Source organism: Enhydra lutris, unplaced genomic scaffold (assembly GCF_002288905.1).
Source record: "Enhydra lutris kenyoni isolate GAN:26980312 unplaced genomic scaffold, ASM228890v2 scaffoldscaffold30, whole genome shotgun sequence".
In the NCBI taxonomy this organism is placed as follows: domain Eukaryota; kingdom Metazoa; phylum Chordata; class Mammalia; order Carnivora; family Mustelidae; genus Enhydra; species Enhydra lutris.
The window spans coordinates 5,392,231-5,453,178 of NW_019154114.1; the positions used below are offsets into that span (position 1 = coordinate 5,392,231).

At 46.4% G+C, this 60,948-nt stretch overlaps 1 protein-coding gene across 1 annotated transcript; it reads left to right on the forward strand.

The window, feature by feature from the left end:
* The first annotated feature begins 32,080 nt into the window (after positions 1-32,080).
* Positions 32,081-55,393, forward strand: LOC111152970 (ZFP90 zinc finger protein). The gene is made up of 5 exons (XM_022511734.1): positions 32,081-32,213; positions 32,498-32,564; positions 49,213-49,339; positions 49,681-49,776; positions 53,515-55,393. The coding sequence occupies exons 2-5, from the start codon at positions 32,532-32,534 to the stop codon at positions 55,161-55,163; spliced, it is 1,905 nt and encodes a 634-aa protein (XP_022367442.1). The 5' UTR covers positions 32,081-32,213; positions 32,498-32,531; the 3' UTR covers positions 55,164-55,393.
* Positions 55,394-60,948: the final 5,555 nt, after the last annotated feature.

Consider the following 60,948-nt stretch of genomic DNA (forward strand, 5'->3'; position numbering starts at 1 on the left):
GCATCTATGCCTGAGAAGGGCCACTGTGGGTGGCTGGAGGTATTCTCAGCACCAGTTGTCATAGCCTGGCCCGTGTCATTACCCAGCAACCAGTCCATCACAGATGAGGAACTCAGCATGGTGGGACAGAAGGCACCCACTCATTTTGAGCAAAATGGGGTTCCCAGCACAGTTCTGAGCCTGCCTTCTGCCCCTGAAAAGGCCTCATGGTATCCTGGGTTCTCCTAGCACTTCAGGGGAGCAGTGTCTGGACCTGAAGCCCTGGCCAGCCACAGACCACATGTCATAGGATTGACTAGCAATAAAATACATCAATTTAAAATCATAAGGGGATTGCCGGACTGGCTCAGTTGGTTAAACATCTGCCTTCAGCTCAGGTCATGATCCCAGGGTCCCAGTATCAAGCCCTGCATCCGGCTTCCTGCTCCACAGGGAGTCTGCTTCTCCCTCTGCCCCTCCCCTCACTCGTTTTCTCTCTCTCTCTCTCTCTCTCTCTCTCTCAAATAAATAAATAAAATCTTTTTTAAAAAATAAAAATTAGGGGTGCCTGGGTGGCTCAGTTGGTTGGACAACTGCCTTCAGCTCAGGTCATGATCCTGGAGTCCCGGGATCAAGTCCCACATCGGGCTCCCTGCTCAGCAAGGAATCTGCTTCTCCCACTGACCTCTCTCTTTTCGTGCTCTCTCTCTATCTCAAATAAAATAAAATCTTTAAAAATAAATAAATAAATAAATAAATAAATAAAATAAAAAATAAAAAGAAATCGTAAGGGAATTGCAGACTAAGGCCACAAGGAGATACCACCACACACCTATTAGAATGGTCAAAAGGAAAGAGTATCAAGTCCTGGTCAGGACGAAAAGCAACTGGAGCTCTTAGACATGGTTGGAGGGGATGCAACTGGTGCACCCACTTTGGAAAACACTTTGGCATCTTCTTGTAAAGTTAAGCATTCACTCACCATATGACCCAGAAATCCCAATCGTACATATTTACCCAAGAGAAATGAACTTATCTTTATACAAAAACCTGTATGAAACCACTTATAGTGGCCTTATCCATAATTGCCCCAAACTGGAGATAACCCAAATGTCCTTCAGCTGGCAAATGGATAAACAAACTGTGATCCATCCAGACAGTGGAATATTCCTTGGCAATGAAAAGGAAATCAAACTTATGGTATGATATGAGCAAAAATAGGGATCAATCCCAAAATGTGTTATGCTAAGTGAAAGAAGCCAGACTCAAAAGGCTCCATGATGTTGTTCTAGTTACATTTTGGGAAAAGCAAACCTATTGGGTCAGAAGAGAGATCAGGTGTTGCCAGGATCTGGGCTGGGGGTGGAGGTGGAGGGGATCAACTATAAAGGAGCACAAGGGAAACTTTTGAGTGATGGAAATATTTTTTATGTTTCCATCATTGTGGTGATGATTCACAGCTGTGCATTTATCAAAACTCACAGAACTGTATACTACAAAGGGTGGATTTTACTACATTCAACCTGACTTAAAACATACATGCACACATTAATCCCAGCCACTCTTTCTGAGCACCTACTAGGCCCAGTGCCAGGGGCTGAGTGTTTTCTCATCCATCCACGCATTTGCTCACTCACTCAGCAAGCATTTATAGTTGCCTCCACCAGGTGCACGATGCTAGTTACTCCTCCCTAATACCTTCAAGCCACAGAGCTCCCTAAGTTGTATAGAGAAACTGGCAGGAAGATGTGGCCAGAGCCCAACCCTGGGGCCATACAGGTGAGCTTGAAGACTCTGTGTGTAAAATTCCACGGGGAGAGGAATTCCAAGCTTTGTCACCCTCTCAAGGGATTCTGCAACTCAGAGAGACTAAGGTGGGGAGGGAATCATAAGGACCTGAGAAGGGTTAACTCCCTCTCTGAGGTGCTGGTCCTGCACCAGCTGGCCAGGCCAGGCCCCTCATAACTCTGAACACGGAGCCCGAACTGGGTTGGAGCGCTGGGGCTCCAGGCCCATTAAGGTACACAGTTTTTTCTGCGGGTGGCTGGTTCTCTGGTTAGGAGCTGTCTGTGTCTGCCCAGCTCAGATAGGAGTAATCCTGGCTTCTCTGGTAAGAATCCAGATGTAGGAACCCCCTTGGATAAACCCAGCATGTGAGGTACACAGTCACAGGAACACTGTACAGCAGTAAAAATGAGCAAACCAGAGCTGCATATATCAGGAAGGATTAATCTCAAAAACATAGTGTGGTGTGGAGAACAAATGACAAGGTAGACAATATATGACACCATTTAAAAATTGCTTAAGAGCTGAACACCTTGTATTTATATATGTAGATTCTTCAAAGAGATCAAATTACATTTAAAAATGTTTTTAAATTTTTTTTCAGTTTTATTGAGATAATTGACATACAGCACTATGTAAGTTTAAAGTGTAGAGCATAATGACATGACATATATATTGTGAAATGATTACAACAGTGGTTTATTTAACAACCATCATCTCATATAGATAATAAAAAAAAGGGGGGGTTTCCTTGTGATGAGAACTTTTATGACCAACTCTCTTAGAAACTTCCAAATAGGGGTGCCTGGGTGGCTCAGTGGGTTAAAGCCTCTGCCTTTAGCTCAGGTCATGATCCCAGGGTCCTGGGATTAAGCCCTGCTTCGGTCTCTCCGCTCAGCAGGGAGCCTGCTTCCTCCTCTCTCTGCCTGCCTCTCTGCCTACTTGTCATCTCTGTCTGTCAAATAAATTTAAAAAATCTTAAAAAAAAAAAAAGAAACTTTCAAATATAAAATGTGCCCGTGTTAACTAAGTCATCATGTAGGTTAAATATGTTTTAAAGACACAAAATAGTACCATATATTATTATGATTATAAACTTAAAAATATAAAAAACATGAACAAGAACGAGCATATTAACTTCAGAAGTGGATTAGCTCTGGAGAAGACATTACCAAAAAAAAAAAAAAAGATGGCAAATGGCTAACAGATTTAATAAATCCGGGATGTATGGCTCAAGCCAAGGAGACATGTTGCATATTGTTTTCTGTACTTTCAGTTGAAATGTTTCATAATTTAAAAACAAGTCAGAATGAACCTTGAAAACATTACACTAAGTGAAATAAGTCAGACACAAAAGAACATATATTGTATGGTTGCACTTACATGAGGTGTCTAGACTAGAAATTCACAGAGAGAAAGTACAATAGTGGTTACCAGGGGCTGGTACCTCAACTACCTGCTTTAAAAGGAAAAAAAAGGCAAGGGACACCTAGGTGGCTCAGTGAGTGTCTGACTCTTGATTTCAGCTCAGGTCATGATCTCAGGGCTGTAGGATCAAGCCCTGCGTCACACTCTGTGCTCAGCAGGGAGTTTGCTTGGGATTCTCTCTCTCCCTTTGCCTCTCCCCACTGTGTACTCTCTCTCTCTTTCTCTCCCCCCAACTACATACATACATACATACATACATACATACATACATACATACGTCTTTAAAAAAAAAAAAAAGCCAAAAGAAGGGAAATCCTTTCTGTGTCAGCTACTCTAGTAGAAGCCGAGGACTGTCTTGTCTGAACCTGGCTCTGACATGAGTTTCTTGGTGTCATCGTGAGCCTCCAAGCCTCCCTCACCCCCTGTGACATAGGAAGGGAACCCTGTCAGCCTGGTTCCCAGGGCTGGAGCCACTGCCACATCCACAGAGTTCTAAGAAGGAAACAGAGTCATGGCCTCTGTAGAATGAGGTTAATGAGAATCCGCTCCAGACTCCAGGGGTTTTGAGCCTTAATTAATACTTGTGAGGCCCTCAGTGATTGTGAAATCAGAGGTTCTATAAATCTGTGCGGCAGTGGCCTTATTAGTACCAGCACATTACTCAAGAGAAAGAAGCCAGCCTTTGTATCACTGACTTAGCTCCTGGAAAGGCCGGGCCTGGAGTGTCCAGGCCAAGCTGAAGCTGTCTCTCCTGGCCCCCTTGTCCTGCTTTCTAGGCCACTCCTGGAGTCCGAGCGGTCTGAACCAGTCTGGGGCTTCAGGGCACACACCCCCCCAAACCCCGTCCTGAGCACTGTGGCCAGGCTCCTAATGGACAAAGACCTCCACTTGGAGGTTTGAGGAGGGAAACCACAGCAGTCTCAGTGATTTTCACTCCAGGCCCAAGGTAGAACATTTCCTTTTCTACAAATCTCAGGACTCCACTAAGAGTGCCTGACAGCTTCCCAGGCGGCCATCCTTTCTGTATTTGAGGTGCCTGCTAAGATTGAGCATTACCAGGCTCTGTGGGTCCCTGAGGGGAGGACGAGCTCTGCCCTCTACCCACAGCAGTCTGGGGCATGTCACCATCCCATTTTGCCTTAGCTTGGGTCTTTTCTGCCTGAAGGCTCCTCCCTGTCCCCTCAAACCCCCTCCCCCAGCAGGACTCTGGGGCACAGTCTTTTTCCTCCTTTGTTCTGGCACTGTCCTCCAGGATAGATCCTTAGACCACATCATCCTTTAGGCTACCCACTCAAGAGCACCTCACACCAGACGCAGGGACCCCTATTTATGCTAGACATGTTGATGCCATGCGGAACCATCCGCATCTGGCAGAGCTTTGTTGCCCTTGGACTCTGTGAACTAATTTATAACCACTGGGATGGTTCATACTCTGGCCAGAGAGGTGGTAGTAGATGGAGACACAAGCTCTCTCCCCAAAAGCTTATCTGTGCAGCACGCCCAGTGAGTGTCCCCCCAGCCCCGCTGACCACCTCACACCCCATGCAACTGCCTCTGAGGGTCCAAGGTAGGACAGTGAGGCTGCTTAATGAGAGGGTGCAGACCTCTGCCTAATCAGACCATCCCAGACAGCTTGGAGAGGCCAGTTTTCTTCTATTTATAGTTAAACTTCTCTGCCATTATGGTGCATCTCTAGTTTGGGAGCTCTCTTACTATGTTTTCTTTATGCCTTCTTCATGTGGGTGAGTGGAAAAATAAATGAAAGGGAAAATCACAGGTTTGTGGTTAGGAAAAACTGCCAGGGGGGATGGCAGGCTTTATGTTCACAGCCTTGGTGGCATGTCTAGGGTGTCCTGGGGCGTCAGAACAAGACACGACTTTTCCCGGGTGTGGTGATAGGGCGGCCATGAGGCAGGGTGCCCTTGGCTATAGGAAAAGACTGGAGTTTGAATCCTGGCTTTGCCATTTGCTCGCTGGCTGCCCTTGGGTAGGTCTTACCTCTCCAGGCCTCACCTGCCTTACCTTTAAAATGGGCTAATAGGCTGGCTCAACTTCCTGGTGGGCTGGAATACAGAGATGACATTGGAGATGACAAAAAGCAGCTTAGCAGAAAGAGCAGGAAAGGCTGAGGCCCGATTCTGGCCTGCCCTACGTGCCCAACACCCCTGCCCCCCATGCCTTTTGGGACCCACAAAACTGCTACTGCTTCCCAGTTTTCTGCTGTGACTGCTTCCTTGGGAGGCAGGGGAGCCCAGAGTGACCAGGACAGGATGAGAAGAGCAGTCCTGTCTGGATTAAGGACTGTTCTGCAGCCCGTCATGGAGAGGCAGGAGTTAATATGGTCATAGCGGGTCACCAGGTTGCATTCACAGATCTCCCTGGCACATGAGTCCATTTTAGGAGGGTGGCCTGGCACTTCTTACTGTGGAGCAAGGCCTGACTTATTTTAAACTGGGTGGAACAAAGGGCTCGGTGTCTCTGTGATTTGTGGTCTGTGCACATGGCAAGGCTGTGGTGGGAGGGACACCAGGAGGCCCAGCTCTCAGCCCTCATCTGACCTACTGTGGCCTAGTCTGCCTGCAGGGATGCCCATTCTCCACCCCAAAAGCCCAGCTTGACTCCCCTCAGGCTGAGTGGATGGGGACGGTCCATCTGTAGGCTCCTGCCTGAGGCACTTGAGCAGGTCAGGGCAGATTTTAGGGGTTGGCTGGATAGCCAAGGTTGTGTCCAGAGGCCGTGGCTGGATGAAGGTCACTCAGCCACAGCCTGTAAAGGTCTTTAGGCGGAGGGAATAGGGCCATTTGTGAGGTGGGAAAGCTGGGACAGGGAGCAGGCAGCCGGAGGACTACAGGTTGGAGCAGGGGTGAGTGTAGCACACAGCTGTGGTACTTGAGCCAGACCACCTGGGTTGAAGCCCCAGCTCAGCCAGTTACGTACGACCTTGGGAAGTTACTGAACCTCTTTGTTCCTCCATGTACCCATTTAGAAAATAGGGATAATGACAGTAACTTTCACCAAGGGCCACTGAGAGGGTTAAATGAGTTCAGTGTAAATCAGTTAGAAATAGGCCTGGGACTTCGGCAGTCCTATGCGCCTAGCCCTGCCCTGGTCCTGCTCTGTCCCCTTGTAAGTAGATGACCAGACAGTCAGTCACCTGTGACCCTCCTCTCTCATAAGGGGCAGGAAAGGAAGGACCCTGGCCTTTGGGCTGCCAGTGAGGTCAGGGCAGGCTCTCCCTGTAACTTCTCAGCCCACATTCTGCTGGGGACCTTGGCCACCTCAGCTTTCCTCCACACCTCTTGTCCTTGTTGTTTTTGTCAGTGTGTACCTCGTCTGGTTCCCTGCCATGTCAGTCAGGACCCTCAGTAACTCTCTGGCACTTTGGCTTTTCCTCTCAATGGTCCCAGTGAGGGAACACCTGGCTGCCCGTGTTAACACACCCAGGGTCCCTCGTGTGAGCGGCTGCCCCAGGTGTCGGCAGGTGTGTCTGTCCACAGACTCGGGACTGCATGGCCTAGTGCCCCTGCCCCAGAACAGACTTGGATTCCAGTCCGGGCTGCTGCACTAGCCGGATGTGTGGCCTCCAACAACTGACTGGGCTTCTCTGAGCCAGTTTTCTCACTGACCATGGAGGGATGATGATTTCTACCTCAGGGGTCATTTGAGGATTGGGTGAGAGAACAAATGGAAACACCCAGCCTGGGACCTGCATTCAGAAGCTGCTCAGCAACTCCCACAGACCTCAGTGACTCACTGGGGAAGCAGGAGACCCTAGGACCAATAGAGCTTGCTCTGCCAGTTTCATTTCCTTCGTTTCTCACCAGTCTCCCTCCCATCTGCCAGCCCCACGACCTTTGTCCTTGTTCAGGCCTCTTCAGGCCTCTGTTCTGACCTCTCAGTCCATTCTCCACACTCAGAATGAACTTTAGAACACATGAATCAGGGCGCCTGGGTGGCTCAGTGGGTTAAGCCGCTGCCTTCGGCTCAGGTCATGATCTCAGGGTCCTGGGATCGAGTCCCACATCGGGCTCTGCTCAGCGGGGAGCCTGCTTCCCTCTCTCTCTCTCTGCCTGCCTCTTTGTCTGCTTGTGATCTCTCTCTGTCAAATAAATAAATAAAAATCTTTAAAAAAAAAAAAAAAAAAGAACACATGAATCAGATTGTGGTACTCCCTGTCTACAACCATCTATGGCTTTCCACTGCCATGGCTTTCCACTGGTTACTTGATCAGACCCATGAGATGAATGTGATCTGTCCCTGCCAGCTACTCATCACTACTTCTGAAACTCTCCCCAGCATATTTCATATTCCACAAGTTGCATGGAGTGACTTGTCCCCTGGACATGCCTTGCACTTTACATCTCCAACTTTCATGTCGGCAATTTATGGAATGAGCTGGATTTGGCTTCTGTAAATCCCCTCTCCTTCAACTCTCTCTATTGGAAAAACCGGATCTAGAATCTGACATTCTGATTTTCCCTGTGGCATGTAGATAACTTTTGGATCTTTCCCAACTGGGCACTTTCATGGGATCCTCAGAGATCTTTCTCCCCCTTCCCACTAGCAAGCCCCAAACACAGTTCTTTGGCATGGGGTTCCTCCCCCCACCCCCAAGTGGCTATTTATGGCCCACCCAACCCTCTTTCACTGCCTCTTCACTTGGGCAGGAATCCTTTATGATGACCCCAGGCCAGGTCCAGGCTGCTGGTGGTTACGGGGTAAGTGTGGATCCCAGGCATCTGTTAAGCTGCTGTGAGAAGTCTGGATGTTAACATTCTAAAAATGTGGAGGATCCCCCAGAGGGATTGTGAAGCAGGGGAGTGACATGATTGGTGTCTACTGTGACAATCCAGGCAGAAGATTATGGTGTTTTCCCGGGGATGGGAGCTGCAGAAGCCAGGAGAGCTGGCTGGAATGGTGGCAGAGCTGATGGACTGGCTGCCGGTTTGGATGTGAGGAGCAGTGAAAGAAGAGTATGATGTTTTTGGATCGAGTAACTGGGTAAACAGAGGCGCCAGTCATTGAGAGGAGGAAGTTGGGGGTGGAGCAGGCTCAGGGGACCAGTGAGTCCCCTTGGCCATGCACCCTTGTGCCCCAAACAAATGATACAACTCTGCCTGGTTATAGTCTGGAAACACAGGGAGGTATCTGGGACTGAAGAAGAGCCATTAGCTTGTAGAATGCTTATTTGGATGCTGTGTGGGTTAGTGGCCAAGTAGGGAGGAAGGACCAGGCATGTGGCCAGGCAGGCTAAGAGCCCTTCCTTTCCAGGGCAATAATTTTCCTTCACTTCCTGCAGATGAAAACCCCCTGCTTCCCTACAGGGCTGAGTAACTGTGAGCCCCTCAGTTTTGCCTTCTCCAGGGTCATCCTGAAGAGGGGCACAAAGGTGGGGCATGAGGAGGCTTCATTCTCTCTTTCCTCTCACTTTCCATCCTTAATGCATATGTTAACCTCTGTTACCACGCTGATGGTTGCAGTGCCCCCAGATGGGCTCCAAAGACAGGGTGCGCTGCACCGAGTGGGAACAGGGACATCCAGAGTGCCCCTTGGAATCCCACAGGAGAGAAGCAGTAGTCACCCAGGCCACAGGGACTGTCATGACAAGCAGCCAACTGTTCAATAGAGGGGTGACTGGCTCAGTCTGCTTGGGGTCAAAACCCAGGGCCAATTCTTGTCACCTGGGTGACCTCAGTTATAATAAAGCATTTACCTCACAGGGCTATGGTGAGAAATGGATGTGTTCTCTCACATAAAGCACTTAGCACAATACTTCAAATTGTAAGCACCCAGTGAGTGTGAGCTTATATGGTGTGCATGTGGAAAGCCCTTGCTGGTGGAGTCCCAACCCCCCTGCTAGTTGCTGACCAAAGCAGGCAGCAGAGGAAGTGGCCTTGCTGAGCTGGTAAAGCTTGGAGCTGCTTTCTGCCTCCTCAAATTGGGGTCCTCAAGGGGTCGAATCCCCAGAGCCTCGTGGAGGTCAGGCTTGAGTCACGGCAACTGAACAAGGACCCTCGCCTTTGCAAACACTTTCAGGGAGTGTGATTTCACAACTCCTCAGGAACTGATCCAGTGCTGCTGAGCTCCCACCCTCTTTTCCTGGGGTTGTGCCCGAGTCCTGGTCTCATGGTTGAGCACTTTTTAATCTTCAGAGTAAGAGAGAAGTCAACTCAGTGTGGGACCTTTTGTTGCATCGCCCTACACCTTCTCTTCAGCCTGTACGGAGTCCTGAGGAGTGCCTTAGACTCTCTTTCCAGAGAAAATGACTCCCAAATAAAAAAGCCAGAATGTGCCAGATTCCTCATCTGCTAGGAAAGATCCCTGTTGGCGCCTGGGTAGCTCAGTCGGTTAAGCGTTTGCCTTCTGCTCAGGTCATGATCCTGGGGTCCTGGGATCCAGTTCACATCGGGGCTCCCTGCTCAGCAGGTCAGCAGGGGAGTCTGCTTCTCCCTCTGCCCTTCACCCTGATTGTGCGTGCACTCTCTCTCTCTCTCTCAAATAAATAAAATCTAAAAAAAAAAAAAAAAGGAAAGATCCCTGTTATAATTCAGTGGTTAAGCTGGTGCTTCTGGAGTTGAATTTCCTGTCTCAGTGCTGCTGCTACTACTTACTGACTGTGAGGCCTTAAGTTACATAGAGTCTCTAAACCTCAGTTTTCTTACCTTTAAAATGGAAGCAGCAATGGTGGCTCTTTCATAAGGTTTTAAGAGGATTAAATGTAGGGTAAACAACTGGTCCCTGTTTGGAACTCTCCCATTTTCACACCGAAGTGCTGCTTCCAGGGAAACCCCTCAGTGGTTGACAAAATAAGACAATTGGGCACCCCAGGAAATGACATAATGCCCGGCAAGCAATTAGTTCAGTGTAAGCGGTTCATCCAGGTTCCTATCAGCTGATACTATTGGCCTTTTCCCTAATTAATGGATCTGATAAGAATGTTGCCTGGGGGACCTGGAGTCCAGGATTCTGTTCACTGTTTTTTCCCCTTCCTGCTCTAAAGGCATCCTGGGCACTCCTCCACCCTCCCTGGGGCCTCAGTTTATTCACCCATTCAATAAAGGAGATGAACTTGAGAGTCGCTGGGGATTCTTCCCACTAAGGCCTATGAGATTTATTCAGAGACGCCCTCCCAATGCCTGGTAAGGCAGCCTTGAATACAGATGGTACCAGGTACTGCATTCGTTTGCTTGACATGTCATTGAGCAAAGCCCACGCACGTTCTAGCAACACAGTCTACCTCAGGAGAAGTCTGAATTGGAAGTTTCACCTTGATGGTGACGTTTTGCCTACAGCTAGGGCTGATTTGGCTCTTGGAAATCTTGACCTACGTGTTGGGGGGAAATGACAAGATAATTGATGTTCTTGTACTTTCACGAGGTTAACAGTCAGCCCCAGGAATGAGTGTACCATCAAGAAATGGAGATTTTCCCCAGGAAAGCCTTTTACCTTGAGGGCATGCAAAAGGTGGCTTCTTCTCCTGGAGCAGGTGGAATCTAGGTTTTAACCCCTCTTTGTGAGACCCACCCCAATAACCAGATTTCAAGTCAAGCCAAATGTCCTAGTAGGAAATAACTGGGGCCCACCAAGATCTGGGGTTTGTGAGTCCTGGGTTATCAGCCTCCCCTAACTGTGTGACCTAGTATAGTACTGGAGTCACAGAAGACACTCACTAATCTGCAGTACTTTGTCATTCCCAGGCCCCTCACTGTTTGGGGCCTCCGCACACATCCTGCCGAGCTGCCTGCAGCATGCTCAGTTGTTAGGAAGGGCTGTTTTATTTTAGCTCTCATGAGGAGGATGATGCCTAGGTTGGACAGAGCTCCCCAGACTTCGGGATGTATACCCCTCTCAGATGATTTGATGATTGTCTAGTTGGGTCCTGGGGGATGAGAGGCAGCTGCCCCTGAAGAGAAAAATTGACTTGGTTAACTCTCCTGGAAATGATTAATTCTGAGGCCAGAAATGTAGCTAGTCTTAGTACTGGAGGAGGGAGAGACTTATTTTTTCTCTGGGGCTGCTTGAGATGCCTCCAGATTCTGAGATACAGAGATAGGGGGTTAACATCCTGGTTTGTCTGGGACTGTCCCAAGTTTTAACACGAGAAGTCCTGCATCCCAGGAAACTCCTTGGTCCCAGGTCAAGTGGGACAGTTGGTCACCCTACACAGAGATGCCTGGGTGGTTTCAGCATGAGGACCAAGTGCCCACGTTGAGGCAGGAAAGAGCGAGGGAGCAGAGTAGAGGCCCTACCGGTCAACTACTGTTGGCTGGGAGGGGTCGGTGGACGACTAACAGGTGATCACAGTGGAGGCCATAGCAGTGGCCAAAGACAAGCTGTTTCTGAGGCAAATGACTTTTAGGAGACCTGACATCTGGCAAAGAGGCTTGTCAGGACTGATCTTTTGGCTCCAAAAGCCTGAGTGGAGACTTAGTGTGTCCAGGGAGGCCAGCAGTGGCCATTTCAGGGTCACTGGCAAGAGGCAGCCTCATAGCCAAAAAGCTGGCCTGTGTGTCTGGAGCACAAGTATGTCCTCAGGAAAATCTCAGGTTTTCAGGGGGGTTCACTCGGATAGGATGCTAAACCCAGCCACGTGCTGGCAGGAGCTCATGCTCTGACATGAGGCATGAGAGCTGGTTCACCCTAACTTTGTTCTGGGCTGCTACAGTAGGCTGAATAATGGCTTTCCCCCTTCTCCCCAAAGACATCCCCATCTTAATCCCCAGAACCTGAGAATGTTAGCTCATATGGATGGCAAAGGGGATTCTGAAAATGTGATTAAGTTAAGAATCTTGAGATGGGGAGATTATCCTGGGTTATCTGGGTGGGCCCTTAAAGTAATCACCAGTGTCATTAGAAGAGGGAGGGAAGGTCCCAGAAGGGAGCTAGAAAGGTGATGCGATGACAGAAGTGGAGGTGGAGTGATGTGCTTTCAAGCTGAGGAAGGGGCCACAAGCCAAGGAATAGAGGTGGCCACTGGAAGCTGAGAAGGCAACGATTCTTTTCTCAGGGCCTCTAGAAGTAACTAGCCCTGTTCACACCTTGGCTTGAACCCAGCGAAACTGATACTGGACTTATGACCTCCAGACCCATAAGAGAATATATTTGTTTTCACTGTGAAGTTTGTGTCCATTTGTTACAGTGGCGATGTGAAGCTAATATGCGGACGAGTTGGGAGTCAGAGCTCGGCCATGTCTTACTTCTCACATTTGTCTTCACAGCACATCTCACAGGGCTGAGAAAAGTGGGAGAGAACCTGGAGACCCTTCTCAGTGTAACTTTCCTGAGAAATAGGCTGCCCAGAGTTTTAGACCAGCACCTAGAACAGAACTTAAAACATGGTAGCTGCCCAAACAAAATTTGCAAAGTGAATGAATACTTTCAGTCCAGTGATTGAAGGGGAATAGCTCCTGAAAGGAGCAGAAATGCCCTACAGGCATGACTAACATGGACTCTCATTGAAAACCCTGGGTCCCAACCCCAAGAATGCCCTTCTTCAGACCCAAGGGCTTAAGGGGGTCTCACTATATGAGTAAGCTGGTGAAGGACTGCCAAGTTGTTTAACCAAAACTTTGAACACATTTAAAAATGTCTCAGCAATGACACACTATACAACATGAGAAAATTATTAAAAGTCCCCATTGTGTCTCATATTTTACATGGTGCCATGTGACTTTTATTCATTTAAGTTTATTTATTTTTGTAGTAATCTTAACCCAATATCAGGCTCAAACTCATGACACCAAGGTCAAGAGTTGCATACTTGACTGAGCCAGCCAAGCACCCCTGTTTCCGGGAAGTGGGAACTGGCTTTAGGAAGCCACAGGATCCTTTCCCTTCTTGCTCCCTAGACACCTGACCTGGGGCATCTGCTGGCTCTTGACATTGAACACACATCTACTCTGGAATTGAGTGTAGAGATTAAAATAGTTTTTAAAAACTTAGAGGAACAGATTATTTTGTCAAAGAAAAAAAAATTATTCCTCTTACTAAGAAGATTTTTCAGGGAAACAACATTATGTCCCAGGTACCAACTTCTTCATAAGGAAAATTGAGGAGGCACTCTTTCCTCTAAGTCTTAGCAACTAAGGTGGAAACATGCAGATTTGGATTGATGCATCACAAATCTATAAGAGGAGTGTCTAGAATACCCAGCAGCTATGTGAAGGCACCTAGGGGCTCATTCCGATTGTTGAGAGAGAGGTCTGAGGTGATGCAAAGGGGGCCGTGAGGGGGCTCCTCTGACCGCTAGTGATGGAGTTCCCACTGTTTTTGTCCTGGCTTGGTCATGACCCATATCCACCAGGCTGGACACCCACAGGATACAGAGAAGCTGTGACTTGTCCACTTGTGAGCTCTGCAGTGCTCATTCCTGGACTTGGCATAAGCAGATGTTCCATAAATGCTTCCAGAATTTCATTGAATTATCCCTGCAGCTTGGGTAGAAGATACTTACATGACAGACCACCTAGTTTTGTTGGCAAAAGCTCTTCCTTCTCCTGGCCTTCTCAGAAGTGAGGTCTGTGGAGGAGAGCATGTGTCACTCTGGGCCCTGGGCCCCAACCAGCCAACACCATTGACTCCAAGGCTGTTCAGTACATGGACTCACCCAGAGCCCCAGAGTCACCTGCACCAAGCAAATGGGAAGTTGGCTTTCCTGTTTCTTCATCTCTTTGACCCCTTCCTTCCCCTCGTAGTGGTGGAGCACAGGGTCGACCATTCAGTGTTCTAGGTGCTGGGGATACAAGACAGGCAAGAACCTTGCTTGGAAACCTCTTTATGGATATGCACAGAGAAAGAGGTTGATCTTTGCTTCTCAAAGAGTTAAGCTGAGAGGATTTTATTACAAATTGCCCAGAGGAGTGGATGTTCACCTTTGTGGGGATTCTGGTATCCATTTCCTCTTCCCTTTGGTGATACGCTCCACATTTTATTTGAATGTCCATCCTTCCTCTATACAGCCCCTGCACTTCCTACCCTCCCCAGCCGCACAAGCAGGCCTAGATAGAGTGAAGCAGTCCCACCCACCTGGCTCTAGCAATTGGCTAATGGTTGGACACCAGACCCGATCTGGATCACCCAGACCAGAGGGACTTTTAGGGGTCCCTGGGAAGATGTTTTCTTGATCATATGGAGAAAGATCCACTGACTCTTCTGGATGGTCAGTGTAGACATGGGTTTGGGACAGCTTTGACCTCTTTATGGCATTAGGTGTGGCTAGTCTGGGGATGAAGCCCATGGCCAGAGGCAGTCAGGCCTGAGAGAATCCAGAACAGTGGAGTCAGACTAGCCGGAACCTCAGCTGGAGCCCCAGCCACCTCTGGACTCTGAGGTTGTGTGAGCCAACCCACTCTCTTTATTGTTTGCATTAGTTTGGTTTGGGTTTTCTCTGTCCTGTGGCTGAGAGCATACTAGCTGATCTTACTAAAGAGGAATTTCAAATCTGGTTTGCAAGGTCAAGACTGAGGCAGTCTGAGTTTAGGGGAAAGAGGGCCAGGCACTGGTAAATGACCCATTCAAAGACCAACAGCCTTGCACCCCCAGCTCAGAAGAAGTAGGAAGGAGACCTGAATATGGACTGAGGAGCCTAGGCAGGTGGGGTGGGGTCCCTCGCCCCAGCCTTGGCTGGCAGCTCCCTTAATTTAACTCCACCTGACTAGTAAATGCAGAGTGCAGTCCACTTAAAAAAATCAGAGCAGCTGCCACTTCAAAGCAGGAAAGATGTGTGTAGGTGGGTGGGGAGGAGGCGGATAATTATGCAGGGAAAATAGTTTTCTTGATATTCTTCTGGAAATGTACATGGAACGCAGGGAGCAGTAGGAGAGATGACAGCAAAGGGAAAATGTATTCGTAGAGAATGTGCACTGTGCCCTCCAAAGGGGCATAGGATGGAGCGTGCCGCACACCGCCTGCTCATCTGACCACAGCACCCTTCTCTGGGGAGCATCTGAGACTACATGGGAAACCGCCACATACGGCACTTCATCCACGAGTGACTAAAGGATTTGTTGGGAAGGACTGAGTCCTCCTTTTGTGTGTGTGTATGTTTGTACAACACACTGACTCTTCCTCGTGACCAGTGGGGCGGGGTGCCATTTGCGTTTCACACCTGGACTTTTCATGCCCTGGGGAAGGAGAAGGGAACTTGTGCCTAACAAGAGAGGAAGCAGTAGTGTACCCGGGAGAGCTAGGAGCTCTATATGCCATCTCTTTGCCCCCTCAGGGGTCTGCCCTCGGATTCCATGTACCCTGCATGCTTTGAGCGGCAGAGGGACACCACCAAACTTTGAGAAGCAGCTCTGAGTCTGTGAACGTTGGATGCCAATAATTATCCAGCTGTGAGTAAGCTGAACATTTCTTAGGGCTATTTCTGTGTAATTATAAATATTTGAGGATATTAAACTCCCAGGTTACACATTGAGGGTATTATTTGAGCAATGGCTGGCTGTGGAGCTGAAAATGCAAACATCCTTTCATTCCTCCCTCCTGGAGCACTTAGAATATTTTATGGGATTCAAGAGAAAAGAAGTTTCAGTTGAGAAAAAAAGAAAAAAAAACCCTAGAAGCAAAGTCAGTTGCTAATATTTCTGAATAGCTCTAAATCAAAAAAGAGGAATGTGACCACTTTACTTAATTGTGGTGGGTTTGTGATGCATTTTCTCTATGGGTTAGGAAAGCAATTACCATCAAACAACCTACTTGTGCCTCCGTTGTGATAAAATGTTCCCTCTAATGGGGCTGACACGCCAAGCAGAGGGCCTTTTAAAGCACTTAATGTTTCTGGAAGTGTTCACACCTGTGGGGTTCCTTGGTGTGCACTGAAAGTCCATGCCTGGCTCCCTTTAAGGACATGTCGTGGTGCAGGGGGTTCTGAATAGAAGAAAATCCTTTGAAGCAGCAGCTGAGGTCTGGGACACCAGCAAGGTCTCTGCTGCCCTGGATCTGTGGAGTGGTCCCCGGAAGCCTTGGGACCTGTCCAGCCTCCTACCCTCATACCCTTGATCACCCTATCCTGTCCGTCCATCCCCTGAAGTCTAATATCTCCTCACCTACTCCCTGTGTTCCTCCCACCCTGGAAAACAGGGGCCATCTCCCATAGACACATGCACAACCTGTCCTTCCAACTTCTTTGAACCTATCCCCTCCTGCCGCAGCTTCCCCAAAGGCCCTGGGGTTTGCCACTCATTCTCCAGACCCCCAGTATTCCAGGAGACCATGGCTCCTGTGCCCTTGAGCATCCCCCCCACCCCAGCCTTTGAGGCTCCTACATGCTGTCTCCTCTCTTCTCAGCCCTTGCTTGAGGCCCTGGCCCATCCTTTCTCACATCAAAGAACTGCCTTCTTCTTGGGTAAATTTAAAGGGTGTGAATGGCCCATCACAGGGGCCAGGTCACAAACTTTCCTGATGTCCTTCCACTTCCAGACTTGAAAGTCTTGGCCACTAGGTGACACCTCGGCCACACGGAATACCCTCTGACTCTCTCACCCTCCGCTCCTGCAGAGGCCTCTGATCCAGCCCTGAGGATTTCTGGCTGGGACCCTGTCGCTATCCCTCTGCCTCCCTCTCAGGCCCCTGAACCCCATCATCTCCATCCCTCAGCCCTGGTGCTGCCATCTAAGACCCCTTAAGCAGCCCCGGAGAGAATCCTGACCCCGCAACCTCCCTTGCCCCTACCCTACCTGGCTTCCGTCCTCAGTTCCTAAGGTCAGGGGAAACGCCCCTAAGGACGTGTTGTTAAAAGTGCTCTAGAATTAAATAACCAGGACTGGGCGCCTGGGTGGCTCAGTGGGTTAAGCCTCTGCCTTCGGCTCCGGTCATGATCTCAGGGTTCTGGGATCGAGTCCCGCATCGGGTTCTCTGCTCCGCAGGGAGCCTGCTTCCTCCTCTCTCTCTCTCTGCCTGCCTCTCTGCCTACTTGTGATCTCTGTCTGTCAAATAAATAAATAAAATCTTTAAAAAAATAAAAATAAATAACCAGGACTCTCCTCCCCCATCCCCCTGCCCCCCGTAGATGCGGCCGGCCGACAGGGGGCGTCTTCCGAGACACTAGGGCAGCATCCCCGCTTGCTCCCCAGGGGCGTGGTGGGCACGGCGGGAGGAGAAACAGCCCAATATCGGTTTGAAAGCTCGAGGTCCTCACACAAAGGTGGGATTGGATTAAGCGGGACCAATCCCGGAGGCTGCGCTCCCCTGACGACGCTCCAGCTGCCCACGTCGGGCCCCTTTCCAGTTCACCCTCCTTAGATGAGGGAGCGAGAAGAGGATTCGGGACGCGGGGGGCAAATCCAGGTGGACCCAGCTCGCGTCTCCGGCCAGAGTTCTCTGCCCACACACTGGCGGGCTGCCTGGTTCGGCATCGCGGGCCCCGAGCGCCCCCTGGAGGCAGTGCGCTCCGCCCAGACCCGGGAGGGTTGCGCCCACGAAGAACTTCCTGCCCGTCAACTAGAAAAATAACGGCATAAAACTGGGCAAAGGACAGGAAAAGAAACATTTGAAATGAAATACAAATGCCCAGTAAAACGTTAATCTGACGTTTACATAGGCAGAATCTGTTGCAAGCCATTACATGCTTCCACTCCTTTTTTTAAAGTGTTTTTCTTTTTTCTTTTTTTTTAAAGAATTTATTTATTTATTTGACAGACAGAGATCACAAGTAGGCAGAGATCACAAGTAGGCAGAGAAGCAGGCAGAGAGAGAGGAGGAAGCAGGCTCCCTGCTGAGCAGAGAGCCCGATGTGGGGCCCCAGGACCCTGGGATCATGACCCCAGCAGAAGGCAGAGGCTTTAACCCACTGAGCCACCCAGGCGCCCCATGCTTCCACTCCTTTAAACCTCTCAGCAACTCTGCTAGGAAGAGACAGTACTCCCATTCTGTGAATGAGTAAACTGAGGCAAGGGCTTGCTCAGGCCCACACATAAAGTGACAGGGCTAGGATCTGACCCAGCAGCCTGACACCTAAGTCTGTGGCCTTACTCACTACATTAGACTGACTCTCAACATATGAAAAATATACACTCTGGCTAAAAAACAAAGTGTAAATTAAAACTATTCATTCAATAAATTTATTCTACAAGTATTTACTGGATGACTACAGTGAGCCAGGCCCAATACTGGGTGCAGGGGAATGGACACCAAGACATACAAAACATTAAACTCACATTTCAGTGGGGAGACAGACAATAAATAAACATGAAACTGTAGTCTATGGCAAGTAGGGTAAGTGCTTGGGGAAAAATAGCAGGGTAAGGAGGAAGGGGAGGGCTATTTAAATCAGATGATCAGATCCTTCTTTTTGAAAAGGTGACACTTGAGGAGAGACCTACAGAAAGTGTACGAGAGTCTGTGGTTATCTGGGGGAGAGCATTCCAGGGCAAGGGAGGTCCCTCAGGTCAGTGCTGAAGGCACTGTCTGCATAGTCAGCAGAGGTGGCAGGCGCCTGTCTAACTAATGTGGGCCAATGCCTGTGCCCAGGCCATGCTAGGCATTTGGGAAAAGCCTTGCTTCCTAACTGTTCAGTGGGGATGATGCTCATCTTTGCTCTGGGCATTCACTCCCCTCCCTGCAACTGGCCCCATGTGAGAGTTGTCCCTCATGAGTCTCAGCAGAAGGTAGGATGATCTGGAGAAGTGGAAGGGAAAGCCCCCATTAATATTTGGGTGGGGATAACTGACCCAGATTCTAGGTCTCTAGTCTGGGACAGCATCAAAATTTAGCCCTTTAAATATGTTGAGAGAGTTCAGTGGGTTAAGCTTCTGCCTTTAGCTCAGGTCACGATCTCAGGGTCCTGGGATCAAGCCCCAAGTTGGGCTCTCTGCTCAGGGGGGAGCCTGCTTCTCCCTCTCCCTCTGCCTACTGCTCTGCCTGCTTGGGCTCTCTCTCTTTCTCTCTCTCTCTGTCTCTCAAAAAATAAATAAATAAATAAAATCTTTAAAAATATTAATAAATAAATAAACATGTGCGGAGAGGTTTCATTACTGAGGGGGACATCTAACCCTTACCCCAGACTCTGAGAGGGCAGCTTGCACAGAAGCCGGAGGGAATCTGGGTGAGTACATCTGCACCTTCCAGTGGCCCCAGCAGGATCCAGATGCTCTTGCTTCTGTGTTCCCTTCCCAGGTCTCTGTGGTCTTTCTTCCTGACGAGATCTTGGAGGCACCTGGAATTTTCAGTGAATGTCCCTTCAGTGAGCTGCCGGTCTATTGGCCAGGGTAGGAGTCCAAGCCTTGACTCTAGTCTGCATGGCCTCCTTTCCTCCAGAGACAGAAGCCCAGTGCCTGCCACCTCCTCCTTGCTGTGGCCAAAAGTTCATGATTTTCCCTACTTGTTTGGTCTGATTTCACCCATTTGAGATTAGATGAGTCACTCTTTAAAAATTCCTTATAGGGGTGCCCAGGTGGCACAGTAGGTCAAGCACCTGACTCCTGACTTCAGCTCAGGTCATGATCTCAGGGTTGGGAGATCCAGCCCTGCGCTAGACTTTGTGCTTAGCACAGAGTCTGCTTGAGAGTCTCTCTTTCCCTCTCCCTCTGCACTGCCTGCTGCATGCACACACACTCTCTGTTTCTAAAAATAAACAAATCTTTTTAAAAAATTATAAAAATTGTTTTATATGATTATATGTTTTATATGGTGAACTGCCCTGTGGCTCAGTGTTGAAAAACTTCTGTTGATTCTTATGTCCACCTGGGCTCTTTTGAGTCCTGCTTGGACGACCTGAAGAAGGTGTGAGCTGGTTTTGAAAATGAGCACAAACTGGGGCAGAACCTGGAACACAAACGACTGGGAGGAAGGGCTGCTGTGGGGACCAGCTGGTATCTCCATCTCTCTCCCAGGGTCTCGTAGTCTCTGAGCTTGCTCTCCTCTCTGCTCAACCAGCAGCACCTCTGTCCCCCACCTTCATTCTGAGTTTCCTTTCCCCGTCTCCTAATTTGCTTGCTGAGTCTCTGCTTTCTTATATCTGAACATGGCACTGGGCTGAACATCTCCTGACCTCTCTGTCTCCTCCTCCCTGCATCTGCACCAGCTACCAACCACCTCCTGCCTGGAGTTCTTCATTCATGTTCCCAAGCCAGTTCACCTGTTTTATGCCAAGGCACATGATCTATCTCTGGACAGTCCCGTCTGGTTTCAATCACTGGGGCCAAAAAGGGAGGGCGTCAAGGTAGCCAGCACGAGGCTGTCCCTTCTGCCAGTATCCACGCTGATGCAGGCACTGCTATGAGACTGTCTGCTCTGGTCCCAGATTGACTTTTTTATTCTGCTTACCCATGCTTGTGTTTCAATTTTGACCTTTGTTATTGTTGTCTAGAGGTCTTTTAAGGGTCCTTAAAAATTCCTCAGGCACCCAGCCTGCTTCACTGCAGAGGCTCCTACCCAGACACACAGCAGCCTGGCAGGGGGAGGGTCATTCATAGTTAAACAGGAAGTCCCTTCTTCCTCCCACTTTAGTCTCACCTTTCATCAAAAAAGGGAGGGGAGGCCATGTTTAATAAACACCCTCCATTAGATTAGATCGACGGTCTCTAAATACTGCATTTCTTCTAGAAACAGTATCTCTTGTCCTCACAGTAGAGCATGTGGTCAAGAGGAAATTGAATAAAGTCCTTTAATCAGCCACAGTAGTATTTGAATCATTTAATTTAGGATCTGACAACCACAAATTACTCTATTTTCCAGGCCAATTTTAGCTGACCAGGAGAGCTGGGCTAGTCCGCTTCATGCTTAATAAATCACTCCCTTGCCTGAACGTGTGAAATTTGGGGTGAAATTTGTGTGAAAATTGTGAGATTTTTCTGGGGCTTTTCAAGCATAATCATCAACAATCCCCGGCGCTGTGTGTGCCTGACATGAGTCCTTGGCCAGGCTCCCTTTGCATGGCTTTGTGGCTGTAGAGTGAAGCCTCCAGCTGAGAGAGCCCAGGATGTGAGGCCCGGAGCTGTCACCTCTGCAGCCTGTGCTCTTTGTTCCTGGCTCCAAGTTCCCATGGCTCAGACGACAAGCCTAATCAAATTAGATGCCAGACACAGGCTGCCTGTTGTGGCTCCCCCTCTGCTGCCTCAGACTTTTCAACACCTGCCGAAACCCCTTTACTGGAAAAAAAATGAAAGAGGAGCTTCTGATTTCAAACAACACCCGTGGGACATGCCAAATATGGCCTCTTCCAGAGCCGTGTTAAATCACCTGTGAAGTCCCAGCGAAGGGCAAAGTGCAAGATTTCTCCTTCAGAACTATTCTAAATGTCAGTGTGTCTGAGCCCCTGGCAGATGCCTCCCCTGGCCACTGGGCAGACGGAGCTGGGCTGAGGAAAACCCGTGGGACTTCATTCTGTCTGTACTGCAAGCCACAGCGGTGTGTCTGTATGAAGGGCTTGCTTTTAGGGCCCTCTGCTTATGTTGCTCACTTTTCTCCATTGATTCCAAGGAGACAAAGTGGTAAGAAGGAGGCCGGGGGGACAAAGCAGGATGCGTGGCATTCTTGGGGGCATCTTGCATTCCTAGAGCTACAGTACTCATAAATAAGTGGCATTAAGAGAGGAAGAATCTTGTGTGGGCCAGTACATGCAGGGAATTGTAATTTTTATTTATTTTCTTTATTTTTTAAAAATTTTATTTATTTATTTTTAAAGATTTTATTTATTTATTTGACACGGAGAGAGAGATCACAAATAGGCAGAGAAGCAGGCAGAGAGAGAGAGAGAGAGAGGAGGAAGCAGGCTCCCCACTGAGCAGAGAGCCTGATGCGGGCTCTGCCAAAGGCAGAGGCTTTAACCCTCTGAGCCACCCAGGTGCCCCTATTTTATTTATCTTCTAATTATTTTTTTAATACTTTATTTATTTATTTGACAGAGAGAGTGAGCACAAGCAAGGGGAGCAGCAGAAGGAGAGGGAAAAGGAGGCTCTCTGCTTGGGGTCATGACCTGAGCTGAAGGCAGATGCTTAACCCACTGAGCCACCTAGGCTTCCGGGGAATTGTAAATTTTCATGAAGTTCAGTTTTTTAGAGTTTCTATCTTAGTCCAGGATGTGTTGATGTGAAAGCAGAACCATCAGCAGCCAAGGTTACAAGGGGAAGCATGTACCTGCGGAGACCTGGGAACTCTGGGATGGAGCCAAACGTGAGAGCCCTCCAGGCCTCCTGGGAACTGCATAACCACAGGCAGCAGACCTGGGCTCCTCACCCATCTCCTGGCTCTGGGCACCCCTCTCTGCAGATGAGCTATTGGTTCCTGCTCCCTCCCCTCAAAACTTGAGCATGGCTCTGGGTTCATCTGGTCATGACACTTGACCCAGTACTTGGAGAGCCACTATCTACCAAGAAAACCCCCTTCTGGCCCCTGTGTGTGTTGGGGGGGGGTGTCTCCAGGACCAGAGTGCCCCATGCACTCTTGTCAAAGCCCTGGGCAGCTGTAGGGCCACTGCACTGTACAGGTGTTTGTCAGGAGACCCCTCTTGAAACTTACCTAAACAGCAGCTGCCGGTAGTTAAGAATGGGGGCAAAGATGGAGCTTCGGGGGAGCGCTACTGAAGCTCCTAATCCTCACATTGTCACCACCACTGCCTGAACCCCCACCGCAACCCTGGGCCTGACTTACCTAGTTAACCCTTGAGTCTGCCATTCAACCTCGTGTAACCTGGAGCCCCTTTCTTAATTTCTGATGCTTGAAAGTGGAACAGGGATAACAAGAGCACTTTCCTTCCAGGATTGATGTGAAAATTAAATGAGATAAGAGTTCAGAAGTGTAAACTATTTGGGAAATAATAAAGATAATAGATCGTTTCACCCTAGATGCAACTGGAAAAACTGGATGCAATATAGAAAATGTAGATGAGTGTAGACTGGAGATATGATCTTAGTCTAGGAAGAAGAACATGTTTTGAATTGACACGAGTGAAATTTCATTGAAAAAAATTAAAATAATTTATGTTTAGCCCTATACACATGACTCATAAAACATAACTATAAAATAGTTTGTCTTGCCCTGGGATGAAATTTAAGTTAAATCCCTGTATGACCCCTTTTTTCACCCCTGGCCTGCCAGTAATTTTTGTCTCTTTCTTTCTCCCAGAGGCTTTCTTGATCAAGCTCTAAAATGACCCCGTGCTGGTTCACTCATGTCAGCAGCCACCTCTGATCTGCTAGAAACATTCACTTACCTATTTTTCCCTCATGATCGCTGGGCTTGCAGGCAGACCCCAATGTGACCACTCTCCTAGCTGCCCTGTGAAGACATCTGGCCAGCCTGTCTCCTGCTATTAAGATTTCTCTGACATAAATTGCCGTAGCTCCTCGTATCCCTGAAGCTCCAAAGGACATTCATTGAGCCTTCCGGGTGATCCCACAGAAACCCCTTTCCCAAAGCTTGAGCTGAGGAACAAGCATCCTTCACTGTCACTCTGGATTCACAGCCCCAACTCCCCAAATATGTCCACAGAGCCCAGCACACTGCAAATGCTCAGATAGTGATGGCCTTTCCAGCCTTCTGATCCTGCCTCCCACGGCCCTGCCTCTCAGTGGCCACCTGGACTTGACTGCCCTTTCCTGAGCAGTTCTAAACCCTAAGTCCCAAGGGCAATCCCAGTCTTTTTCTTTCTTTCTTTCTTTTTTTTAAAATTTTATTTATTTGACAGAGACACAGCAAGAGAGGGGACACAAGCAGGGGAGCAGCAGAGGGAGAGGGAGAAGCAGGCTTCCCGCTGAGCAGGGAGCCCGATGGGGGGCTCGATCCCAGGAGCCCGGGATCATGACCTGAGCCGAAGGCAGACGCTTAACAGCTGAGCCACCCAGGCACCCCAAATCCCAGTCCTTAAGTGACAGTTATTGAGAGGTCAAACTGGGATTCCACTCTAAGCCAAAATATTCCTTTCTAGTCTTTGCCAACTGCCTCCAGAGAGAACAATTTCTCCACGCCTACAATATGAGGGTGGATGGGCAGGTGAGAAAGACGAAGGTGTCCAGCCAGTCACAGAAATGTGATGGGTATGGCAGTGTCCCAAGCAAGCACCAAACAACCCCCACATCGGCTGCTGGATATTTTGTCGCATTAAGGACTTAATTCAGGGAACTCGTGAGAGAAGAATCGCAAAGCCCCTTGCTCAGTGTGACCAAAGGCACCTCAGGAAATACCAGGCCTGGAGGCAAGATGAAAACCATGCCCCAGGAAACAGAAGAGGAGGAGGCTGGAGAGAAGAAGATAATGAGGATGGGGAGAAAGGGAGGACCCTGAAGTCAGAGATGCCTTGGGGAGAAACCTTGGGTTTGAGGATCAGCCCAGAAGCCCTGACAGAGGGGTCCGTGCTCTGTTCTCAGAGTGGCCCAGGAGGAGACAGATGGTCTGGAAGGCCAGGCAGGGCCCCAGGAACATCCACCCCAGCAAGCCTATCTCAGATGATTAAAAATGGCAGCAGATAAATTTAACTAAACATGAGTAATGGGGACACAAAGGGGAAGTGAAGAGAAATAGAATATTTTAGCAACATAAGGAAATGAGAAGAAAATGACTTCGCAATGAAATGTCAAACTTCTGTGCCTGGAGGAGATGTAATCTGGTCACTGCAGGCTCAGGGGAGCGGGGGAGTCTGTGGTTATTTCAAGCAAATTTTAATTCACTTTAATAACATATGGCCAGATTCCTTTGTGGTAGTGTCAGAGGATAGAAACGGGAGTCAGAGAGTTACCTGGGGTGTTTATGTTTGTTGTTTCACAAGGAGCTCTGTGTGAATGCATCTATCCTCCTATCCCTCCATCCACCCATCCATTCAGAGAGTCTATGTTAAAGCCTGGGGCTTAGGAAAACAAAAGACAGCCTTGCCAGCTCCCACCTCCAGGATATCCTGGTCATTTGAGGAAACAGACAAGTGAACAGAGAGTTACAGTATAGGACCACATTGTGGGTCTAACACCCAGTGTTCATTAGAAGTTTGTGAATTGAGGGGGCACCTGGGTGGCTCAGTAAGGTTGGGTGTCTGTCTTCAGCTCAGGTCATGATCCCAGGGTCTGGGCTCCCTGCTTAGCAAGGAACCTGTTTCTTCCTGCCCTCCCTGCTCATGCTTTCTGTCACTATCTCTGTCTCTCTCAAATAAATGAATAAAACCTTTTTTATTTTTTTTAACATTTTTTTAAAGATTTTTACTTATTTATTTGTCAGAGAGAGTGAGTACATGCAGACAGAGTGGCAGGCAGAGGCAGAGGGAGAAGCAGGCTCCCTGATGAGCAAGGAGCCTGATGTGGGACTCGATCCCAGGATGCTGGGATCATGACCTGAACCGAAGGCAGCTGCTTAACCAACTGAGCCACCCAGGCGTCCCTAAAACCTTTTTTAAAACGATTTTATTTATTTATTTGACAGAGAGATAGAGCACAAGTAGGCAAAGTGGCAGGCAGAGGGAGAGGGAGAAGCAGGCTCTCCACTGAGCAGGGCGCCCGAAGCGGTGCTTGATTCCAGGACCTTGGGATCATGACCTGAGCCTAAGGCAGCCACTTAACCGACTGAGCCATCCAGGTGACCCTAAATGAATAAAATCTTAAAAAAAAAAAAAAAAAGTTTGTGAATTGAATGCATGCTTAAAAGGGTGGTTCTGGGAAGGCACCAGAAAGGAGTAAACTTCAAGCTGGGTCTTGAAGAATGAGTGAGTTCATCAGGTAGACAAGTAAGTTGTGAGCAGCCCAGGAGGAAGGGACCACATGTAGCAAAGGAGTGCGGCTTACGATCATGCAGCTGGAGGAGACTGCCCAGGGAAAGTGGACAGGATAAGAAGAGGAAAAGGACAAGGAGGAGACAGAATCAGTGGATTTCGGATGGGGAATAACACTCTCAGAAAGGCAGGCTCTGAAGACCTAAAGCCTACCCTCACCGAAATCTCTACTCCAGCCTGGATGCCTATTCACTCTTCAAGCCTCAACCCAAGCATTATGTCTTCCAAGAAACATTTCTTTCCAATTCAGGTTGGGGTGAGTACCCCTTCCCCATGGGTCCCTGGCAGGCTCAGTCTAAGGGCAGCCTAACCTAGGTCCCTTGGATTCATGTATCTGGTTGTAATGTTAGAGTACATTAGCCATGAAAAAAATTACCTTGTTGAGAATAATTGCAAATTAAATAACTTGCAAGTTTATTTTAAAAACAAAAACTCAGGGGTGCCTGGGTGGCTCAGTGGGTTAGAGCCTCTGCCTTTGGCTCGGGTCGTGATCCCGGGGTCCTCAATCGAGCCCCACGTCGGGCTCTCTACTCGGCGGAGAGCCTGCTTCCCTTCCTCTCTTCCTTCCCAGTACACTCTGTGCCACCAGGCCTGTCACTGCCGATCCCACCCCCATATTGGGTTAGCTTGTCTGCATGCCTGCCCATCTCCCAACAGAGGCTGCGATTCCCAGTACTGGTGATGCCCTTCCCAACACTGGTGCCTCCCTAGCTTCTAGCCAGGCTGTCCCATCCATCCCTTCCCAAGGATTGCCCGTCCAGAGAATTGGCCCCAGTAGCTGAGGGGTACTGGGAGGTGTGGCTAAGACGGGTGTTTCAATTTACATCACGTTGGACTTTTCTGCTCTTCTAGAGACTATGGAGTGTCGGGGGTAAGAACCCTCTTTAAGCCCCCAGGACCATAGCTGGAAAGGGTGGGTGGTTAGGACTCCTGGGTCTAGGAGACAAAGCCATAGAAGCCTGACTCCAGGGCAGAGAAGCTGGAATGGCTGAAGAGGTCAGGTGAGGGCCTAGCAGTAGAGGGACCCATAACAAGCCACCTCCCTCAACAGAGCTGCCCCCAGTTCCTTGCCAGAGGGAAATGACAGAGCTGTAGGTGCCCTGGATGTCCTGGTTGCTAGGCGGCAACGGAGGCTATGCCAGCCAGAGGGTCGCCATGGTAACCGCAGAGCCCAAAGCACTGTTATGCCCAGACCCCCGTGTGGGGGTGGGTTGTGCAAGTAAGGCCCAAGGTGTGGCACCCTGAAAGGTAGTGGATGGGTGGCAGTCAGCTCCAGGCAAAGGCGCAGGCTGGGATGAAAAACCCAGCTCACTTTCGCTTCCATGTTTTCTTACCTCCCCTCAGGTCACACCTGCGCAGTTTGAGCCAGGCATAACAGTTGTAGGAGAAAAATAAAATGGGGCTTTGGATCCGCCAAGCCAGATCTTTCATTTTACAGATGAAATAGAACCCGCAGAGGGAAAGACACTTACTGGAGACCGCACAACTGCAGTCCTACAAATAAAGCTGAAGAGAAAATGGAGAAGAAGAAAATGATGCAAATGACCAAAGACCTCATCTAGAATATATTCTGTTGTTTAACTTATAATTTTAAAATTTAAATTGTTTTAAACCCCAGCATTCACCTCATGAGTTAAAAAACACCACAATGCCACATGGAACTTACGAATCTCCTTCAGCTGATCATATGCATCTTTTTCTTCCTGTACCATTTTCTTTCTACTCCAAACTAGCATCTTTCCCTCCCTGGGTTTCTATTTCATCCTTAAAAGGAAGGAGCTGGCCTAGCTGATCTCAAAGCCCATTATTACTCTTTATGATAAAGCAAAACCTTCATTTCATAAACTCAGCCAGGTTGACTGGGTACATATTTACTGGACATACAAGTGGGTAAGATCCTCTTGGGGTTGGGGCGCCTGGGTGGCTCAGTGGGTTAAAGCCTCTGCCTTTGGCTCAGGTCATGATCCCAGGGTCCTGGGATAGAGCCCTGCATTGGGTTCTCTGCTCAGCGGGGAGCCTGCTCCCTCCTCTCTCTCTGCCTGCCTCTCTGCCTACTTGTGATCTCCGTCTGTCAAATAAATAAATAAAATCTTAAAAAAAAAAAAAAAAGATCCTCTTGGGGCTACAGTCCAAGTCAGACAGCTGACTGCAGTCAGATGTCTCTTTAACTGGACCCCTGGCAGGCTCAGTCTAAGGGCAGCCTAGCCTAGGTCCCTTGGATTCATGTATCTGGTTGTAATGCTGGAGAACATTAGCCATGAACAAAAATTACCTTGTTGAGAATAATTGCAAATTAAATAACTTTGCAAGTTAATTTTAAAAACAAAAACTCAGGGATGCCTGTGTGGCTCAGTGGGTTAGAGCCTCTGCCTTTGGCTCGGGTCGTGATCCCAGGGTCCTCAATCGAGCCCCACGTCCGGCTCTCTGCTCGGCAGGGAGCCTGCTTCCCTTCCTCTCTCTCTGCCTGCCTCTCTGCCTATTGTGATCTCTCTCTGTCAAATAAATGAATAAAATCTTAAAAAAAAAAAAAAACTCAGAGGGACGCTTGGGTGGCTCAGTTGGTTAAATGTCGACTCTTGATTTCAGCTCAGGTCATGATCTCAGGGTCGTGAGACTGAGCCCAGCAACCGGCTCCATGCTAGGCATGGGGCCTACTTAAGATTCTCTCTCTCCCTCTCTCTCTGTTCCTCCCCCTACCCCCCCCCCTCTTAAACAAACAAACTCAGAGACACAGTTAATAAAAAATTATGATGTGAGAATAATCTTATTTTAGTTTCTAGTCCCTCATCGTTTCTTGCCCTCCTTCTATATCCTATCTTTGGCTCATTTTGTCCACTTCCTAGTTTCTAAGCAGAGTCCCCTGTGTTTGGCTGGAAAAGCCCTCAGATGCCATTAGCGCCTTGAAGTGCCTGGTAGGGTCAATCTTCCCACATAGTTAATCACATCCCAGTCACTGAACACCCTTGTCTCAGATAACAGAGGTATCTGGGGAAAAGCTTCCTTGAATAGACATTTTTCATAAGTCCAAGCCCGTGAGGAGAGAGTGGGGCCAGGCCACCAGGACAAAGATGGAATGCTAGGATGCATCTGGGGCTCCACTGACAAATGAGGAGACTTGAAAAACAAGGGGGCAAGTGACTGGCTGAGCAAGGTGGCTGAGCCAGAAGCCGAAGTGAGGTCTTCCGATGCCTGGCCCTTGAGACCCTTGCAGGGACTACATTGCCCTTGAGGTGACACCACTTGGGGCCAGCCTGAGTCGCCACAGCTAGGTTGGAGCAAGAGTCTGTGGGTCCCTTCAGCTCAGCCCAGAGGAGCAGAATAGCATTAGGGAGGATTTGTGAGGAAATCCAGGGCAGCACAAGCTCAGAAAACGTGGGCTCAGAAAACATAGGTGTTAGGTGAAATTTTGTTGAACTGAAAAACATTTTCTGGGGCTTGTAGAGGCTTCAAGCTTGACTTGAGGGTAGTTGGCAAGGTTAGTAATGGTCCAGAAACTGCCAAATTAATGTTCGCATTATTGTTATGCAGATGACTTTGCAGGAATAGGGGGTCCTAGTGGCCAGCAGGTGGCACTAGAGCCCAGCGCTGCGCAGATTAACGCCTGGAATTTGAAACTGTAGCAGGTGTGTTGGTCTGATGTGAGGGAGAGGGCCCAGGCGCTGAGATCTCGGTTTCCTTCCTGTCCCACTCAAAGCTCAGCCTCAGATGTAGCAACAGATGACTGAAGCTACGCAGCCTCCACTCAGCGCCTCTGTCCTATCCTCCCGGCCTGAGAGTGCATGGAAGACAGGGGACCTGAGTTCCCTGTTGGTCCAGTAATCGCTGGTTCTCTGGCTGAACAGAGTCGGAGCTACCTGCATCAGGTCCCACTTTTTCTCACTGGTTCTCGTGGGAACCAGGGGATTGAACATTTTTATGAACGTTTTTAAGGGACTGGAACTTGGATATTCCTGTGCTGTTGGGGAAGGCCCTAGCCAGAAGGCTTGGACCAATGGCAGGGCAAGTGAGGAATTGGTCAAATCCAGGTGGATATTAAAGATCGAGCAGATAGGGCACCTGGGTGGCTCAGTTAGTTAAGCGACTGCCTTCAGCTCGTGTCATGATCCTGGAGTCCTAGGATCGAGTTCCATATCAGGCTCCCTGCTTAGCAGGGAGTCTGCTTCTCCCTCTGACCCTCACCCCTCTTTTCCTCCCTCTTTCTCTCATTCTCTCTCAAAAATAAATAAAATCTTTTTTTAAAAAAAGATCGAGCATATAAATGGAAGGCATTTCGCATTAACGACAGGTCTTTTCGCCTCTGCCCTAGCTAGGACAAAATCCCGCTAAATAGTGCATTATCCGTTTCTCAGCAGAGGCGCTTCTCAGAGTGCGGCGGTGTGTGAAGAGGCTTTGGAGCACCTGATGGTCCCCGCCGATCCTCCTGGGCCAGGACCTCAACTGGACGTGTGAGATGGTCTTTTCAGCAGCAGTATTCCCAAGTCCAGAGCAGAGGCGGAGGTACTTGATATGGAGACAGGAGGTCATGGAGAAGAATGTGGCTCTTGATTGGCTGCGAGGCTGGTTAGCCCCGCGCCCGCGGCGTAGCCATCAACCCCCAGATGTGAACTGGCCTCTCACCTGTCTTCACCCAGTGACCAGACGACATTGGCCGACCAGGATACCTGACCTTCAGCAGCAGAGACGGCCAGGTAGGGCACTACTTCTCCGGAGGGGAGACTGCCAACCCTCTCTCGGTGCCCTCGGGGGGCCAGAATGCGTTCCCTAAACGGAAAGAAGGGGGCCATGAAAAACAAAACTCAACTTTGCCTCATTTGGCAAAAGTCTTCCAGGTGAAAGCTGGCTTTCAGGGCTCCACATACCACTCTTAAGTTGTCATTTTTGCCTCGTTTTTTGCCCTCTGTATATTCCTTACCAATTTTCCAGTGCATCAGTGTATTTTAAAAGGTTTTAAAAACTATTCCATCGGGCATTAAAGTTGTTTAGCCGCACCAGCAGAAACGTAAGTGCATTTGTGAGTTCCTTAGAGGAAACCCACTGATACCTGACTTGGGAGATAAGGCTTCGCTTCAACCTCTTCCAACTTTCTCAGTTCATTCTCACACCCCGTTAGTTCCACAGTCTCATAATGTGAGCTGCACCCTTCACCCACCGGGAGCTAAAGCGCAGCTGTTTTCCTGTGTTTCCACTTACTACACAATGAGAATTCAGGCTGCTCTCCTTACACACAGCCTGTTCTCTAATTCCCTTTCCCTTTCTCTGGAAGGCATTGGGTTTAATTATGTAACCGCCCCTCCCCCCATTTTCCCTGGGTGTTCTCAGTGTTTGAGAGTTTTCTTTCTCACATTTATCTTTGGGAGTGGGGGTAGAACCCTGCAACTCCCCCCCAGGTGGAGGACTTGCCATTCTGAGGTAATCTTTTCATTTACCATTCTAGTTTCCTTATAGAGCCTGCGAAAGAGGGGTGGTGTCGGGGCAACGGTTAGTAGCAACAGGGCAAATTCAGCGCTCGGCTCCCATTTTGTAATACCTGAGAGTGTCTAGCCCCAAATGCTTTGTCTTTCTTTAGAATGTGAAAGATCTAAATCCTCAGCTGAGTCCCGATTACCAATTCTGGGACAGCAGGAAAAGATTCTCTTATTCCCTTGGAGTAATAAGTGACTCGAGTTTCTTAGTCGTAGTAGGCGTGGTCTGGGGAATCAGTGTCCAAACACTCAGTAGTGACCCACGGGTGAACATGGCATAGGAGAGGCAACGGAAATAGCATCTTGTGATGATCACTTCATCACCCTTCACTGTCCTATTCCTATAGCTGAAGTCAGTACGTGAAACATATCTTACTGATAGGTTTACGTTTTTATTGCTGGCCTCGTCCAAAGCAGTGCGCACTAGCTCCCCGAAAGTAGGGTCTTTACTTTCCCATCTGCCGCTGAATCCGGCCCCTAGCAACATGCCCGTAGCACAGAAGAGGTGTTCAGTGACTGTTAAACTGGAATAAATGAACGTGCGAGTCTCCAAGCCACACCGCGCACTCCACCGCAGCTCCCCCGGTGTGGCGCCGCGACCTCCCAAGCGGGACCCACGCGCGCGGTCCTCTGGGAAGTGTAGTTCGCCACGGCCCCGGAGTTGCGGGACCGAGGCTCCGCGTGCGCAGGCGCACTTCCGGCTCTGCCCCGCCGCTGCGGCCATTGTCCGGCCCCAGTGTGGCTAAGGCCGCTTTGGGCTGTCCCTCCGCACATCAGAATTGGAGAGGACTGAACCTGCAGCGCGTGCAGGAGGAGCTGGCCCCAGCCCTGGGTGGGCCCGACGTCGCGAAATCCGGAGTCCGCAGGAGGCGGTAATTCCGAGCGCGGGTCAAGGCGGCACCTCCCACGGGTTTGGCTTGTATCCGCCCGGCCGCGCCCACCATCCTGCGGGTGGGACTGGGCGTGGCCAGAGGACGGTGTCCAGGATGCCGAGAGCCTTTAATTTGGTATCCGGGAAACGACAGGCCTAGGCGCAGTCCGCGTAGCTTCCCAAGCCTCTCCGGGAGAAGTGGCTGAGGGACGGAGGCGGGCCCGGCGCGGCGGGGAGGGGTCGGCGGTTGCAGCCGGGTGAGTGGGCCCTGTCCTCTCTTCCCAGCCCCAGTCTGAGAGCCGGCCCCAGCGAGGCAGGAATGGCCCCGAGGCCTCCGACGGCCGCGCCCCAGGTGAGCAGCGCGTTCCTCACTTCCCCAGGGCGTCCCTACCAGCCAGGCCCCCCGGGGCGTGTTTAGAGCAGTCATTGTTTTCCGCCTGTGAGACAGCCTTTCCTAGCTTGGTTATTCCCGCAGAGCCTCCAGCCCTGCGAAACCCAGGATATCCAGAGCTGAGGAGAGTGGGCGTCCCAAAACAGGGGCCGCACTGTGGGGAGGGGCAACCCGGGCGGTGCAGTTCTGCGGGAAGAGTTAAGAGTGAATGTGTCACTGTTGAGAGTCCTGAGTGCCAGTCCAATTCCTTGAACTATGTCAGGGAATGGAGAGGGTAGGGTGACAGGATAGAAAACTATAGAGGAGGAAGTTAACTGTTAGGGAAGGAGAGAGCAGCCCCAGCCTCTGACCCAGGGGCCATAAAAAGACGGTAGGAGCCAAAGAAGCTTGGCCAGGATTTGCCTTGAAAGAGGCTGGAGATGGGCCAGGAGGGAAAAAGAAAACATACGGAACAGGAAGGACCTGTCCCATAGCTTTTCTTGTTTTTTACCTTAACAAAGATATAATAGTGTATACCCCCACATGTCCAGCCTGCAGCTTCGTTAATATGAAGCTGTTTTTTTTTTTTTAACTCATGTATTGTGAGAGAGGAGGCATTTTCTAGAAGCATCACAACTCTGAGGTTATGCACTGATTTACCTAGAGTATGTGTGAAGATATAACAAAGTTCAGATGGTATTTTAATCCACACACTCTTTAGAATTAAGGAAAAATCACAAACTCCAGTTGCTAAGTGTGTGAGACTATCAGAATCAATCCAGGGGCGCCTGCCTGGCACAGTTGATTGAGAATGTGACTCTTGAACTCCGGATTGTGAGTTTGAGCCCCACGTTCGGTATAGAGATTACTTAATCCAGATAAAAATACTGATTAGTAATATCATATAAAAAGCAGTTTATGGTAAATTAGCGGCAACTGGGTGGCTTAGGTGTTTAAGCATGGGACTTTTGATTTCAGCTTAGGTCATGATCTCAGTCAGGGTCATGAGGTCAGATTCTATGATCAGCAGAAAGACTGAGATTCTGTCTCTTCCTTTCCCTCTGCCCCCTTCCTGTTCGCATGCATGTGCGCTCTTTCTCTAAAATAAATAAATCTTTAAAAAAATAAAAGTTTATAGTAAATTAAACATATAATGCCTTTATATGTTTTACTTCTTGTTGTGTGTTTTTGTTTTATAAAGGTGAGCCTTAAGGAGTAAAACAAGTAACAATACTAGAACAAGATAGTTGTTTGGTTTGACATGAGCCAGAGCAAATCAATCACTGGTCATCAGTGCAGTTCCATATAAAGTGCTTCCTCAGCAGGCTGTGAGAATTAGGACTGCTTAACACACTTAACATCTCATGGGCGTGTTGATCCTTTCATTAAGGGTTGCCTTTGTTTTTCTTCTTCTTTTATTTATTTTTTTTTTAAGATTTTATTTATTTGATAGAATGTACAAGTAGAGGGAGTGGCTGAGCAGGGAGCCTGATTTGGGGCGGGGCTCCATCTGAGGACCCTGGGATCAAGCTGTGAGCTGCAGGCAGATGCTTAACTGACTGAGCCACTCAGGTGCCCCAGGGGTTGCCTTTTTTTTTTTTTTTTTAAGATTTCATTTATTTATTTGACAGACATAGAGAGGGAACACAAGCAGGGGGAGTGGGAGAGAGAGAAGCAGGCTTCCCGCTGAGCAGGGAGCTGGATGCGGGTCTCCATCCCAGGACCCTGGGATCATGACCTGTGCTGAGGGCAGATGCTTAATGACTGAGCCACCCAGGCGCCCCAGGGGTTGCCTTTTTAATGGTGAAAGTAGATTTGTGTTCTGAGCAGTGACTGTTAGGGACTGCTTTAACTACACTTTCAAAACTTTGTTGCCCAAGTACTCTAGTTCAGTTATATTCTCTTGGGATGGCCTGACAGTTCCCTTGGATTACCTAATCCAGGCTGCAGGTAATGACCCTGGTGGAAAGACAACAACTGAATCCACAAAGGGGGTTTTTTGGTCAGAAATTTCCCTTTATCGAGTTTCCTTTTCTCTGAGCTTGACCCTCCAGGGAATGCAAGAGATGAGTAATCGAGTCATCTGACTGCTTCTCCTGGAGGTAAACTGAGAGGGGAGTAGCTTCCTAGAGAAGTATATAGCACAGGACAGGTGATGTTTCTGAGGTCCAGAGGCTGCTGTGCATACAGAGAGGAAAGTGGAAATTCTGCCTGTGGGAAACAGTCAGCGGAGATGCCATTTCTGCATAGAAGCAGAGTCCAGCAAGTGAAAGTGAAGGGGGTGGAGATAGAGCTGATGGAGTTGGTGCGTCAGGGATGTTGGGAGGCAAGAAGATGAAGGGCATGATCGTGAAACTGTTGTGTGTGACAGTGGGTATGGGCCACAGGCAGTGAGGAGATGAGAATAGAAGGGAGTTTGGACATTTTTCTTTGCGGCTGGGGTAACCCATTCATTCATTCGTTTATCTATTCATTCGGCTGATAGCCATTGAACCCCTGTGATGTGCTAAGACACTTTTCTAAGTGGTTGGGATATATTAGTGAACAACATTTATAATCTCTGCTTTTGTGGGGCTTACGTCCTAGAGGGAGGAGACAGAAAAATGCAGTAAGTAACTTTTATAATATCCTAGAAGCTGACAGTACCAGAGGGGAGAAGAAGGTAGAGAAAAGTAAGGGAGATGGGGGGGGTGGCTTGTGATAAGGGTACAGCTTAAATAACGAGGTAAAGGTAAGCCCTATTCTTACTGAGATGGGGGCCTCTGGGTGGACTGGCAGGAGGCAAGGGAGTCTGTGGGGCACAGGGCTGGCGAAGAGTGCCCCGAGCAGCAGGATTTGTGCGTCATGTGTTCAGGGAGCTGCGGGTGATTGGTGTAGCTTGAGTCACTGTTGTTGAGCAGGAAACTAAGATGACTTTTTCTTCGTTTTAAAGATTGCCGTGAATGACGAAATATAGGAGCAAGAATTTCAAAGTCAGAGCTCTCATGAAGAGGTGTTTGAGGGGTGGGACCTTCCTCTGGCATTTGGCCAGCAAACATCTGAAAGGACTCCAAGATGGAGGGGAACAGCAGCAGAGTGGGGGATACCCCGAAAATCCTTAGGATCTATATAGGATCATTAGTAGCTGTGTGTAAACATTAGGTATCTTTCTCTTCATTATATGCACTATGTTTTTAGTTAGGAATAAAAAAAGGTGAAACCACAAGAACAGTAAGAAATGGGGAAAGTTTTAGAAGAAAAAAGTTGCATATGGATTTCAGGTTTACCTTGACGGGGAGGAAGTAGAGAGGGACCAGGACCTGGTCTCCATGGACTCCAGATCCCAAGAGCTCCATGGTTAGGCTCATCAGGATGAACAGGCTCAGCCAAAGCTGTCTCGGGTCACCTGGACTCAGACAGGATGCTCCTGGACCCCCAGGGGCCACCAAGCCACTTGCTGAACCAGGTCAGGGAATGTTCAAGCTCCCTGTGGCCAGAGGTCTCCTTTCTTAGCCTCCTCCTGAGCTGCCTGGAGCCGGGCTTCAGGCCTCAGCCCAGACACACTTTCCCCTTTTGTGAGTTCACACAACACTTGTGCACAGCAGTCATAGTGCTGTTTTTATGTCCTAAGGAGTTGTGTGTTTACCCATCCGTGTCTGTACTAAGCTTTCAGCTAGCTCCTTTAGGGCAGGGCTGTTTGTCTGCTTTCATCTCTTTCTCCAAAGTACACGCTCTGTAAGCGGGTGTCAAAGTAGCAAACATTCCTAACCACTTAACCCCAGCAGTAATTCTGTACTTTGTGTATTTTCTACTAAACTAGCAAAAACTGTGTTTTTCCGGTAACCGTGACCCTAATTTTCTGATAAAATAATTGTGTGAAACAGTATAACTTTCACTGAACCCTTTTAAGGAATGGTCCTTTTTAAAATTTTTATTTTTAGTTTTTTAAAAGATTTTATTTGAGAGAGCAAGAGAGAGTGAGAGAGCACAAGCAAGGGGGACAGCTGAGGGAGCGGGAGAAACAGGCCTACTACTGAACAGGGAGCCCCACGTGGGGACTTGATACCAGCATCCTGAGATCATGACTTGAGCCGAAGACAGATGCTTAACCGACTGAGCCATGCAGCCACTCTCTGTCCTTTTTTTTTTTTTTTTTTAAGATTTTATTTATTTAGAAAAAGATTGTGAGCGGGAGAGGGGCAGAGGGAGAGAGAGAATCTCAAGCAGACTCCACGCTGAGCATAGAGCCTGACGTAGGGCTGACTCTCATAACCCTGAGATTGGGCCTGAGTTGAAATCAACAGTCAGACACTTAACCAGTTGAGCCACCAAGGCTCCCCAAGAAATTTTGTGGTTAAGACAATGTTAGGATGTCAAAACCTGATCTTCTAAGATCTATTTCAAAAAATATTTTTTTTTCCCTCTCTTTTCTATGTCTTGTATGTCTTATCAGGGGCACCTGGGTGGCTCAGTTGTTTAAGCATCTGACTCTTGATTTTGACTCAGGTCATGATCTCGGGGTCATGAGATCGAGCCTCATGTGTTGGGTTCCATGGAGCTCAGAGTCCAGTCAAGATTCTCTCTCTCTCTCTCTCCCCCGCTGCCCCTCCCTCTGCTCTCTCTCAAACAAATGAATAAAATCTTTAAATATTTATCTATCTATCTAATCAAAGTATGTAAGCATATATATAATACAGATTTTTTTAGTATAAAAAAGTCATTTGTGATCTTTGTTTAGTACCTCTTCATTTGTTGTGATGAATTGCCTTCATTTCTCTCTGTACATGTTTTTCCCTTCAACATTTTAAATTTCATATAATTTTTATGTGGAGTTTTCTTCTTCTTTTTTTTTTTAAGATTATTTATTTATTTATTTGACAGAGAGAAAGAGAGAGAGCAAGAGAGGGAACACAAGCAGGGGGAGAGGAAGAGGGAGAAGCAGGCTTCCTGCTGAGCAGAGAGCCCAATGTGGGGCTCTATCCCAAGACCCTGGGATCATGACCTGAGCTGAAGGCAGACACTTAACTGACTGAGCCCCAACTTCTGTTTTTTTTTTTTTTAAACACTTTTGTTTTTCAGATTTTATTCATTTGTTTGAGACAGAGCATGAAGGGGGTTGTGTAGCAGAGGGAGAAGGAGAAGCAGATTCCGGGCTGTGCTGGGATGATTTGGGAACAGTTGATTTCATTCTCAATTATTAAGGTTTTTACTTTTTTGCATCAACATTAGTGATTTAAGATTTTAAAATTACCCATTTCTTTAAGATTTTTCACATTTCTTAACACCTGGTGTGTATTTTACTGGTTTGTTTATTCCCTTTAAAGTGATTTGTTTTGTTGTTTCTTTTTTTTTTTTTAAGATTTTTATTTATTTATTTATTATTTTTTTTAAAAGATTTTCTTTATTTATTTGACAGAGAGAGATCACAAGCAGGCAGAGAGGCAGGCAGAGAGAGAGGAGGAAGCAGGCTCCCCGATGAGCAGAGAGCCCGATGCGGGGCTCGATCCCAGGACCCTGAGATCATGACCTGAGCCGAAGGCAGCGGCTTAACCCACTGAGCCACCCAGGCGCCCCAAGATTTTTATTTTTAAGTAATCTCTACACCCATTGTGGGCCTCCAACTCAGAACCCCGAGATCAAGAGCCACACACTACACTCACTGGGCCAGCCAGGGACTTGAGTTATTTCTTTTCTTTCTTTCTTTCTTTCTTTTTTTTTTTTTTTTTAAGGTTTTATTTATTTATTTGACAAAGACCACAACTAGGCAGAGAGGCAGGCGGGGGCGGGAGGGTGAAGCAGGCTCCCCGCCTAGCAGAGAGCCTGATGCAGGTCTCAATCCCAGGACCCCGAGATCATGACCAGAGTGGAAGGCAGAGGCTTAATCCACTGAGCCACCTAGGAGGCCCCAGTTGTTTCTTTTATATACTAGATACGCCAGAGGTTTTTCTGTTTATCTGGTACTTAAGAGGAACCAGCTTTTGAATTTGGCTCTCAACATCATTTTTGTGTTTGCCCCTGCTTTTTATTTAACAAAAATATTATTTATTTATTATTTATGATTCTGAAAATGATTCCTCATTTTCCTTCAGTAGGAATGACCCAGAATGGGCGCCTAGGTGGCTCAGTCGGTTGGGCATCTGCCTTTGGCTCAGGTCAGGATCCCAGAGTCCTGGGATGGAGCCCTCATTGGGCTCCCCTCTCTTTGGGGAGCCTGCTTCTCCCTCTCCCTCTGCCTGCCGTTCCCCCTGCTTGTGCTCTTTGCCTCTGTCAAACAAAGAGCATGGAGGACAAGGGGAGTTAGAGAGGAGAAGGGAGTTGGGGGAAATAGGAAGGGGAGGTGAACCATGAGAGACTATGGACTCTGAAAAACAATCTGAGGGTTTTGAAGGAGCGGGGGTGGGAGGTTGGGGGAACCAGGTGATGGGTATTGGAGAGGGCACGGATTGCATGGAGCACTGGGTGTGGTGCAAAAACAAGGAATACTGTTATGCTGAAAAAAAAAATAAAAAAGTCAAAAAATAAAATAAAATAAATAAAGAGAAAAAAAAAATCTTAAAAAAACAAAAAGAGTGATCCAGACTCTATATTCATTCATTCAGCAGACATTTTTGGAATACCTTCTCTATGCCAGGCAGTGGTTCTTAACTAGGGTCACATTTCATAAGTAGTCGGGCGAAGATGCCTGCTTCCTTTGTGACGTCAGTAGGGCTTCATTGAGGAAATTTAGTGAGAGGGTGTACATAAATGACTGAGCTCGGTGCCTGGCCTGTGGTGAGTGTTCACTGAAGTTACCTGTTGCTCTTTTATAATGAATCACCTGAGGAGTTTTTAAAAGTTGTTTGTCAGGGCCCTCCATGCATGGCAAGTTTTCTAAGTTGCTCTGCTGATTCTGGACAATTCCACCGTGCTTGATTTTTGGAAAAAGAGTTTGAGAAAATGTTGAAGGAGAAAAACATGACCAAAAAGCTACAGTTCTAGGGGCACCTGGCTGGCTCAGTCGGTAGAACATTCATGTCTTGATTTTAGGGTTGTGAGTTCAAGCCCAAGTTAGGGATAAAGATTACTTTAAAAAAATAAATAAATAAAATCTTAAAAAAAAAAAGCATATATACTTAAAAAATAAACAAACAAAAAACACCGAACAGCTACTATTCTGAAGTGGAGATATGGACGTACTATTCTGAAATGGAGATATGGACCAAATGGTGATGGGGGAGGCAGGGAGATGAGGGATCTGGAAAAGCTTCAGAAGGGAAGAGACCATTGGACTGGTTCTAGAAAGGGGAGTAGGAATTTTTCCTATAATGCTGAGGGAAGAAAGTACATGGTGGTCAGATAAGATGTGCAAAGACAAAGCGCCTCAAAAGAGAATGCTGTAATAAGGGCAAGGAGTCAAAAATTGGTGAGAAAGGGGGCAAAATTGGAGAGAAAGCTCTAAGGCTGTATCACTATAAAGTCCCTTTAGAACCACTTTCTCTGTATCCCAAAGATTTTGGACTGCTGTGTTTTCATTTGTCTTCATGTATTTTTTTATTTCCTCTTTTGATTTCTTGGTTGACCCATTCACCATTTAGTAGCATGTTATTTAACCTCCACATGTTTGTGTTTCTTCCAGATTTTTTCTTGTGGTTTCATAGCATTGTGGTTGAAAAAGATGCATGGTATGCCTTCAGTCTTTTTTAATTTCTTCAGACTTGTTTTGTGGCCTATCATATGAACTGTTCTGGAGAATGTTCCATGTGCACTTGAAAAGAAAGTGTATTCTGCTGTTTTAGGGTGGAATGTGCTGAATGTATCTGTTGGCTCCATCTGGTCCAATGTGTCATTTGAAGCCACTGTTTCCTACTCGATTTTCTGTTTGGACGATCTATCCACTGATTTAAGTGGAGTGTTAAAGTCCTCTGCTATTACTGTATTACTCTTGAAGACTTCCTTTATGTTTTTTATGAGCTGCTTTTTGTATTTTGGTGGCTCCCATGTTGGGTGCATGAATATTTACGATTGTTATATCTTGTTGCATTATCTCCTTTATGATTATATAGTGCCCTTCTTTGTCTCTTGTTACAGCTTTGTTTTGTTTTTCATTTTTTTTTCAGATTTTATTTATTTATTTGACACAGAGAGAGAGATCACAAGTAGGCAGAGAGGCAGGCAGAGAGAAGGGGGGAAGCAGGCTCCCTGCTGAGCAGAGCCCGATAGCCGGGCTCGATCCCAGGACCTTGAGACCATGAACTGAGCCGAAGGCAGAGGCTTTAACCCACTGAGCCACCCAGGCGCTCCTGTTTTTCATGTTTTTAAAAGATTTTTATTTACTTATTTGACAGAGAGAAAGTGAGCACAAGCAAGGGGAATGACAGAGGGAGAGGGAAAAGCAGACTCCCGGCTGAGCAGGGAACCAGATGCCAGACTCCATTCCAAGAGCCCAGGATTATGACTTGAGCCAAAGGCAGACTCTCAACCGACTGAGCCACCCAAGCATCCCTAAAGTCTTTGTTTTAAAGTCTGTTTTGTTCAATATAAGTAATGCTACTCCAGCTTTCTTTTCACTTCCATTTGCATAATAAATGCTTGCCTATCTTTCCACTTTAAATCTGCATGTCTTTAGGTCTGGCATGAGTCTCTCTTAGGCAAGATATAGATGGGTCTTATTTTTTTCTCCATTCTGTCACTCTGTGTCTTTTGACTGGAGTGTTTTGTCCATTTATGTTCAAAGTAATTATTGATAGGTATGTACTTACTGCCATTTTGTTACTTGTTTTATGGTTGCTGTTGTAATTCTTTTCCTTCTTTTGCTCTTTTCTCTCTCTCCTGGCTTTCTTTCGTGATATACTTGGATTCCACTCTCTCTCTCTCTTTTCTTCTTTTTTTTTTTGGCATGTCTGTTACTGGTTTTTGGTTTGTGGTTACCGTTAGGTTTGTATATAGAATCTTACGCATATAGCAGTCCATATTAAGTTGATGGTCTCCAGAGTTTGAACCCATTCTTTACTCTTCTCCCCCCCCAACATTTTAGGTATATGGTGTCACAGTTTATATCCTTTCATTTTGTGACTGCCTTGACTGTTTTTTTTTTTTTTTTTTACATATACTAATTTTTTTTTTTTTTTGCACACTGCCAGGCTTATGGCACTGCTTTGGATGAACTCTGGTCAAGGGTATATTGCAGGGGGCAGGTCTGCAAGAGAACTCGAGGGTTGGGGCACACGGTGCCTGTAAGGCCCTTAATGGTCTGGTGGGGGGCAGGGCCTGCAGCCTCCTGGGAAATCTCCTGCTTAGGCTGGGATGTAGGGTGAGTCCACAGAAGAGCACTGGGGCTCGGTGTACTGTGAGCAAGCTGGGTGGAGAGTGTTCACACTGCAGGGGTTCCCAAAGGTGCCCATGTATTCAGGGTGGGGAGTGGGGGAGGGAAATGGCACCTGCCAGCTCTTTTGTTCTTAGAGAAGTCTCCCAAAGATTGCTGCCCCTCCAGCATATGGTCTGAGATTAGTAAATAAATCTCTTACCCCTATACCCCAGGCGTTTTTCAAATTGCACCTTCTGTGGTATTATTTTTCTGGGGCTGTTTGTTGTGCTCTTTTTTTTTTTTTTTTTAAGATTTTATCTATTTATTTGACAGAGATCACAAGTAGGCAGAGAGGCAGGCAGGGAGAGAGGAGGAAGCAGGCTCCCTGCCAAGCAGAGAGCCCGATGCGATGCGGGACTCGATCCCAGGACCCTGAGATCATGACGTGAGTTGAAGGCAGAGGCTTAACCCACTGAACCACCCAGGCACCTTGTGCTGTTTCTTTAAAGGCCGGGACTCAGTTTCCTATCACCCTGTCTGGCTCTTCGAGAGCTGAACCCAGTGATTTTTTTTTTTTTTTAAGTTGCATGGGGTACCAGGTGGCTCAGTCAGTTGGGTGTCTGCCTCCTGCTCAGGTGATGGTCTCAGGGTCCTGAGATTGAGCTGAGCAGCTGGCTCCCTGCTCAGCAGGGAGTCCGTTTCTCCATCTCCCCCGCCCCTCCCCCAGCTCGTACTGTCTTTTGCTCTACTCACGTGCTCTTTCTCTGAAATAAATAAAGTCATAAAAAAAACTTTATTAAATTCCCATGTCTTAAGCCCCACTTATTATAAGAACGTTCAAAGTTAGGCCCCTCTGATTTTCAAAGCTGAATGTTATAGGGATTCATCTTGCCAGTGCAGTCCCATGTGCCTGGGGTGCCTGGGGTGGGGATATGCTTCTTTTCTTTCTCTGTGCCCACGTTGTTCCGCCCTCCTGCAAACAGTCCCACAGATCTGTTTGGCTCCTCACCAGGCTTCACCCTTCCTACTCTCTTCGTTGTGGCCTCTTCTCTACATTTCTCTGTGGAGAATCTGTTCGGCCAGCCTTTAAGTCATTTCCTGGGTTCCTTGCACTGAGGCGAGTGCTAAGTATATCCACAGGGTGAGGTGGAGATCTAGGATGGTCCAAAACAATGGAAACTACATACATAATTTTAAATTTTCTAGTAGTACAATGTAGAAAGAGATGGGTGAAATTAATTTTGTTAATACATATTGTTTAACCCAATATAACTGAAATATTTCTAAATGAATCAGTATTTTAAAGTTACTAACAAGATAGTTTATTTATTTCTTTACTTTGGTGCTATTTTGAAACCCGGTGTGTAACTTACACTTGCCACACAGCCAAGTTTGAATTAGCCACATTACAGGCGCTCAGTTGTGACATGTTTTTGGTGGCTACCACATCAGCATGCGTCTAGAAAGTTACTGCCTGGCTTAATGGTATCATTGGCAGGGGAGGTTTTTGAGCAGGATTTGAGACATGAAAGGGAGGGTCTATATTTAGGAGATGTTTTTTGAGGCTCTTGGTGATTCCAGGGCATAAAGGAAAAATGAGACAGGTTTCCAGGTGAGATGCTCTGGACGATCATGCCCTTAGCCTAAGTGGGGCATCTGTGTGTGTGTGTGTGTGTGTGTGCGCGCGCATGCGTGTGCATGTAAAGGAGTAATAGTGGTTTCTGTCCATGCTCAATGGTTAAATATGCCCTTAGCCCAGTTTGCCAGGCTGTTACTGGTCTGGTATCAGAAAGCACGGAGTACTTGAGTGAAAACCCCACACTGTGTCTTAGCAAGTGTAATGCGTTCTAATCGGGGAAACTAACTTTGGTCTTGGAGTGGTTTGTATAAATGTGATTGTTTTTACTTACTAGCTACCATTCTCTGGTTTTCAGCTTTGGGAAGTTTCTAAGTTACAAAGTTTCCTGAGTTAGAATTTGAGCAGATGTCTGCTCCGCAGTTGGCACATGTTGGAGCGGGAGGTGGTATCTCTATATCTGCAAGTGTTGTTCTGCAGAGCTCGAAGTGTCCTTTCACCCTTCTGCTCTTAACTCTTAGGTTTCCAGTTCTGGGAACCCAGCTAGAGATGTTACAGATGAGAAGATTGGACCAGGAGGTCTGTGATTCACCCAAGGGACTGCACGTTATCAGTGGGCCACTTTTTATGGGCCCAGGAAATCGAGTCTTCTCAACATTGTATATGCTGTTTCTAGTTCTTTGGACCTTTTATGTTAACATGACAAAGGCAAAATACTTGATACTTCGTGATAACCTTCTTAATTTTTAAAAGGGGCTGATAATGAGGTCCATTTATATCTGGAAGGAGGGTGAATGCTGTTGAGTTGAGCTCTCAGAGTGGCTTGCTCACACCCGAGGTCTCAGTACATTTTACCTGTTTAATATTACAAGCTCTTGATTGTCTTTTATGTACCAAACTGATTCTGACCTCTGGAGATTCAAAGGTGCCTGAGACAAGGTCTTGACCCTTTGGAAGCACAATGAATAATAGGTAACAGACAATATAACGTAGTGTCTTATGAGCGTGCTGGAGGGTGCCCTGGGAGGAGGGTTGTGGAAGGTGTGAGGCACTTGGCCCAGACATGGGGGTAGGAGAGGAACCCCAGAGGAGAAAACTTTACAGAGTCTTGCTGAGAGAATTAATGTTACCTAGGCAGAAGAGGATAGGCCAAGCATTTTTTTTTTAAAGATTTTATTTATTTATTTGACAGACAGAGATCACAAGTAGGCAGAGAGGCAGGCAGAGAGAGAGAGAAGGGGAAGCAGGCTCCCCGCTGCCCAGAGAGCCCGATGTGGGGCTCGATCCCAGGACCCTGGGACCATGACCTGAGTTGAAGGCAGAGGCTTTAACCCACTGAGCCACCCAGGCTAGGCCAAGCATTTTTACAGAGGCAAAAGAGAGTGTTTAGTTTCAATTTGTAACTCTTCTGCAGGCTGAATTATGGTGTCCACGGTTAGGAAAAGCCAGAGGTGAGGCTGTGGAAGTAAGGTGTGGACCAGGTTATGAAGAACTCTGAAGGTCACATGAAGGAATCTAATTTTTAATCTAAAGAGAAATATTTTTTGGGTGCTTGGGTAGCTCAGTCGGTTAAGCATCTGTATTCAGATCAGGTCATGATCCCACGGTCCTGGGATCGAGTCCTGAATCGGGCTCCCTGCTTAGAGTAAGGTTTGCATCTCCCTCTGCCCCTCATGCTTGCCCCCTCTCATGCTTGCTTTCGCACACATGCTTTCTCTGTTGTGCACACATGCAAAAATAGATAAATAGAAAATCTTAAAAAAAAGAAAAGAAAAGCATTTATTAAATATTTCTGGAACACCTACTATGCACCAGGTCTGTTCTAGGCACTGAAGAGTCAGACATGAAGAAAATAGGTGATAGTCAGGCTCTCCCGGAGTTTACATTGTGCTCTGCAATACATACTATAAGCAAATGAAAATATATGTCAGGTGGGAAGGACTATGAAAAGGAGAGGAAACCAGAGTGACAGTGCAGGGTGCGATGCTGTTTTATGCAGGGTGGTCAGGGAGGTTTGCTCTGATGAGGTGATATTTGAACAAAGAGCTGGAGCAAATGAGTAGGGAGCCACGTGCAAATCTTCAGGAAGAAACTTCCAGGTCAAGGGAACGGTCAAAACAAAGGCTCCAGAGCAGAAACATGCTTGGTGTGTTCCAGGAATCTGAAGGAGGAAGAGCAGTGGGTCAGGGATGAGGTTCAAGATGAAGTCAGGGAGATAGTAGGGGACAGAGTGGCGGGGGATGTGTAGGCCACTGTGAGGACTTTGGCTTTTACTTGGAGTGAACTGAGATCCTGTTGGCAATTTTTAAGCAAAGGAGTGAATTGATCTGACAGATTTTAACACGATCACTCTGTTTGATATATGGAAGACAGGCCTCGGAGCAGGGCATAAGTGGAAAAGGAGAGAAGTTAGGAGGTTGTAGCAGTAGTCCGGGTAAGAGGTGATGGTGGCCTGGTTTGTAACATGATCAAAGGTTTGCATTTTAGAAAACTGACTCCCATAGTGGGTAGGAAAAAGAGTTGTGGGATCAAGAGTAGAACAGAAGCCAGTAGTTGCCCTGTTGAGGCAAGAAATGACATTTGTTGAACTAGACATTTGTTTACTGGTTAGCATTCCCTGCCATGAGTGCAGTCTGTTTGGGGAGGCAGAAGAAAATCAGGAGCCCATGTATTAAATATGGGGAAACTGGGGGCACCTCTGCTGGCTCACTGAGAAGAGAATAGGACTCGATCTCGGGGTTATGAGTTCGAGCCCCACATTAGATGTAGAGATAATTAATTAAAAATAATAGAGGTGCCTGGCTGGCTCTGTTGGAGGAACATGTGACTCTTGATCTCAGAGTTGTGAGTTCAAGCCCTACGTTGGGTGTAGAGATTATTTAAATAAATAAACATTTTTAAGTAATAATAATAAATTGATAGGAGGGACCAGTTAGGCAAAGGAATCCAAGTTAGCTGACAGCCAAAGGGGCTGTATGTTTACAGGACAGAGTAGGCAATGGGGAGAAAGTGTTATTTCTTACAACCTGACTTAAAATGCCTACCTTGATCCAACCCCTTTTACCCTGCTGGCCATGCCCATCCCAAGCCAAGCCTCTCTTTTCAAGCTTGGTAGTCCCCAGATTGGATTCCCACTTTCTTCTCCGATTCAAATGGTACTTACATCTTCAGGCCTAGCGCATAGCCAGCCTTAATCTCTTTCTTCCCTCATTTTCTGTCCTCTGCAGGCCTGTGGCACCTCGCTTTACTATGAATTGTCTCATACTGTGCTGTAATGAATAAAACATCTTAAAATAGACTGGAACCTACTCAAGGACTGCAGTGTTTTTCAGTTGTATATTTCTTTCTGCCACAGTGCATCTGGTAAAGCCAGGCACCTAGTGAATGTCTCCTGCCACCTTCCCTGGCACAGTCCAGATCCCTGATTTCTGTCAGAAAAATCTCCCACATTCCAGCACTTCCTTGTTCCTGCAGGGACACAGCCACAGTGCTGAGCAAGAATACGGTATGGAGGAGCCAGTGTTGGGTGTGGATGTGGTCATGATCCTCTCTCAACAGGAGGAGGGCCCTCTCCTGTCTTCTCTAGAATTCACAATTCTGTCAGGAAACCAGAGTTCAGTGTGAATCAGATACTTGCTGGGCACTGTGTTTTCAAGTTAAAGAAAAAAAGGTACAGTCTCTGCCCTCATAAAATGCTCAGCATCTAACTAGGAAAACAAGTATTAAATAGATTATTAGGTTTATTCGAATAGTCATAGGTGTACAAAATGGCTTAAAACACATAATACCAAACAAACAAAACAACAACAACAACAACAAAACAAACCCAAAACACACAATACAGGGATTGACCCTCCAGTGGGGGATCTGAAGACTTCACTGAGGATCTGTTAACCAAGACCTGAAGTATGAAATGGAATTAGCACAGGAAAGAAAGTGGGAAGGTGGGGAGAGAATGACACCCTGCAGGAAATTGAAGTAGCTCCAGATGAGCTATAGCGGAGCCTACAGAGAGATGGACACAAAATAAGGCGGAAACTTCCATGTAACCTTCCCTTACTGCTCCAGTTAACCCAGCTCTGCTCTCAGTGCCTTTTCACACTAATTATCTTTACCATATTTTACTGTATACATTTTGAGATCGAAATCCAACCAGGACCAAAGGAAATATTTCAGGTAGGGCCTGTTGACAGGTATCTCATAGCCTTAACAAGGCCTAGTAAGATAAGACAAAACTCAGTCCTTAAGTATTGGAACTGATGGAGAGGCATGGGGATCTTAGCTAGCCTAGGTTCAGTGGGTAGTGAGGAAGAAGTGATTGCAGGGGGTAAGAATCGGGAAAAGACCTTGACCTAGCAATTCCAATTCTAACTAGCTATATCTACAAAAAGGAGTTATTGTAGTAATGTTTGTAGGAGCAAAATACTGACTAATTGTCCACTAACAGGGGCTGGTTTATTCACTCACCAACTATTTTTTTAAGATTTTATTATTTAAGAGAGAGAGAGAGTGATAGAGCATAAGTGGGTTAGAGAGGAAGAAGCAGACTCCCCGCTGATCAGGGAGCCTGACATCAGGCTGGATCCCACGACCCCAGGATCATGATATGAGCTGAAGGCAGACACTAAACCGACTGAACCAGCTAGGCTCAGCGCAGCCCCCTCACCAAGCATTTCTTAAACATCCACTCTGTGCTGGACATATAAATGATTAAGATAGATAAAGTCCCTCTTCTTGTGGAGCTCATGGTGGCTGGGAATGGGGGGGGCAGAGAGGTTAACAAGTTAATCTCAGATTATTGTTGAAAGTACAGGTGTCCTTTTTACCTGAATGTGTTTGGTTCCTGAGTTCAAGTGGCAGGGATTCAGGCAGTGAGAGGTGCCTGTGTTTGGAGGAATATTAACATGGTAGTGCGATGGGAAGTAAATTGGGAGGGACATGCTAAGACAACTTCCCTGAGGGATGTGCTCAAGATGAGAACTGAGTAACTAGAAACTAGTTTTCCACCATGTGGAGATCCTAGGGAAGAGGGAGTGACAAGTATAAAAGCCCCAGGGTAGGAACAAGCTGGATGTATTCAGGGATCAGCAAGGGCAGCCTGGCCGGAGTCCAGTAAGTGGTGGGCATGTCCGGATCTCCTCCGTAGGACAATGGGGTGCTCTTGGTTTTAGGCAATGATTATGTTATGGTACTGTTGTCTGTGGAGTACTATGAGGCAGTTCAAAGGGATAAGGTGAAATTATTTGTACCCCTATGGGAGGATCCCCAAGATACATAGTTAAATGCAAAAAGCAAGTTGTAGAGCCATATGTAAGGTATTTCACAAAACAAGACTCTCTGTATGTGTGAATGAAGCACGGAGTAGGGACTCTTGAATGTATGTACCAAACTGTTCACAGTGCTTATTTCTAGGGAGCACAGTGAAATTGGTGAAAGGGGTGAAGGGGGGCCATTGTTCCCCCCCCCCATTATATTTGGATTTGGTAACAAAGGAAGTGCATGGGCAGTGAGGAATTGATGATTGTGTGACAAGGCTTGGCTTTCCAAGAAAACATGATAGCTAAGTAAGGATATGGGATTGCAGAACATGTTGCCCCTCATGACATTCCTGCCTGCCATACTGGATTCTTTACAAAATTATGTGAGCAGCTAGTGTATTTAACCCAACATCACCCCCTCAGGATATCAAATGTGTGATCACTGTTTCTGATAGCCCTGAAGTATGTTCCCAGTGTTGCCATGGGAACATTTGTGGTGTGGATCCCTAGTTGAACAGGAATGTGATCCTACAGGAATCAGTGACATTCAAAGATGTGGCTGTGGACTTCACCCAGGAAGAATGGCACCACGTGGACCCTGCTCAGAGGCGCTTGTACAGGGATGTGATGCTGGAGAACTATAGCCACCTGGTTTCTCTTGGTAAGGACTGAGTCAGTATCTTGCCTACTGGCAGGTTTTTTCTTTCTCAGGTGCTAAGATTGTGGGGCTCGTAGATCAGGTGGCCGTGAGCAGGGTTGCCTCACAACTAGAGCTTCTTCTTCTCTTTTGGACTCAGCTTTATAGTTCCCTGAGCCTGCTCTTTAGGTAAAGTTCTTTCTTTTGCAGAACCGGAAGTAGGTCATTTGATTGCATGACTCCTCAAGTTGCACCTTTTTTTTCCCTTCAGAGTTCCTGAAGATCAAGGACTAGTACTGACTTGTAGGAGGGGTCTTTGTCCACTTGCACAAACAACCAAATCTTGTGTATTTACCCATGAGCAGGGTATCAAGTTTCCAAGCCAGAGGTGATCTTCAAATTGGAACAAGGAGAAGAGCCATGGATATCAGAGGGAGAAATCCAAAGACCTTTCTGTCCAGGTAAATGAGGGGGAGTGAGGCACGCAGGCATCCGTGCGCGCAGTGGCACAGCTGGGGCGGCGCAGAGGAGGGAGCACCTTCATATTGGCGCCTTGGGAACTCCTAGACCTGCAGAGGAGACGGAGCCATCTCCCGGATGACACCTCTGTCTCCCTTCTCCAATAGGGTGTTCCTGCTGCTGGCAGGTCTCGGAGGAAAATGTACCCCTTTGTCCTACACAGAATACCATTTCTCCCTATACTGTGACCCGATTGCTGGATTTTCGCCTCTGGTGTCCTCTGTCTCTCATCATGATTGCAATCCATTTTCTTATTCATTGAGACATTAATTGAACTCTCATGTCCTCTTGTTTTGTCTTTCTGCTTTTACAGTCGGTGGCCCCAGACTTATAGGCAGTACCCATGGCTTTGATTCTCCATCTTTTCATAACTTGCCTTCAGACTTCTTCTCCTCACCACACTCCTACAACACCTCTCTGGGGAGGAGTGCCATCTTCCTTCCATCCTGTTTTCATGCCAGTTTGCTTCATTGCCTCCATGGTTCCTGCAGTATCATCCTTTCCTGGTCTCTGGGCTTACTAAGTGCTTTGTAGCTTTAGGTCTTTGACTTTGCTTCGTTTTCTCCCTAAGCGAGAGGGAGATGCTCCTCCCCTTTTCTTTCTGTATTAGCACCAAACAAGGGTGGTAGTTACAGAGCTTTATTCTATACTTTGGACCTAGAAATAATCCTTACTTGTACCCTGGTCATTTTTTTCCCTTCTCATAAGACCATTCCTTGTGGAAGTCCCATGCAATTAAATACCTAAAATCTAAATTAATCATCTTTCATCCCCAGCCAGCACATTTTGCTACCTTGCCCATTACTCGTTTCTCCCTTTGCCCATTAGAAACCACTGAATCTCTAATCCCTCAGTACAAACAGCCCACTCAGTTTAGACTTTTTCTTGCAGTTCAGTTTAGTTTCCTCTCAAACTAGGCCCCACTTGGAGATTACTACAATTCCCAGTTGAAATTGATCAGTCTTTTCTTTTATAAGCAATATTGGATTTTTAAAATCATAGCTTTTTTGAGATATAATTTAAATGCCATAAAATTCACCTTTTTAAAGTGTACAGTTTCGTGGTGTTTTAGATATTTACTGAGTTGTGCAACCATCACCATTATCTAACTGCAGAACATTTCAACACCCAAAAAGAAACCCCATACCCATTAGCGTCACTCTCCATTCCCCCCAACTCCTGCACCCATTAATCTTTATCTATCAATGGATTACCATTTCTGGATATTTTATGTAAATGGAGTCATATAATATGTAGCCTTTTGTGACTGGCTTCTTTCACTTAGCATAATATTTTCAGGGTTCATTCATGTTGTAGCATGTATTAGTACCTTCATATTTTGTATTGCTGAGTAATATTCCATTGTATGGACAAACCACCTTTTGTTTATCTACTCATCACTTGGTGGACCATATTGGATTTTAATGCTCTATCTTCATAAACCACTTACCTCTGACAAAACCTTGCTGTTACTCCCTATACCCCGTTATAGGAAATAAAAACTCCCCCTCGACTTACAGGTCCCCTATCATATCTTCCAGTATTCTCTTTCTGTTCCCACTAAAACAAGCTCCACTTGGGTTGAACTTTCTAATGTTTTCTGTAAGTAGTGTGCAGTTTCCCTAGTCAGGTGATACTCTCTACCTATCCAAAGCTGTCTATTCCTTAAGTTCAAGGTGTCTATTCGATCCATGAACTTACTATGTATTTATGTATTTATTTCTTCCTTCCCTGATCACAAATACCATTTATATCATCTTTACTGCCCAAGCTCAGATTTTAAGAATATACCATCTGATGGTTTTCCATTTTTATCAAAAGATTGATTCTTATTTCTAAGACTTCAGGCTCTTGGAGAAAGAGTCTATTGTATATCTATGTATTCGGTATTACAGAGCACATAGAAAGCAGTCAGGAATTACTTGATTGTTTTTTCATGTGATTGGGGAGAGAACTTTCTCATTCATTCATGTCAACATTTCTTGAATATCCCTCTGAGAAGTATTCTAGAAGAAATACAAAGCATTTTCTGTCATTTGGAAAATTAGAATTGAGTCTTGTTCCAGGGTAAGGAATTTTGAGGCTTAGGGTCCCTTGATTGTTGTTTTTTTCCCTCCTGACATTTTATGAATATTTTCAAATGTATAGGAAGTTGAAAAAATTATACAGTGAACACCATATACCTACCACCAAGATGCTATAGTTGTTAAAATATTATTACATTTGCTTTATCACATATTCATCTATCCCTTCTATCAATCTTTTTTTAAAATCTGTCATACTTTTTGATGCATTTCCAACTAAGTTGCCAACATAAGTACATTTCACTCCTATATTCCTGTGTATCATTAACCAGAGTTCAATATTTATGGGGTTTTTTTTTTTCAAGAAAGACATGCATACAGTAAGATATACAGCTCTTCTAAGTACCATCCAGTTGATTTTGACAAATGCACTCAGCCACCTAATCCAAATTCAGTTCAATATAGAACATGTCCATCACCTCAGAGCCCTCCTTCTCCTTAGTTTTTTAAAAATTACCGTTTTTAGAGGCTCCTGGGTGGCTCAGTCGTTAGGCGGCTGCCTTCGGCTCAGATCATGATCCCAGGGTCCTGGGATCAAGCCCCACATCAGGCTCCCTGATCAATAGGAAGTCTGCTTCTCCCTCTCCCACTCCCTCTAATTGTGTTCCCTCTCTCGCTGTATCTCTCTCTGTCAAATAAATAAAATCTTAAAAAAAAAAAATAAGAAACCTAGAAACTAATTGTCTGGTATTAATATTTTGAGGTTAAACAGGGGTTTGATTTTGGTTTTTATTTTTTGAGATTTTATTTATTTATTTGACAGCACCAGTGAGCATAAGCAGGGGGAGGGGCAGAGGTAGAGGAAAAAGCAGACTCCCCACTGAGCAAGGAGCCCGATGTGGGACTTGATCCCAGGACCCTGGGATCATGACCTGAGCCAAAGGCAGATGCTTAATAACTGAGCCACCGGGCACCCTGAAACAGGGGTTTAGAGATCAATTTATTAGACTAAGTAAAATCCTTTTTGCTCAAGAGAGATGATTAGTGTAGAACCAGAACTCCAATAGGCTAAAACCTTAGCCCTAATTATAAAAGCAATGATAATTTGCCTCCTAAAATATGACTTTATCTCAGCCTTTAAAGTATAGCACTTGGTCTCCAAGTAAGTCAAAGGATGATTTCCATTACATCAATTGCTGTGGATTTTCTCTATAGGATTTGAAGATTTGGAGCCTCAGAGGAGACTTTAAAGAAATTGTGAATTGGCTATATTAGGAAGACAGATTTGGGGATGATTTGTAAAATGGGCAGGAAGCATGAAAAACATACAGGATCTTGCAAGACAGACCATGGTTTTATTCCATTTGTGTCTGTGCTTAACATTCTCATGCTCACTTATTCCCTTACTTCCTAACCAGTCCTCCTAGAGGGGATTCCTCATTCTAGACTTACCATACCCTCTGGCTCGGCGGTCTGCGCTGTCACTTCTCCGTACTCTTCCTTTCCTTCATTGTGGGTCTTCTCTCCAAACTATAGGACTAATTGCAAAACAGAATCATGTATAGTTTATATTTCTTTCATTTCCCCATCCCTGCTGTAGCAGTTTGTTTCAGCAGGAGGGAATAGGGGACTTTTGCACTTCGGATTTTTTTTCAGACTGGAAGACCAGGCCCGAAGCCAGATCATCACATCTGCAAGAGAGCGTCTCTGCAGGATCCCGTAGCACAGATGGCCTTTCGCATGCCACCTTCCAAAGCACTTGGGGTGTTGGTAGCCAGTTTGAGAGGCACCAGGAAAACTGGAAAAGGTACTTGGGGCCAGATGCATCCAACCAGAAGAAAATAATCACGCCAGAAGAAAACTTCCAGCAAAATAAATTTGGTGAAAACTCTAGATTGAACACAGTCCTGGTTACACAACTGAATGGTCCTTCAAGGCCTAATGAATGTGATACACTCGGAAGCAGTTTGGGACATACTTCAGATATAATTAATCAGAATAATATCCTTGCAAAAAAGAAACCTTATAAATGTGACAAATGTAGAAAAGCCTTTATTCATAGATCATCACTTACTAAACATGAGAAAACTCATAAAGGAGAGGGAGCTTTCCCCAATGGTACAGATCAGGGTATTTATCCTGGAAAGAAACACCATGAATGTACTGACTGTGGGAAAACCTTCCTCTGGAAGACACAACTTACTGAGCATCAGAGAATTCACACTGGGGAGAAGCCCTTTGAATGTAATGTATGTGGAAAGGCCTTCAGGCATAGCTCATCCCTTGGTCAGCATGAGAATGCTCACACGGGAGAGAAGCCTTACCAGTGCAGTCTCTGTGGGAAAGCCTTCCAGCGCAGCTCCTCCCTTGTTCAACACCAGAGAATTCACACTGGAGAGAAACCCTATCGATGCAATTTATGTGGGAGATCTTTTAGGCATGGCACGTCCCTCACTCAGCATGAGGTCACACATAGTGGAGAGAAACCCTTCCAGTGTAAGGAATGTGGGAAAGCCTTTAGTCGATGTTCTTCCCTCGTCCAGCATGAAAGGACTCATACGGGAGAGAAACCTTTTGAATGTAGCATATGTGGGAGGGCTTTTGGTCAGAGTCCATCCCTTTATAAACATATGAGGATTCATAAGAGAGGCAAACCTTACCAAAGCAATAACTATAGCATAGATTTCAAGCACAGCTCATCTCTTACACAAGATGAAAGCACCGTCGCTGAAATGAAATCCTATCATTGTAATGACTGTGGGGAAGACTTCAGTCTCATTACTGACTTTACTGATCATCAGAGGATCCATTCCGGACAGAACCCCTATGAATGTGAGCAAAACTTTAGTCAACAACCTATTTCTCATCCTGGAGAGAAACCCTATCAGTGTAATGTATGTGGAAAAGCTTTCAAAAGGAGTACAAGCTTCATAGAGCATCACAGAATTCATACTGGAGAAAAACCCTACGAATGTAACGAATGTGGAGAAGCCTTTAGTCGGCGCTCATCGCTTACTCAGCATGAGAGAACGCACACTGGAGAGAAACCCTATGAATGTATTGACTGTGGGAAAGCCTTCAGTCAAAGTTCATCCCTCATTCAGCATGAGAGAACTCATACTGGAGAAAAACCCTATGAATGTCATGAATGTGGGCGAGCCTTTCGAAAGAAAACCAATCTTCACGATCATCAGAGAATTCATACCGGAGAAAAACCCTATGCTTGTAAGGAATGTGGGAAAAACTTCAGTAGAAGTTCAGCACTAACTAAACACCAGAGAATTCATGCACGAAATAAACTGTAGAAGCCCTGAAATTAAGGAATGTGCAGAAAATTTTAGCTAAAATATTGTTCTTATTTAGTATCTGAGGATTCTTACTAGAGAGGAAGCTTGAGAATGTAATGGCTCTGTGTGTGTGTGTGTGTGTGTGTGTGTGTGTGTGTGTGCGTGCGCGCGTGTGAAGAGAGCTCTGTGCTAGTGACAATGTTTTTAATAAATAGAAACCACCGTGTGTGTGTGTGTGAAGAGAGCTCTGTGCTAGTGACAATGTTTTTTTTTTTAATAAATAGAAACCACATTCTCAAATCTGATTATAGACTTTTGTAAAAACAACTACAAACATCATATATAACCAATTGGAAAGGATATGCCTATGTATGGGACTTTATAAAGCTTTTGAATATATGTATGCAGGAGATCATCAGCTTTGAACAGTTTGACTTGTAATTCTGTGTTTACAACCTTTTTTAATAAAGCTCCTGCAGTAATGACCAAAACTTACTTTTAAAATTGCTTGACAACTGTATTCAACTGCAGCTCTTACATTAAATTCGCCATGGAAACCAATTCCACCTCCCGGAATCCAACATTCAAAGAATGAGATCAGCTGGTCCAACCACTTCATTGTACAGATGAAGAAACCAAAAGCCAAAGATGTGAAGTGGTTCGCACGGTGTGATACAGCTTATAATGGCAAAGCTGGGCGGAGAAAGCAGGTCTCCTGGATCTGTGGCCCTGTGGTCTAGCCACTGAAAAGGTATTTAGGAATTCAGAGGGCTTTAGTGTAAATTTTAAAATAAATCAGATGCACAAACTAATGAGCACTCGGATACTCTAGGAATTCATAAAAGCATAAGAGGCAGCAAAATACAGAGGCAGATTTGTCACAGACATATTCAGAACAGCTTGTTGGAAGCTTACATACCAAAATGTTAACAAAAACTGTGAATAGTTCAACTGCTGGTGACTTTTTTTCCTTTTCCCAAGTGTAATATTTATACTCTCAACTATCATATGTCAGTTTCATAGACCTGTTAAGTCCTCTTACTGTTGTTGTTGTTTTTTTTTAATCACACTCCCATGAGAAAGCACTGCCCCAAGCTTCCTGTTATTAAACCAATGGGAAAACAGCACAAAACTAAAGAGGAAAAAATTTCCCCAAGTTAATTTTACTGTGGAGAAGTATAAATATAATTACCCATTGTCATAAAATCTTGTCTTTAAATCAGTTTTGAGAACCAATGTGATGACCCATTTTGTGTGCCAAGGAAATAGTTCATTATGAAAAATTCAACTTCTTTAGTTCTATGCTGCTCTTCCATCAGTAAGGCATGAGATCAGCATCAGTAGCCCAACCCAATCCCAATGTTCTCTCATGCCTCCCATGGATTATCCTAAAGGTGCCAACAGTGGAGATAAATTTGGAAGCAACTGTGGACCTTGACCCCTTTGACACAACAGCCTTTCCCAAGTAAATTTTTCCACCCTGATGAATCCTGGAGAGGAATGATATGGATGATGTTGATGGTAAACGTTTCCTATTGCCTTCTTTGCATGCCAAGTAGCAGGATCCATTATCCTTGTCTCATCCTGGACAACAGGAGGTAGCTCCCAAATATTCTTCATAATTCTTTGCAGGAAAAATGTGCATGGGGGCTGAAATGTGTGATGTCTAGCCCAATGAGTCCATCACAAGTGGAACAAGATGGGAATCTGCCCTTCCAAGACTTTAACCATTCAAAAATACCTTGTTTGTGATGTTCCATGCTTAACACACACACATGCTCACACACACAGTGCCAAGACCATGTGTTGTCTGATACATTGTTTGACAATGGGTAATTCTATACAGACTCCCGCCGTCCCCCAACCCCACCCCATGGCTATCATGCTTATCAAGAATAATTTGCTGCTGAGTATTTGGGGATCCCCCTAGTGGACTATTTGCAAGAATGACACAAATTGTAACCAGTTGAGTGCTATCCTACTTCTTTAGAAGTTTGTAAAGACTTAGGTCCAGAAGACTCAAAGAAAACCACTGGTTTTTGTGTGGAACTTGGCCTAGATCCAACCAGTCTCTGAATCTCCGCACATCGGCATTGACAGAGAAGGAGCCCAGAGTGTCCGTGGTATGTGTGGTTGATTGAACAGAGGATTTTCTAGTTCCAGCAACCGGGCACCATGCACTTAGGAACACCCAGCTTCCTAAGCAACATGAAATGGATCCTTGTAACATCATTGTATTATTTCAATAAATAGCCTTCTAAGTTGAACGGATGTCAGATTGTCTTTTTCAGTTTTCAGAACTTGGCTAAGATTAAAGTATGGTGCATCCAGGAGGAGGCATTAACTGCTAAACTCATCACGGTCAGGTGAGTTAATAATAGCTACCATTTATTCATGCTTACTACTAGAAAGAAATCATCTGAAATATTTCATAGCCGTCATTTCATTTAATCCTTACGACTCCTTGTTCTAGGTCTTATGGTGGCTCTTGTCTCTGCCCAGCTTTTTTCTCCCTCTTTTTCTTGTAACATTTCTGCTGTACTGACCCCAGGAACATAAGTCAACATCCCTGGGGCTTAATGATAGTTCTAGGGGCAAGCATGTGACATAATTGAGCCAGAGTCCTTTGCCAGAAAATGTTCAAAATAGATTTGGCAGGGACACTTTAATTTTGTGTTGCTAGACTGGAAAGGTGAAGGCCTAGAATTGCCTAGAGTCCAGTTCCTTACCAGAGAGGAAAGGTGCATTGGAGGAGGAGATGCAGCCAACACGTTGGTGTTCTCATTGCTAATCCTGAGGTCCTTGGACCTGGCTCAATTTCTGAAACTCTTCCTGGGGTTCAGCGGACTCCCACTGTGGTCCAGTTTACTCCTTTTTGATTAAGCTAATTTGTCAGATTTCTGTTGTTTATATTAGAGAAACCTAATACACATCTCCTCATTTTCTAATGGGAAATAAGAAATACTTTACCTCTGTGGCCTGGGAAGACAGGAAAATGTATGCCTGACAGTGGGCCTGGTTTTTTTCTTACTCAGCTGTTGAAATGAAAATGTCACGTCAGGTTCTGCTGCTCTCCCTTCACCGAATTGATCACCCTCTTTGAATTTCTCATAGTTTACTGTTAATGTGCTTTAGGTTACCACGGTCTGTATTTGTGATTATTTGGTTTTCTCCCCACTCTCACCTGAAACCAGATCATGATTTCCAGGAAAGCAGGGTCTCTGTCTCTTGATAATTTCTTTGTTCCCCTGCTTATCACAATGCCAGTCACATGGTAGGTACTTAAGGTAATCTCGCTAAGTGAGTGATGGAGTAGAGATCTGTTGGACAAAGAAGACTGGCTTATAAATGAAAGGGTGCTCGATCCTGAAACCAGAATTTTGCCAATGAAGGCAATAAGATGCTATTTCCTACCCATTAGGGTGGCAAAAATTTAGAAGCCTGTCTGGCGGGGGGGGGGGGGATGAGAACTTGGGTACACTGCTGGTGAGAGGATAAATTGATATAATAATTTTGAGGAGTAATTTGGCGATATGCAGTTAGAGTGAAGCTAAGCACATATCATGGCCCAGCAATTCCACTTCTAGATCTACACGCAGGACTAGAAATTCTCCTGTGTGAGCACAAAGACGTGCAAGGATGCTTATTGCTGCAGTGTCTGAAGGAGTAATGAGATGGACACAGCATAGATGTCTGTCAGTAAGTGAAAGGGCTAGTGTGGCATATTCTTATAATTTAATGCAATACATATTGAAATGAAAGAACCAGAGCATCTCACCAAAAAAAGAAAAAAAAGATTCTAGTTCTGCCTATACCACTCCTGTCCCCATGCGGCTAGCTGTGGCTGCAGAAAAACAGCTGCAGTGAGCAGCCCCACTTTAAATTCCTGACTGCTAACCTCAAGCATCTGTTTGCCTAGTGCATTGTCCCATCTCCTAGGTGCCATCCTCCTGAACTATAGTTTTATAGCTTCTCTCTTCAGCCTCCAGCATTTTACCCAGTCCTCAGCTGGTGACCTGCTTTCCTAGTTAACTGAGAAAAATTAAAGCAGCCAGAAGATAACTACTGTCACCTGTGTGCATCTCATCTATGTGCTCTTCCTTTTCTTCCTGTTAGTATTGGTGATACTTGGTTCCCTTATCTAAGGCCAACTTCTCTTGCATTAGATCCCATCCTTAAACTAGGACATCATTCCTACAAGTGTCCTCTCCTCTGCATCTTTTTTTTTTTTCTTGTCTATTGAATCTTTCCAGTAGCATAATTGTAGTTTTTCTCATCTTAAACATATGTATTTGTAAATATATGTCCTGCATCCCCCTCTGCCTGCCACTCCATTTCTTGCTTCACTTAGGAATATTCCTGTGCTTATTGTCTCCACTTCCTCTCCTTCTGTTCTCTCTCTCTCTTTTTTTTTAAGATTTTATTTATTTATTTGACAGACAGAGATCCCAAGCAGGCAGAGAGGCAGGCCGAGAGAGAGGAAGGGAAGCAGGCTTCTTGCTGAGCAGAGAGCCTAATGTGGGTCTCGATCCCAGGATCCTGGGATCACGACCTGAGCAGAAGGCAGAGGCCTTAACCCACTGAGCCACCCAGGTGCTGCTCCTTCTTGCAACCCTCCTAGTCAGGTCTTTATTTCTGTTCTTGCTGAAGGACACTAAGGCACTCCCTGTGGCTAAATGTACTTTTTTTCAGTTCTTTTACTTGACCTTTCGGCATTATTCGGTACAATTCATCACTTCTCACCCTTGACACCTTTTTTTCACTTGGCTTCTGGGCTATCACACTTTTCCTTGTACTTTATTGACAGCTACTTCTCCCAGTTTATTTTTTCTTTATTTCTTTACTCTAGACATGAAAATTCTTCTAGGGCTCAATCTTTAAACTTCTCTTTTCCTATGGTCAGCCCTCATTGTGGCCGTCACCCTGTCTCATGACTTTAAATATCTACTTGCTGGTAACTTCAAAGATTGTATCTCTAGCCCAGGATTCCAGACCCATGTAATCAACTGCATATGTGACTTCTCTGCTTGCATGCCTAACATATCTAGAATTTAATGTGTTCAAAGATGAACTAATTCATGGTATCTCCCTTCCACCCCTGTCATAATCATGTTCTTCCCCCAGTCCTTTCCTTCTGGGAAAAGAACCCCATTTTTCCAGTTGCTCAGGCCATAACCATGAGAACTGTTCTGGATTCTTTTGCTCCTCACTTCCAAGCTTCAGTAAGTCCTGTCGGCTAACTATCAGGATGAATGTGTATGATCACTTCTTGTTCCCTCTGCCACCCTCGCCCAAGTCCCCATCATCAGTCATCTCTGGTCCACATATTTGCAACAGCCTCCTAATTGGTTTCTCCGCTTCCATCCTTGCCTCCCTGGTGGCTGCAGTTTAGCAGCTAGAGTGATGCTTTAATACTCTGAGATCGTGTCATTCATCTGCTCAAAGTCCTGAAATAGCTTTCCATTTCACTGAAGAACAGCTAAAGTAAAAGCCCCACATAGTATCGCTACCACCTGCTGCCCTGTATTATCTCTCTGACTCCCCAGCTCTTCCTTCTCACTGCCCTGGGCCCACTGACCTCTCTGCTGCAGTAACTTACACACACAACGAGCTTCCACCTCCGAGCTTGTACTTTTGCTGTTCCCTTTGGTGGAATCCATTTGCCCTAGATGACACATAGTCTAGTCCCTCATCTCTTGCAAATCTTTGCCCACGATTTTCTTAACAGAGAGCCCTTTTTGTTGACTACCCTATCAAAATAGCATGCCTCTTCCATGGCACACCTCATCACTCTTCTCAGCTT

Bases quoted from the DNA above. Each gene is read 5' to 3' on its own strand.
- LOC111152970 (XM_022511734.1), top strand. From the start codon at position 32,532: ATGGCCCCGAGGCCTCCGACGGCCGCGCCCCAG. The intron at 32,565-49,212 runs GTGAGCAGCGCG...GTGATCCTACAG, and splicing joins CTCCGACGGCCGCGCCCCAG to GAATCAGTGACATTCAAAGA. The intron at 49,777-53,514 runs GTAAATGAGGGG...ATTTTTTTTCAG, and splicing joins CCAAAGACCTTTCTGTCCAG to ACTGGAAGACCAGGCCCGAA.